Raw genomic sequence first — 72,089 nt, 5'->3', positions numbered from 1 at the left:
AAAGTCTTGAAATAAGACTAAAGACTAAAAAGGTATTGACAAGAATGAAAAAGGCTTTACTTTTGCCTCTTTATAAACTATCTAATTAAGACCTATATAGCAATGTTCTATAAGACCTCTAATATGTGTTGACTTTGCTAGATACATGTCTTAACTTGCAAGATAAGTTTTCTATATGTGCACTAGATAATTGACTTATTCCACAAGCTACCAATATATGTGGCATGTAGTTAACTTGTTGACCAAGTTTTTAACCTATTAATCAATTACAAACATGTATAAAATCAAACTTACATCTATAAAGCTTCTAAAAAGTTTTTATAGAAGATATTATGAAATTAATCTATATTTATTTATTTCTATCTAATCATATAGGTGATTATTAGAATAAATATATATTTTTATGAAATTTTTAAAAGATAAAAAAAACTAAAGTTCCTTGAAATTAGACTAGAAATAAGAAAAGAATTGATAAGAGTAAGGCCTTCCTTACTCTTGTCTTTATATATACTATCTTGCTAGAAGCTTTATAGAGAAGCTCTATAGAACCTCTAACACATATTCAACTTATAAGAAAAGTTTTTCATATGGATGCCACATGTTTAACTTGTATCACAAGTCACTAATATCTAAAACATGTGACTAACTTGTTTGCCAAGTTTTCAACCTATTAATCACATGTAGATACATATAAAGGCAAAGTCATATTTATAAAGCTTTTCTATAATATATTATTAAATTTATCTATTTTAATTTATTTCTAAGTACTTATATTATTTAGATAATTATTAGATTAAATATGTATGTTTATGATATGTATGTCTCTTTTTTAAGAATGAGTTTCACAAGGAGCAATAATCACATGTTGAGGAAGTCTATGATGTATCAAAATATATATAATATATACTTTGATCTTTATTTCTTTTGAAGGTAATTGATAAGTTTTTTAACCATTGATAATATTCTATTCTAGGATAAAAAGTCTAACATGGTATTTGATCATTGTTGATGCCTTTAACTTCTTTCAAACAAAAAATTTATAATATTATAAAGAGTTGCTCTACTTCCAATATAATTACCAAACATTAAGAGTCTTTTTTAAGGTCATGATATCAAATATATTGTATCTCACCATCTATTAAAAAAAAACATATTATTCTTGAAGATATTTATTTCTATTATATTATCTTAAAGGTTGTGACAATTGTAATGTCTTGTTTATTAATTCAATGGACAACTCTTGAGTTGCATTTGATGATTGTTAATTATTCATTTTATTGGTGCCTCAAATACAAAGAAATCACAATAAAGGATAGATGATAGAATTTAATCTTTATTGAACATATTTCTTTTTATAGTAAAAATTATTTGACTCTTCATCTTAATTTTGATAGATGTCAATCATAAAAAGCTTTGATTTTTTTGCTATATTTATAAGATTCTTTGATAGCTCTTATATACATTTATTAATATCATATCCATATCAATAAATAAGATATTTCAACCTAAGTCAATGCCACCTTAATTTTAAGACTTCTTCCACTTCAAGCTCTTGATTATTATCTACTTTTATAAGAGGTGGTGGCATTTGTCTTCTTCTCAAGATATTTACTATCTTATATGGCTTCAAGAGAGATATATAGAATATGGGATGGATCTTCATAGACTTTGGTAGGTATAATTGATATGTGATTGAATTAATTTATTTATAAATAAAAAATGGTCTAAATCTATAATAATTCAATTATTTACAATAGCAAATAGTCTTGATATTATAACAAAGTAATCATATCTTATTGCCAATGTGGAATTGATGTTGTTTCTTACAATATAAATTTATATTAATCTTTTATTATTCTTGAGACTCTTTTAATTGTATCTTTATTGTTGTATATAACTTCAATAAATAATTTGCTAAATCTTTTATTGTACGATTATCAATTTTTTAAAAGTCAAAAGTATTATATTATTATTAATTTTTTTTACTAATAGCAAAAGAATTGTCTAATCATCTTAATAGTAGTTAATGATATACCTTAAATATTTCTATAAAATTTAATTACCTATATCATTTATCTATCAATTTGAAGATAAAAATTTGAAGATAATTTTATATCCATCTTCAATATGTGAAAAAAAAAATTCTAAAATCTAAATACAAATTAGATTGCTCTATTAGATATAATATTTATAAATAATTTATAATAGAAATAGATGTTATTGAAGAAAAATTTAGATGTTTTTTTACTTATAATATATTTTATATATGATATAAAATATATTATTTTAATAAACAATCTATTATTACAAATATAGAATCATATAAATTTGAAGTTGAAAGATCCGTCATCAAATCTATAGAAACAAAAGACTAATATTATATAGATATAAGTAGTGGTTATAGAAGTTTGTAAGATTAATGATAAGGAGTTTTTGATCTTAAAAAATATCACAAAATTAAATAAAATCTTTCATTGCTTTCTACATTTGAGACTACAAAAAATCTCTTGAAATCAATTCTAATATTTTATTATATCCAAAATATCATGCAACTAAAAAGTTGTGATGAGCTTGAGTAATATGTAGTTGTACTTTACTAATTTGAAATATATAAGTGTCTATCAAAATAGAATAGATTGTTCTTTAATTCAAACTTAGAAGTATCATGTAACTTAGAAGAGTTGTTCTTAAAATCACAAACAAGAGGATCAAGAAACATACCTTGCCACTTATCTTACAACTTATAAAATATACTAAAAGAAAAATTAAATCAGTAATTAATCTTAATTTTATTGCTCAAAGATGAAATTATTTTGGCTTCAAGAAAATTATTCTTTGTTAATCAAAAGATACATTTTTTTCTTTTGGAACAAGATAAAAATATCTAAAAAGAGCATCTAAAAAATATTATTATTTTTTTGGTCAATAAGTGAATTTGAATTTGAATCTTAATATTGACAAATTCAAATTGGCTTAGCAAAAAATTTAAAATACATGCTAATATAAAATATTCAAGATTTTCATGATTTCTATAAAAAATCATTGGACTTGAAGTACCTTCTAAATAATGGTGCTATTCTTAAAATAAATCCATAATTACAAGAATTTTTTTATTATAGATCTTATAGCTGATTTCTGTTATTATTTTTTTAAAAAAAAAAAACAACAAGGTGAAGTTTGTCATATGTTCCCATTTATGAAAATACCATACTTAAAGAAAATTCTAATATATATTTTTCTATAAATAATATATTGGTGAAATTAACATGCTACAAAATTGATATAAAAATAAAAATTATCTTCAAAGCTTCAAAAAATACTTTTGCTTCTGTGCTCTACTCAAATTTGTCTTTACATGTCAAATGTGTAAGTACAATAATAACTTGAAAAAATTTCTCAAGAAAGATTTAATAGTAATTTGCAAATTTAAAAAAAAACATTGAATATTTCTTATTGTTCATAAAACCTTGGAATCTATGATAGTCTTGATTTTCTTAAGATCTATCATAAAGCCATCATTTAAAATTATATATCCAAAGAAGTCAACTTGAATAATGTGAAATATATTATTCCATCTTAGCATATAGTCTTATATCTCTAAATTTTTATAATATACAAAAGATATAAAATTTATTATTTTTTATATTCTTAGAGCATATTAAAATATCTTCTTGATAACAAACAACAAAATCATCTAAAAACTCTCAAAAGACATTATTCATTACATGTTGAAAAATAATTGGTGCATTAGTGAGTCTAAAAGGCATGATATTATATTCAAAATATCTATCTTTGGTTTCAAATGCAATCTTCTATTCATCTTTTTCTTTGATATGTACTAGATTGCATGTTCTTCATAGATCTATTTTAGTATAGATCTTTGCTTGATTTAATTGATTAAAAAGTTTAGATATTTGAAATATAGGATATCAATTTTTAATAGTAATATTGTTAAAATTTTGATAATCCATAGACATTTGTAATAATCCATCTTTGTTCTTTACAAATAATATAAGAATTACTTTTAGAGGTTTTGAATAGCATATAAAACTCTTACTCAAGTTTTTATTAATATATTCTTTGAATTCAACTAATTCATTTTATGATAAATTATAGATTGCTCCAAGTGGCGGTTGAGCTCATTTTTAAGGTCAATCGAATAATTATAGAGCCAATGCTGTAAAAAATTATCTATATTCTTCTTTTCAAAAATATCATGATAATCTTGATATTAGCTTCAATTACCACTTGAAGTCTTTCCACCATTAGATATAAGTGTGACTTAAATAACATAAGATGATTCTTCTTTTATAGCATACATAAAAGTTCTTATATCTACAAATATAAGTTTGGTTGCAATAGACTTATGACTTTCTATTTTGTTAATGAAACTCTTAGTTATATTTTAGAAAAATTCAAATTTATAAGAAATTAAATTTTTTCAAGGATTATATTTTTTAGTCATAATAAATCTAAAATAATTAAATTAAAAGGAGATTTAATAATATTAAATATTACAAATTTATAATGACTACTAATTATTATTTTTATAGATTTATTTTTATAGATAGCATCTTTAAAAGATAATGGACAACTATCTAAAACTTCTATATCTATTGATTTAGTTTTTTTTAATAAAGTTATGTTATATCTTTTAATAAATTCTTCATCTAAAAAATAAATTAAAGCTCTTAAATCTAATAAAATATAAGCTTTCTAATACTTAGATTCTAATCTAACATCTATTGTAAAACAAGGAGGAGTTTTTGAGGAGAAAATATGACCTTTATAAGATATTATTTAATATTTTAATTACATGGATCCTACTGTAGATGAATAAATTTATTTTCCAAAATATTGTCTTCTTCGTTACATATATTCTTTATTTTGTGGTTGCATTGCTTCATTAGATATTACGCAATAGTGGACTTAGATTTTTCATAATATAAATATAATCCTTTTTAAAAACAATAAGTCTTTTCTTGTTGAATAATATGATTCAAATGTATTGTATCAATTTACATATCTTCTATTTATGAATGTATGTATTGAAAAAATATTTGTATTTCTATTGAATTATAAAAATATTGTAGCTCATTTGTACAACTTTCATAATTAAATTTTAAAAACCAATTGTCACATATTACAACAAAGTTAATTGCTTGACTCAATGCTTGAAGATCAAGTAAGATGAACATCATTCTATTACTTTATATTATATTTTATAGAAAAATTGGCTAATGAATGCAACCTTATTCTACTTAATATCAATTACAAGTTATAAAAATTGTAAAGCATACAATCTTATTGATCAATTGTCTTATGGCAAAATATAGATTTTATTCATTATAATACAAATTGTATCATATATTTTATACATGGATTAAAATTTTACCAAGAAAGCCTTTAAATTATCCAATATAAGTTCATATTATTCAAAAAAAGATAAAAATTATGATAATGTAAAATCTAAAAGTAATTTATCAATGAATCTAATTTTTTTATTGTGGAATTTGATAACTTTAGAGTTGAAGTTTAATCACCATTTGAACTTGATTGATAAATCCTCAAAACTTTGATCTTGTACCATAAAACTTCTCAAATTAGGTAATTCTTGATTTTTTAATGCTTGAATAATATTCCACCATATGAAAAATAACATGATTTGGTATAAATATTGAAGCAACTTTAATCATAATTATATCTTCACTTTTTATTAATCTTACTATTTCTTGTAGTAATAAATTGAGTTAATGTATTGAAAGTATTAAGTCTTTCAATTGCTCTTACATTTATACCATTGCATTCTTTATTTTTACAACATCTATTATGATAACACAATAGAAAAAAAATGTCTAATATTCCTTAAGATGAGTAGAAGAGAGAGCTTGAGAACAAAAGAAATGCTAAGAACAATATCAATTTAGAAGTGGATAATTTGTAACTTCTAATATGCTTATGTCTTATCAAGAAAAAATGGTAATCTATTCTTAATCAAGTTAAATAATATATATGGAAGTAAGAATGAAGCAAAATTTTATAAGATTTCAAATTTGTATCCAACTCCCATGATACATATTTAACTTACAAAAAAAGTTTCTTACATGTATGCCACATGTTTAATTTGTACCACAAATCACCAATATATGCAACATATAGCCAAAATTTTAACCTATCAATCACATACAAATATATATAAAGGTAAACTTATAATTATGAAGCTTCTAAAAAACTTTTTTATAAGATATTATTAAATTTATTTATTTTAATATATTTCTTTATACTCATTTATATAGATAATTATTAGAATAAATATATATATTTGTGATACTTATTGAATTATTAATTGGTAGGAGAAATTATAAGGATTTAGGCAACAAGTTGAGAATTATAAGATTTTTATAGCATGTTTCTAAATCATAGTGGTTCATTAAAGTTACCTCAACAACTTTAATAAGACAATTATGTAGTGATTTTATATAAATTTTAAGCTAGAACTACCTTGAGATATGACTAGAAGTAGCAGGGCTTATTTAATTTTTAGTTTTCTAAAGATTTAAGAATTAAAGCAAAAGATAGAACAATAGGTGATTGGAGATCAATTTGTAGTAGTAAAAGAACATGAATGACTACTAAAAGAAGTGAAATCATCTATATTATAAAAAATTAACCTTTTATTAAAAAAATAAATTATAATTGTACATTATGCTTTAATAGTAAAAAAAAAATGTCACAAGTTTATAGAACTACATAAGGAATATAAATTTTTTTGATATTATAGGCACCATTAAACTTAATGATTTTTATCATTGAGTTTGGAGTTTAATATAATGGATAAGCTAAGAAGAGACCATGATTTAATTCTTATTTCATATGGCATTCATTGTTCTAACTTTTAGAAGATGCTTCAATGAATAATTACCTAGAATTTGTAGTCGAATATAAAATAAGTATTGTAGTATTTAGAGATTATTTGGCACTAAATTTTAAGAATCTAATTGTAAAAAAAATAAAAATTAGAGACTAAAGAATTGATGGTGGTACTTTATTAATTGAAAAAAAAAAAAATTAAAATGATAGTTGAAGATAGAAAGAACTCAAAGAAAATTAAAGATAAAGTCAAAATAGATGAAAAATAGAGACCTTCATTTAATCTTATTTTGATTTTCTTTGAGGTACTTTAGTTGAATTATTAAGATTAAAGGTTGTCAGGGAGAAGAATTTGATGAAAGTAAATAAACAAGTACAATAAATTAATAATAAAGAAATATGTATATTAAAAAAAATTAGAATTGCTATTGCCAAAAGACAAAAAAACTAGAGACTCTTGAATCTAGACTAAAAGTAAGAAAAGAGTTAATAAGAGTGAAGAGGGCTTCACTCTTGCCTCTATATAAACTATCTAGTTAGGAGCTACATGGCAATATTCTATAGCACTTGTAATATGTGTTGACTTTGCAGGACACATGTTTTTGCTTACAAGGCAAGTTTTCTATATGTATGCCACATAGTTAACTTGTTGACTACATTTCTAACCTAGAAAGTCAATTGTAGACACCTATAAAGTTAAAGTATCATCTATGAAGCTTCTATAGAAGATATTATAGAATTAATTTACTTTTACCTACTTTTATTTAATCATATAGGTAATTATAGGTTTATGTGCATATGTTCATGACATTACCCTCTTTTCTAGAGACAAGTTCTATGAAGAGCGGTCATCATATGTTGAAAAAATCCAAGGTGCGGAAAATTATATTTGCTACATACTTTGATCTTTGTTCTCTTCGAAGATGGTTGATAGGGCTTTTTAATCATCAATATTGCCTTATAAAAAGGTGGAAAGACCACCTAGTTATTACTTTGTTATTGAAGCTTTTATAACTTCCTTCAAATAAAACATTTGAAATAATGTCAAGAGTTGTTCCTATCTCTAATAAAATCACCAAACATCGGGAGTTCCTTCCAAGGTTGTGATACCAAATGCATTGTATCTTGCCATCTATTCAAAGAAGAACATGTTATTCTTGAGAATCTTTATTTTGATTTTGTCAACTTGAAGGTTGTGACAATTGCAATGTTCCATTTAACAAGTCAACAAATAAAGGCTCTTGACTTGAATGTGCTAGTTATTGATTCTCCATCTTTTAGTGTCACAAATACAAAACAACTACAACAAAGATAGAAAGTAGAATGTTATCTTATCTAGATCTTGTCTCTTTTATAAGAAAGGACTTCATCTTAATTTTGAGGGATGTCATTGATGAAAAGCCTCTACTTTCTTTATTGCATTTACAAGATTCTTTATTGGCTCCCATGTACATTCACTAATATCATATCTATGCCAATGAAAAAAATATTCTAACTTATTTTGATATCACCTTGAATCTAAAACTTCTTTCACTTCAAATTTTTTATTATTTTTTATTTCTATAGGAAGAAATGACACTTGTCTTCTTTTTAGTAAGTTCACTATCTTGTATAATTTAAAAAGAGATACATGGAATATAGGATGGATCTTCATTGATTTCAATAGGTGTAAATGATATACAATTAGATTGATTTATTCAAAAATAAAAAAAGATCCAATTCTACGATAGTCCAATTTGTTACAAAGATAAATAGTCTTGATATTGCAATGAAATAACTACACCTTATCATCAACATTAAATTGAGGTTGTTCTTTTTCATAGACATCTGCATTGATCTTTTGTTGTTCTTGAGCTTCTTTTAATTGCGCCTTTATTATTGCATATAGCTTTGATAAATGATTTGCCAAATCTTCTACTGTAAGATTATCAACTATTAAAAAGTCAAAAGTATGAAGTTGTAGATGATAACCATAATTGGCAAAGAAAGGTGTTTGCTGCATAGAAAAATGCACAATATTATTATAAGCAAACTTTGCCAATAGCAAAAGAATTTCTAAATTTTCTTCTTGGTAATTAATTGTATATCTTAAATACTGCTCCAAAACTTGATTTACATGCTCCATTTGTCCATCAATTTGAGGATAAAAATTAAAAGATAATTTTATATTTATCTTTAAAATCTTAAAAAAGATTCTTCAAAATCTTGATACAAATTGAATCTCCCTATCCAATATAATATCCTAAGAAAATCTATAATATCAATGGATATTGTTAAAAAAAAACTTGGCTATTTTTTCACTCGTGATAGATTTTGTACATGGTACAAAATATGCCATCTTTGTAAAATGATCTACTATCACAAATATAGAATCATACAAACTAGATAGAGGCTAAAAGATCCATGATAAAATCCATAGAAACAAAAGACCATGATTGTTCTAGAATAGGTAATAGCTGAAGAAGTTCATAAGGTTGATGACAAAGAGTTTTTGATCTTCAGCAAACATGATATGATTGAACAAAACCTTTGATTGCCTTCCACATTTGCAGCTACCAAAAATTTATAGATATCAGTTCTAAAGTCTTATTCTATTTAAAATATTCAACTGCAAGAAAATTGAGGCATTCTTGAAGAATACATAAATGCGCTTTTTCTTTTGGAACATATAGGTGACTTTTGAAATAGAATACGTTGTTTTTGAATTTGAATTTAGAAGCATCATAAGACTTGAAAGAAGAATTCTTAATATCATAAATAAGAGGATCAAAAGACATATTTAATTGAATTTGTTTGACAAAGGTTGAATTAATAGTCAATATTGATTTTATTACTTGAAGATAAAAATGCTCAAGCTTCAAGAAAATTATTCTTTGTTGATCAAAAGATGCATCTCTTTCTTTTGGTATAAGATAAAATATCTAGAAAGGGTGTCTAATAAAATCTTATTATTTTTTAGGTCAATATATAATCTGAAATCAAATCTTCATAAAGACATACTCCAACAAGCTTAGCAACAATTCAAAATATGTACTGATATGAAATATTTGAGATTCTTAAGATTTTTATACACGATATCTTGATATTAAATGACTAATAGGTGAAAAGATAAAAAAAATATCATATTTTTGAAGATCTTATTTCAAATATATTGTAACAAATTATCTTAGAAAAATAGATAATAATCAAGGGATAGAAAAATTAAAGGTGCTAATATTACCTTTTTGTAAAATAGGCTTCTATTCACTATGTAGGACTACAAATAGAGTAAAATAAGATAGATTAGAAAAATAAATAATATAAGCACCTTTAGAAAGAAGTTAAAAGTAGTTTGTGGCAAAAATTACCTTAGAAATCCAAGAGTTGATACCTAGAGAGGACTGATTATCAACCAAGGTCGAAATCAGACCCAGAGACACAAAACTAAGTCTTAACAACAATTCTCGGGTTTTTTCTGAGATCAAAGACAAGAATCTAAGACTTGACTTGATGAAGTTTCTTTGAGCATTAATTTGGAGTGATTTGAATTTGTATTGACTTTATAAGAGCTTTGCAAAGTTGAGGTTTGTTTTGGGTGACTCTGGATTTGTAAAATAAAAGTGATGATATGTTTTGGAGAATTTAATAAATTTGGCAATAGATCTATAAGTAAAATTTTTGGATTTGTGGAGGTAATTGTGCTTGATATATGCTATGAATTTGAACTTGATTGAATAGTTAGATTGAAAGGCATGAAGGTTTTTATGGGTTATGGTCCCAGAATTTAGGATTTTGAAGACTAATGAGGTTTTCTTAGATATTTGTCAATCCGCCAATTAAATTGAAGCAATTTTTTTTCACAGAAGTAATTAGCTTGATTTCTAATAAGTGTGTAAGGTTTGGAAGCAAAGTAACAATTCAATCAAGAGAAATTGGCTTTAGAAGATTAGCATCAAGGTCGAAGAAGGAAGGCGGCTGACATCCAAGCACATTTTTGAGGTTATTGTCTATTTGGTAATTCCGATTCTTTTCAATTTTTTTTGTACTTATTTTAAAATTAATTATTAAGAGATGTAAAAATTTTGAATTAAAATCAATAATTCATTTATTAATTATTGAGGTCTAAATTTATTCTATGAATTATTTAGAATTGATGAGAATTTGATTGTGGTTTGGTTAGGATTTAGGATTTGGTTTAGGATTTGAGTTAATTAGGATTTTGATTAGGATTTATTTAGAATTTGATTAGGATTTGGTTAGAATTTATTTAGAATTTAATTAAGATTTTATAAGGATTTGTCCAGGATTTGACTAGGATTTGTTTAGAATTTGGTTAGAAATTATTTAGCATTTGATTAGAGTTTGATTAAGGTTTGATTAAGATTTGTTTGGGATTTTTTTAGGATTCGATTAGAACTTATTTAGAATTTGTCTAGGATTTAACTAGGATTTGTCTAGAATATGATTATGGCTTATTTAAGGTTTGAATAAGATTTATTTAAAATTTGATTAGGATTTGTTTGGAATTTGATTAGGATTTTTCTAAAATTTAGTTAAGGCCATTTATGATTTGACTAAGATTTGACTAAGATTTGACTAGAATTTGACCAAGGTTTGACTAGATTTTGACTAGGATTTAATTAAGATTTTTATTTTAATATTTTATTAAGACTTCTATTTTAGTATATTATTTTTAATTTTCTAAATTATTTCTTTATGATTTCTTAAAAGGATCTCAAAGAATTCTTTATATTTCTTTGAAAATTTAATTGAATTTGATTGATGTTTGATTGTATTTGTTAATCTTTAATTATAATTTAATTAAGAATCTATTAGAATTGTTAGGATTTGTTGTTGCAATTTTTCTTTTATCTTCCACAACCAAGTACGTGGTACATTTTCAAGCCAAATGCCACATAATATGATAATGGTGATTGGATTGGAAGTGCCTTCTAAATAATTATGCCATTCTTCAAAAGAATTAATAATTGTAAGAAGTTCTTTATTATAGATCTCATAGTTAATCTTGGTTGCTAAAAATTTTTTAGAATAAAAAGCTTTACAAGTCAAATGTATAAATGGAGCTGAAACTTGAAAGAAGTCTCTCACAAAGATCCAATAGTAGTTGGCAAATTCCAAAAAATATTGGACATCTTGTACTATTTTTGAGATCTTTCAATCTATATTAGTTTGAATTTTCTTAGGATGCATCATAAGTCTATTATTTGAAATGATATAATCTAAAAAGTCAACTTGAGTAGTGTGGAATATACACTTTTCTATCTTGGCATAAAATCCCGCATCTCTTAATTTTTGTAACTCATAAAAAACATAAAATTCATATTTGTTTTTGTTCTTAGAATAGATCAAGATGTTATTTAGTTAATAGAAAATGAATCATCCAAAAACTCTTGAAAAACATCATTCATAAGATTTTGAAAAGCTACTGGTGCATTTGTAAATCTAAAAGGCATGACATTATATTTGAAATATCCATATCTAGTTTAAAATGTAGTCTTTCATTCATCTCCTTCTTTGATGCATACTAGATTGTATGCTCCTTGTAGATCTATTTTTGTATAGATCTTAGCTTCATTGAATTTATCAAGAAGTCTACATATTAAAGATAATAGATACCTATTCTTGATGGTGATCTTATTGAGTCTTCAATAAACAATACATATCCGTAATGATCTATCTTTTTTCTTTACAAATAGAATTGAGGCTCCTACTAGAAATTTGGAATGGTGTATGAAGTTTTTGGCTAGATTTTCTTTAATATACTCCTTGAATTTAGCTAAGTCATTTTGTGATAAATTGTAGATTGGTCCAAATGGCAATTGTATTCTTTCTTGAAGGTTAATTGAGCAGTCATAGGAATAATGTTCTAAAAGAATATCCACATTCTTTTTCTCAAATATAGCTTAAAATTCTTAATATTGGCTTGGAATACCACTTGAAGTCTTTGCACCATTAAAAATAGGTGTAATATAAATGACACAAGGTGATCCTTCTTTTGCAGCATACAAGAAAGCTCTTAGTCCTATAAACATAGGTTTAATCATACTAGACTTGTGATTTTTTATTTGATTAACTACACTCTTAGTTATATTTTAAAAAAAAATTAGAGTACAAGAAATCCAATCTACTTAAGAATTGGATTTTTTTAATAATAATAAGCCTTAAATGATTGGATTAGAAGGAGATTTAATGATATTAAATAAAAAGCTATTTATGACCATTGGTTATTACTTCTATAAGAAGAATTTTATGAGTAACATCTCCAGAAGATAACAAACAACTATCTATGACTTCAACATGAAGAAGTTTAGTTTTTCTCACTAAAAATATGCTAAGTCATTTAGTAAATTCTTCATCTAAGAAACATGCTCAAGCTCTTGAATCTAACAAGATAGATGCTTTGTAATGTTTAGGTCCTAAAATAATATTTATATAAAATAAGAAGAGGATCTGAAGAGAAAATAGGACCTTCATTAGGTATTGTACAAGGTTCTAGCTACACAATCCCTATTATAGCTAGATAAACTTATTTTCTAATATATTCTTTTCTTTGACATTCATACTCTTCATTTTATAATTGTATTGCTTCTTTAAACAATGTTGAGCAATGTACTTACATTCTCTATAATATAAGCACATTTTTTTTTTTTATAGTAACAAGTCTTTTTTTTTCTCAATAAGAACTTTGAAACATATTGTATCAATTTACATATCTTCTACTTCTGAATGTATGTGTTGAGGAGGCATTGATATTGCCATTAAATTATAGTAATGTTTAGGCCTACTTATTCAATTTTCAAATCAAAATTTGAAAAGTCATTTGTCACACTTTACAGCAATGTCAATCACTTGACTCAATGTTTAATAATCAGATAAGTTGAGCATCAATTTCTTTACCTCATATTATAATCTATAGAAAAATTGGCTAATAAGTGCAACATCATTCTACTTGATATTAATTACAAGTTGTCCAAATTATGAAGCATATAATATTATGGATCAATTTTTTTGTCACAAAATACCAATCTTGATTGTTGCAACATAAGTTGCATCATGTTTATCATGCATGGACCAAAATTCTATCAAAAAAGCCTCTAAATTATCTAATATTAGATCTTGTCATTCAAAAAAAGATAAAAATCATAATAATACTGAATTTGAAAGAGATGTACTAATGAATCTAATTTGTGATCTTGGAATTGGATAGCTTTGGAATTGAAGTTCAATCACAAGTTGTACTTGATTGTTAAATCCTTGAAACTTAAAACTTGTACCATTAAAATTCTTAGGTAGGGCAACTCTTGGTTTTCTAGTATCGAAAGGATTTTCCACCATAAGAGAAGGGATATAATTTGGTGCAGATATTGAAGCAGCTCCAATCATATCTATATCTTTACTTCCTGCCATTCTTGTTGCTCTTTGTAGTAGTAAATTGAGTTGATGAATCGCAAGTATTAACTCCCTCAATTGTTCTTACATTTGTGCCATTGCACTCTTCACTTCAACAAGCTTTGTCATGATAATATTTAAAAAATATATATATCTAATTTTTCTCAAATCTTATAGAAGAGAAGACTAAATATTAAAGAAGATACTAAAAACAATATCAATTTAAAAGAGGGTAATCCACAACTTCTATTATGCTTATATCTTATCAAGAGATAGGAATAATTTACTCTTATTTAAGAAAAGACAAGGCTTTGATATTGTAAGGATACACTTGTCAATCTGTAAAAGACAAGAATTTGTTGAAAACAAATAAAGAAGTATGTATATTAAAAAGAAACTGAAATGACTACTGCCAAAAGACAAGAATTTATTGAAAACAAATAAAGAAGTATGTATATTAAAAAGAAATTGAAATGACTATTGCCAAAAGACAAGAAAACTAAACACTCTTGAATCTAGACTAGAAGCAAGATAGAAGTTGATAAGAGTGAAGATGGCTTCACTCTTGTTTCTATATATATTATCTAGCTAAGAGCTATATGGCAATGTTTTATGGGACCTATAATATGTATTGACTTTGCAAGACAGATGCTTTAGTTTACAAGGCAAGTTTTCTATAAGTAAGCTACATAGTTAGTTTATTCTTCAAGCTACCAACATGTGTAGCACATGGCTAACTTGTTGACTATGTTTCTAACCTAAAAAATCATTTATAGACACCTATAAAGTCAAAGCAGCATCTATGAAGCTTCTAAAAAGCTTTTATAGAAGATATTATAGAATTAACCTAATTTTATCTATTTTTATCTAATCATATAGGTAATTATTGATTTACATGTGTATGTATATGACAAAGGTTGGACAAGATATTAAAGCTTCAAAAATTTCAATTAAAGTAGAAATACACCTATTTTATTGATTTTTTTTGCCAAAGAAGTTAGTGAAGAGCACTAAAAGAGTTACATTTGTACATGCCATTAACTATGAATATAATATCCTAAACTCTAACCTCAAGAATTTATTTAGAATAAGATTATCAAATTTGTATTTTGACAATCTACCTACCTTAAAATATATATACATAGTTACAAATTCTATTATTATTAATTTAATAAGAAAAGAAGTATCTATGTCCATGATGGTCAAGGTTTATAAGACTGTAGAAAATATTGAGGTTGTTCATGCTTAAATTGGTATGATTACATGCTTTGATTAAAAACATGCATGTGATACAAACCTAAGCCACTTAGGAAGAAGTTTTGCTCAGGAAGTGGATCTTCAACTTACATTGCAGCCAAGTATTTGAAACTTTATTTAAAAGTGATGCTAGCTAATATAAAGAAATTTAAAGAAGAAGCTAAATTTAATTAGAGATGGAAGGATAAGGCTACAAAATATAAGGACAAACCTTTTGGTAAGAAGATGGAGAGTCAAAAGAATGAAACTAGAGATAAGTTTCATGCTCTAAAAAATAATAGAGTTTTTTTTTTTTAGAATATGAAATAAATTTTTTTTGTTGTATAAATGAGCCATGCTATATAATAATTACTAAGGCACATATACAACAAGAAGTACGAAGAGGTGCTACTAATACACATGATCTACAAATTAAAAAGATATGATAGTAAGTTAGGTTGTCAAAATCATTTGTTTTAGAAGATTTGAATTCTAAGGGACAACAAGTTGTATAAAAAGATACAAAGACAAAAATTCCTTATTCTTTATAAGAATTATATTAAGTTGTCAAGTAGAAATGAAGCTTCATATATAACAACTATGATTTATGAAATACTTATATTTTCTATTCAAATAGTTGAAACACTTAAAATTGTTATAATTAAACTATTGGAGACAGCTAAAGCTCTATATAAGGCTAATAGATGCCAATCCATTATAGTAATGGAGACATGACCACTTAGAATAGATAAATCAAGAAATGAATCATTAGAAGAAATCAAATTTTATATAGTAGTAGGACAAGTTTAAACCATGCTATAAAGACTAGCTATTGAAAGATCTTTGTCATACTAGGAGTTATAGTAGGAGACAACATAGATGATTTGTTGTATAATATAGGACCTAATAGAAGGGTTTTTATACTTCAAAGAATTTTATTGGACTCTAAAGTCCAACTATTGATATTAGACAAGGCTACCATTAAAACTTTGCTTTATAAAAGGATATATTAAAGATATGTATTTTTATTGTTAATACATCTATGAAAGGGTCAAAGAAGACTATTAGAATTATAACTCAACTACTATTGATTAAACTATAACTTAATAATGTTATAAATGCACTAACCATTAAAACTAAGGTTATTATTACTTGAGTTGAGTTATATGATGTATTGGTGGGTATTATAGATTTTACTTTGGATTATTGAAATAATGCAACCTTAAAGCAACATCAATATAGAAGTCTAAGAAAGTGCTTTTGAAACAAGATACATTGATTAAGGTATAGAGTGATGTATGAACTAAAATAAACTCTACTAGTTGAGAGTCTATTCTAATCCACAACAATTTTTTTATCTTATAATTTAATTATATAGAATTTCTACTTTAAATTTTGAATTAAGATCCTTTTAAATCTTTAACTAATTCCAATAATCACTAAAAACAATTCACAATTAATCAAGCATGCAAGAAATTAAATCCTAGGTTCTCAATCCTTCACAAAAGAAATTATGTTTTTTTTTTTAATTTAATTTTTCATCCATTAATCAATTGTCGTTCAATTACAATTTTCCATCCATGAATGAGTTTTCATCCTTGAATAAGAATTCATCCACTCAATTTCCATCTAAGTCTCATTTTCATCCATCACTAATCTAGCTTCATCCATTAGGTCAAAATCTTAAATCAGGATAATTCTTGCCACAAATCCATCCTAGCAAAATGGTTGTCTAACACTTAATCTCAACCCTGACTAAGTCTATGTATGTTGGAATTTCACAGGTGGAAGGGTGCACAGTAAGCTGAATGCTAAGATAGCCAGTGTAGAACTGTAACAACACCTATTCACCAATGTGGATTCATGGGATGCAAAGTTGATAGTTAGTTTGTGATCACTTGTGATTCTCCACATTAAGCCACTACTACTTCAAATCCTTGCACGACGCCAGAAGAAGGAAGAGGATCCAGGTCCAAGCACACCTCGCACCGATCCAGCAGCTTGGTAGAACGTCAAAGATGGCAACAGAAACCGTAACCAGAGCTTGTGAGTTGAGGTTTTTGAACAACACAAGAACCACCAACGTCGATGTTGGTGCTGCTAGATCACCACGCGCCACCCAGCAGCACAATAAAACAACAACAACCGCAACAAATGGAACCGCAAATAAAATAAATAAAAAAGCCAAGTCGAGCTCGGCCGCCTCACCTCATCTACTGGCAACCGCAAGAGATCACGGAACTTCAAAGAATTGCCAACTAGAAATCACTGTGAGCACTGAATTGCAGTAAGGTGTTGACAACACCGTGGACCACAATGAAATCAAGGTTGAAGATGACCAACAGATCTAGCCGCGACTAGGGAATTGCGCCGCAGTGCAGCACTGTCTCTTCAATCACAGTGCCTCGATGAACAAGAAAAAATCCCAGGACTGTCAACTTTACCGCACACCAACCGTCGACAGGAGCACGACACGATAAGAACCAAGGAAAAACAAGTGGAGCTGGTGCGTCACCGAATGCGACTCCAGCACAACACCAATCTAGCTGAGTGCCGCACACCAAACTCGGCCGCCAGCGAATGAGTCCGCACCCATCACCGTCGGATCCCGCTGCCACGAGATTCACAGGAGAACTCCGAGCTGAACAAGAGGACCCACTCCACCGTCTAGCAACTCCAAACAACAACTAGTAGCAAGGGGAGAGGGCAGCCGGCCGCCAAGAGAAGTGGAATCCGCCGAATAAAAAACAGCACCATCGCAGAAGTACTCATCGCAAGGTCACCCACTCCAGCTACATGCCGCTAATACAGCACTAACCACGCTACTGCTCTACGGATCAGAGACGGAAAGAGAAGAAATAGAGATCCGCACATGAACAATCCTACTGATTGTAAAAACCAGAACCTTCAACTATAATAACAAAAAATAATCAAGTTAATAAAAGCTTAAACTAAGAAGTTTTGAATGCCAAATTAGTAGAATTTCCTAATATGAAATATATATATCAGCTATTGTAATATCTTTTAAGAAAGATATCTTTGGCAATTGAATAAAGAAGTAGATGTGTAATAACTATAAGACTATCAAGAAAAGAAACAAAGTCAGATAGATATGTCATGTTTACTTTTGAAAAAATATTAGATATGATTGTATATAAAAACATTTTTAATACATTAGATTTGATATTTGGATATTATCAACGACCAATGAAAATAAGAAATAGACATAAGAAAATATATTGAGAGATTATATTGAATTTTGAAAAAATAAATTATATGAAAAGAAGTTTCTATCATTTGGATTGAAGAATGCATTTGTTAAATTCCAAAAGATGATAGATAGAGTGCTTGCAAGATTGACTTTTGTGAAATATTATATGGATGATATCCTTATTTTTAGTAAGAATTAAAAAAATATTAAAAATGTCTTAAAATGACATTAGAGTGCTTAATAGAGCATGGGCTAAAATTACATTTGAATAAATATATATTTATTTATTTATAGATGGAATACTTAAGGCATATAATTTATCTAAGGGACCTTGGTGTTGTGAAGAGCAATATAGAAGCATTGGAAAGTATTTCTAGACCCAAAGATGTGAGTTGATTAAGAACTTTTTTCAATTATTAAACTATTATTAAAAGTTTGTTGCAAATTTTAGTTGCATAGCAAAACCTTTAACTATAATAACAAAAAATAATCAAGAGTAGATATATAGTGATGAATAAAAAGCGAATTTCATAGAACTTAAGACTAGATTGGTTAGTGTATCAATCTTACAAAGGCTTATTCTAAGGATGTCATATTAGCTGTATACAGACTTGAGTATTTTAGACATTAGAGTTATTTTTATTCAAACAAATGATGAAGGCAAGGAATTTGTAGTAGCTTATGCAAGCAGATCAATCAACATTGTCAAAGTTCTATATAGTTTATATGAATATGATTTAAATGTAATTACATTTGAATATAATCCAATTTAGACAACTTCACACTTTTGATGTTATTTGTATGGCATTGAATTTCTTTTAGTAATGGACCATCAATTTCTTAAATGACTTATAGAATGTGACAAATTAATTAAAAAACTTAGAAGATGGTGCCTTGATACTAGAAGAGAATGACATGAAGATGGTGAATGGAACAAATTTGATTAATATGGATGCTAATGGATTAAGTAAGAATTCATATCCAAGACAGAAGGATTCTACAGGATCTAGATGGCATATAAGAGAGAATAAGGAAGATGTGTTTGGATGTCATGCATCATTGTGCCTTGGTTTATTAACAACAAGTGGAGACTCATCAGAAGATATTAACCATAATAATCCCCTACTAATTGATAAGCTATGCTAGTTCATAACAATTAAATTATCTATTAATTCTATTATTTTATGATTATTTTCTAATTAGTGTTCAACAAGTTCTAATATCTTAATTGTGAACTAAGTAAACACTTCTAATTGGTGATTTATTCTAGTCCACAACAATTAATTATCTTGTATTTTCTTGTATGAAATACCAATCTAGTTTTTACTAAAAGACCTTAAGCTCTCTAATTAGTTCAATTAACCACTTGTACATTAATTAACAACCATACATCCATCAAAATATCAGATATAACACTTCCAATACGCCGATAACTTCTGGCTCTTAGCAGCACGGATAAGATGAATGTTTGCTTGAACAGTTGATGACGCTGAACTCTCAATGTTAGCTTCGATGTCGTCAATATTGTATCCCTGGTTTGAAATAATCTACGCCACGTGCTTAAAAATCTTGCTCACTTCCCCTATTTGATGCTAGATTTCTTAGATACTTGATACTTAGAAGATGGTGCCTTGATAGAATGGCGACCACGTTGTCCAGTGAGAATCGACGCACGCAAAAACTAGAGCCCCCACCGAGATTCCAGTCGATGGAGCGGTCGACACCACCAAACCACTTTGATGCACCGCAGCAAGGAAAAAACGTAGACAGACACATGCCACAGTAACCGCAGCTCCAACGCAACACAAGAGGTGATGTTTAGTCGTCTCTTGAGCTCCACGTCGTTGGAATCACAATCGCAATAACCAGCGCCACACCTTCGAGTTCCATCTTCGATATGCAACACAAAAAGAAGAGAGCAATGCCGCACTGCAGCAATCCAACGAAATAAAGAAATAAAGAAATAAAGAAATAAATCCAAACCAAGTAGAGCGACTAGCACTACTGGGCCACAGTCATCGGGGAGGGAGGATTCTTCAGCCAAAAAGTAGCAAAACCATGGAAAAACACAGCCGCAAGCCTCCCAAATTTTGGAGCTCCAACCCATACACAAAAAAATAAATAAAATAAAAAATAAATGAAATTGGGTCCAAGCCAGACCTCTATCGGCCTCCGCTTCGCCTTAAGGCTGAGATCACAGATACCTTCCCGTGATATCTGGTTCAGATACCCGGTCTGGATACTCGATCTGGGTACCTACTGGCACTATCTGCCATATCCAGACCATATTGGTACCGATCTCATATTGTATTAATATTCCATATGACATTTTGTATGCAATATACTATGTACTATATGTTCTATGGTATTTGGATCCACACCATACAATAATTTTGACTTTTCTAGATTTCTCCAAGATGCTCAAAAGATACTAAAAGGATGCTAAATTGATGCCTCCAATATGCCTTCTTAAAGTTAGAATTTTTTATTAGATTTCCTAGACTAAATTGTATTATATCTACTAATACTATTTTGTCTTTATCTAGAATCATCTAAACTAATTTTCATTGAAAAATTGTCATTTTGACACTCTAATTGCATTTTTTTGTTCTAAAACAACCAGTGAGTCAATTTGATGACTTATAAAAAGCTTTTCTAATTAAATAGGAAGAGAAGAGTCTAGAGGTGCCAATGATGTTTTTGAGGATAGACAAATTTTGGATTATCTAAGGAATAAGAAATTACCACTTGATTTAATTTCTAAAGAGAAAGATAAGATCTTATAATGAATCAAATAATTTATATCGGAGAAAGGCTTTTTTATTTAGGAAGATGTCAAATGGGAGGAAATGTATGGTATTAAATATTTTTTTAAATAGATAGAATTGGAGGCATTACTTGATAAGTTTAGTCAAAGAGTAACTTATGCTTTTCATAATTGGATTCTAAGTCACTTTAGGATACCAACTAAGGTGTGAATTAACTAAGATAAAGAATTCTTAAGTGAATTTTAGGCTTTAATAAAAGAAGCATACATTGATCACAAGATTATAATATAAGATCATTCTAAGGCCAATAGTTTAGCAGAATGTATAGTATAGACTATTAAGATGGCTTTTAGAAAATATAGTCTACGGAATAGACATCATAGGAATTGAAACTTGTAATTACCTTGGTTGGCTATAGAATACAAGTTTAGTAAGCAAGCTTTGTTAATTACATTTATTTATTTTTTTTTTTTTGTATAGATGAGAATTAGTCTTGTTAGCTTGTATGAAATATAATTTACATGTGCTAGATGAAATGAATGATCTCAATAAGTGGATAAAGGTATATAATATGCTGACAAAATTGTTCCAATGTATTATGCCAATAGCATTTGATAATCTTGCAATTACTTAATATTGTGATACCTTGAGATATACTACTATGAAAAGAACAGGCTATAGATTATAGCTATGATAGTTTGCAGAAGGTGATAATGTTTGCTTGGAGCAAATTGCACCTACCACATTAAATGTAACAACATGTCAAGTTATTCTAAGAATTAAAAAAGTAATTTTAAATGGTGTGTTGGAATTGGAAAGTTTTGATAGATAAATTTAGATAGATTACTTTAGGAACTATATACTATATCATTTGTCAAATATAGATGGTATATTAGACTCGAATTTTAGTATGATTTTATCCAACTTAAAGTGCATGTTATGATAGAAGGCTCAAGGAGGTGCTACAATGATCATGTGTGATGTTTGTTTACTAGATTGGCATATAAGGTGTTTGACATTATCTTTGGATGAAGTTTCTATTGGTAGATAGGTTTGTCTACAACACAAAAGAAGATCTAGAAGAAGTTAATGTAGATCCCAAACCACACAATGTGATATACTCACGATGTATTGATGTACAAGAAGTTATATATATATAGAATTATTCTATAATCTTATGATAGAAGTTTGAAATATATATAAGTTGTAAAGGTTAGTTAATTCAATGTAATTCTTATATAGTTTGCTAAATATATATATATATATATATATATATATATATATATATATATATATATATATTTAATATTAATTTTTAAAATCTACATATCAAATTAAAAAAATATTTGTAAATAAGATACAATTATATATTATATTTGAAACTAACATCAATATTAAGAAATTAAATTTATTTAAATGTCTACTATAGAAATGTGATTAAAAATATTTATAATTAAATAATATTTTCTATACAAAAGTTAATCCATTTTAAACTACTAATATAAAAGTCATTACTTCAAAAAAAATATTTTAACCATTATATTAATATACTTATTAAAAGTTTTAAAGTAGGATATTATATATATTATTTATTTATTTATATTTCTTTAAAAATATGAGTCTTAATAATATATATATATATATATATATAATACTTAATTAAAACTTATAAATATAAAAATAAAGCAAAAAATAATCTTAGATTTTAGAATAGATATTAATAAGATTAATTGCCTATTAGTTTGCTTCTTGTTTGTTTTTCAACTAAATCTTGTGTAAAGATTTTTAAAGCTTCACCAAGTTTTAAAAGTACAAAGAATCTTCTTAAGAGATTCTACTCAGTTGAAACCCTTTTTAGAATTAATAGAAAACTATCATGTACTTTTACTATATTATAGAAAATTATAAAATATTTGAAAATATTTTACAAGTGTTTAATAAATAAAAAACATTGTCTATAATGTTTTAAAACAATCTAAATACTGTAAATCTTTTTTAAAAAAATTTCCGTTTTTAAAAATTTATAAAAATTTTGCATAAACATTAAGGTTATTGGCATAACTTTCATAATTACTTTAAATATAATTTTTTAAATAATTTTTTTAAATAAATTATATCTTAGTTTTAAATATTAAAATTATTTTATATATATATATATATATATATATATATATTGTAATTTTTTGATTTTATATAAGTAAAAATAATCCATAAATTAAAAAAAATAATTATAAAAATATCATTTTAAAACAAATAAATAAATAAATGTATAAACTTAAACATATATAGAATTTGGTTGTACTTTCTACAAGAATATCATAGAATTTTTTTTGTATTTTTTATCTCTAAGAACAAATTAAATACGAGCTGAGATAAAAGTTGCTTTTGAGCCTTAGAATGTTACTTGAATATGTTTATTTCGTTCTGATTTCTCTTTAGAAGTTAATCAAATAAGCAAAGTAGCAACTTAAAAAAAAAATTAATTGATATCTAATAGTTGTTTTCAAATGCTAAAAAATATTAAATATCATATAAATATTTTGGATTTTTTTTTATCTATAATAACTTGTACCTTCTTAGAATCTATTTACAAACTATTATTTGAAATAATGTATTCTAAAAGTTTTTAGTTAAGTTGTGTAAAAGATACATTTTCTATCATGGTGTTTAATCCTACATCTTTAGATTTTTGTAATATAAGTCAAAGATATTATTCATATTCTTCCATATTTTTAGAATATATAAGAATGTTGTCTAAATAACTCACAAAAAAATTATCTAGATATTTACAAAGTACATCATTTATCAAATGTTACAAAGCAACCAAGTTATTTATAAGTCCGAAAAGCACGAAATTATATTCAAAATGGCCATACATAATCCAAAATATAGACTTTTCTTGATCTTCTTTTTAAAATATTCCAAATTATGAGCTCCTTACAGATCTATTTTATTATAGATCTTAACTTCACTTTGTTAATTGAGAAGTGTTAATATTAATGTCTAAGAATAATAATACTTGATGATTAATTTGTAAAGTTTAGAATAATCTATATATAATTTACAAGAAATTATTTTTTTTCTTCAGAAAAAATTTTGGATAATTTACAAAAGATTTTGGATGTCTAATAAATATTTTAATAAGTTTTTTATTGATATATTCTTTTAAAGTAATAATTTAATTTTGAAATAAGTTATAAATTAGTCAAAATATGGTTGAACTCTCTCTTAAAGATCAATTGCACAATCATAAGATCAATATTTTTGCAAAAAACCAATTTATAGATATATATATATATATATTAAATATATATTAGTAATTTTTGCATTGCTCTGAGATTCTATTGTGATCCTTATTTGAATAAAGTCCTAGTCTTGAAAAAATAGCAAATATATTTCTATCTTCTACAACTTGCATAAATTCCTTGGCTTCTACAAATAAATGTTAAGATTTTTTCTATTATTAAAATTGGATCTTAAAGTGATATTTATTATTTCTAATAAATATCAAGATTATATAATTCAAACTAGATACCATTGAATTTTAGACATTAAATAATATTAAATATAATTTTAGATACTTGATTTTCTAATGCTATTTTTAATAATTTGATTTCTTCCACTACATTTCTATATGCAAATGGTTGTCTATTAAGAACTTCTATTAGAGCTGGTTGAATTGTTTTTTGAAATTATCAATTCTTTTTTAATTCAAAGTCTTTATTAATAAAACATTCTAAGATTTTAGTATTTAAAAGTGATTTAATTATAAATTTATAATTTGAAGTTGTAATAAGTATAGGGAGTTTAAAACAAGGTATAGGATTTAGTTGTATGAGGCATGTATTTGATTCTTTAGAACTATTTAACTATAAGGTCCATACTACAATTGGATGTCTTCGTTTTTTGACTTTTCTATGTTTGAATTTACATTCCTTGCCTTGAATCTTATTAATTTGATGTGACGATCTTGTACCTTATGATCTGATTTTTTGTAATATAAATATAATTTTTATAATAATATTTTTTTCTTTTATTATCAATTATTTGAATTGAGTTGAATTAATTTGTATAAATTCTAGCTTTAATGAATAAATTTTTGGAAACTTGGGAGTTATTGTTATGATTTGTTTCTCTACAAAAAAATCTTTGTTCTTAGTACCTTTCAAAGAATCAATTGTATCATACACTATAAGTGATATAAGTGATAAATTGTTCTAATAAGTGTACTTTTTGTATTGTTAATAATTAATGCATTATTTTTTAATTTATATTAATTTTTTTGATAAGAACTTTATTACTCAAATCCACGTCACAAGCATGGTTTTGGAATTAGACAACATAAATAGTAGCAAAGTGTAATCCTTGTTGTGAAGATTGATTTTTTTTTTTATGTTAATTACATTTTGTTGATTTTTTTCTCCAAATTTGACTTTAAAAACTTTTAAGAATGAATTTACATCAGATAGGAATTATAATTATTTTTTAATGAAGGATACAAACTAAGAAAAAGCACTTTTAGTTAATTATGTGCTTATAAATCCAACTTGAGTAAATTTATCAAAATACTAAGAAAGATGTAATATTTAAATAGAGTTTGATTAATTATAAAAATACTTGAAATTTCGATCTTATTTCATCAAACTTTTGTTTTATACTAATTTTTTCCTCCTTTATATTTATAGTAGTAATATTTTTTGGATTCACTTAAGAGGTTGATTTACTTGCTTCTCTAGACTACACAACATCTTAGTATAAATATTGAACTTTATTATTGACTGCTTCCATATATGTAGAAATAAAATCCTTATGGTTTACATTACTTATATGTAAAATTTCTTCTCTAATAATATTGATAAGCTTGTAAAGATTTGTAATAGTTGCAAATCTATTTTCACTTCTAAAAAGTATAGCATCTAGAATTTATTTTTCTTCCATATCTATAATAAACAAATTTATCAAATCCACAAGTCAAATTAAAAGAGAATAATTAATAAACTCTAGTATTAAATGAAAATTTCTACGAAGAAGAATAATCTACTCTCTTTAAAGAAACAATCAATGTTGAAAAACAAAAAATACTAATTTAAAAATAGGTAGTTTGAAACTTCTAAAATATAACAATAAAAAGTAAGATAATCCACTCACTTTTAAAACAAAACATGTATAAAAAATTGAGACACTTATTAAATTGTTAATAATATGAACTTTAACAAAAATTTATGTTATTTGTTTATTTAGATAAATAGAATTAGATATACACTCTTATATCACTAAAAGAGAAAATAAATAACTAAAAGATACATACAAAATTGAAGCTAAAATGACTATTTCCAAATGCAAAATGCTCAAGAAGTCTTTAACTAAGATAAAATAGAATAAAGCATTGATAATAGTGAAGAAGTCTTCTCTCTTACCTCCATATATATTTTATATTAAAGAACTATGTGGCAATATGCTACATGCCATATGCCATGTGTCAAACTTAGGGAATACATATCTAATTTGTTGGACAAATTTAAGGCATGTGCACCAATTCACTAACTTGTACTACAAATGGCTAAATGTGCAACATATAGCCAAATTATTAACAAAGTTGTCAACCTTGTAATCACTTATAAGTACTTAAAAATCCTTCAAAATTTCTAGAAAGCTTTCTATCAAGATATCAACTATTCCACTCACTTCTATTTATTTCTACTTAATTCTACTTATCTAAGTAAATGTACTAGTGAATATAGGTATTAGTTATACATAATAGATACATGGTTGCCAAATATTCTTTACTTAAATTATAAAATTTTACCAATTTATTTTTATTAATTATGCAAAAAATTAGATTTTAAGTTCATAACCTAAAAACAGCCTCTACTATGACAAATACTATTATGTAAATAAAAAATATTATCTAATGGATATTAATTATTTCCATATATTTATATAGAAGAATTAAATATAATAATTGATATAGTTTTTTAAATATAGTAATTGATTATAAATAGACACAAAAATATAAAAATAATTTTAAAAAAAACTAAAAAATTAAATTACAGAGCTAAATTGGTGGCAAAAATATGTAATAAGAGAATATAAATTTTATTTTATTTTTAATTTTTTATAATTAAGACTAATTATATCCATATATTATTAGTAATAGTTACAAAAGTGGATTTAGAATTAAAGAAATTAGATATTACTGTTAGTTTTTTATATAAAAATTTTAAAAAGAAATTATTTGTATGTTAGATTGAAGATTTTTAAGACTTAGAAAAGAAAACCTTATATGGATGCGGAAAAAATCATTATCTAAATTTAAAAATATATATATATCTTGTATTAGTAATTTGATGCCTTTATAATGAAACAAAGATATTCTTGTAGTAATTCCAAATATTGTTTATATTTTAAAAAATATAAAAATCTAAATCTTATGACTATGTTATAATTTTATTTTATGTTTATCTCATGTTGGTTGTATAAGAGAAAAAATAAATATGGATAAAATAAAGATACACCAAAGTGAAGTTTTTGATGTAAAATGTATAAAATTTGCTTATAAAAGATTGGATATTGATATCTATAAAGATTGAAAGGAATATAGATTTTGAATATCATAAAAGAAATATATTAAAAAAAATATTGATATATTTTGGTATGAAAAAAATAACCAATAAATGTTTGCCAAATATCTATTTTTGAATTATCTTCAATAAAATATCTAAGTATTGAGGGGAAAAAATGACAAATATCTAATATTCTATATGTATGTACAACAAGAAATCTCATGCAAACAATGGTGTATATTAGACTATATATCTTATAAGTTATATGTATATGCATCAAATATGTTGCATATCCAACAAAAAAAAAAAAAATTAGAAATCCTTAAGGCAGATATTTTACTATTTAAAAGGTTCTATAAATCTTTGCATTATATCTGATAAATACAATAACGACGAAAAAAATCTCAAGTTATGTTTGAGTTTTTGAGGGTAAAATGTGCTTGATTAAGGGCATCTATTAACATGTGATATATAATAAATTTATTCTTATTTAGACAGATTTTTAATCCAAGTCGAGGTTATTATAGAAATTCCTTGTATTTTTGTCTACTCAATGTGTATGGGTGTTGTGTGGTGGGCTTGCCTACCATCTAATCAAATTTCTTTGTAAGAATTCCAAATAGGATATTAAGTAGCACCTTTATATCATTATATTTGACTTATTTGGTGAAAAAAAAATAAGATATTTTTTGAACAAATTTTTAGAGTCCTAGCAGCTCTAGTGCTTAATTTGGCAAGATTTCCATAATTGTAAATGTTGGTATAGATCTTTATAAAACCATTGTGTTTATTTATTTATTTATTTGTGTTTATTTTTATGATCTTGTATCAACATAGATCTAACAAAATAAATGATGTCTATAATATTGTATCAACATCATTGTATTAGTATACTATTTTATTGAATTAATAATTTTTTTAAACAAATATTTCTATTTTTAATTCATTGTTGGTAATTATAATAATTTTTAATTTGACCATAGTATTTTATGTCCATAAAAACATATCTAATATTACAATTAATATTTTGTAGATCCAAAATCCTATCTAAAAGATATATCAATCAGTTTTATATGCATTTGAACTACTATTCCAATTTGAATAGAATTATACAACCGTAAATTAAAATTAAAATTAAAAATAATATAAAATAGATAATTTATAAGTATTAATAATATTTATTCAAAAACAAAGACTATTTTTTCTTCTATATGAATTTAATGGTGCTTGTATATTTCATCAAAAAGTTTAACTTTATATCAATTACATAGAAATTTTTATTTATTTAGAGTTTGACTTTTGATATTGCTATAACTAAATAGAAATTCTGAATTATGGATGTCATATTTAAAAATACAACTTACAAACTAATTATTAAAACTTGCAATTATTTTAAGATAAAAATTAATCAAAACTCAAGCTTAACTACAACTAACTAATTACATCATATATATGAATATTTAAGTTGGATATATGATTCTTAAAAAATATTATTCATATACATAAATATTACTTTGCACTTTAAAAATAATTATTACCTAAGTAAAAATTATTTACATTAAACAATTAAAGTCATCAACAAACAATAACAAAAGTGAATAAGTACATACAAAGATATTTAGTGTTGTGCAAACAAAGATAGTTACACACAACACATTGAGTGCTACAAACTAATCACAAAGTATGTAACCTAAACCAAAAATAAATGCACAACAAACACACTCTCAAAGAAAGATGATAAATCTATATACAAATAAGTCAAGCTATCTCTTACACCACAAATAGGGAATCCGAGAGTGCAAGTGTGAGTAGAAAAAAACCCTAAAGCTTTACAAAGTGGTTAAATCTCCATAGCCAAGCAAACCCTTACAACACAAGCTTTTTCTCTCAAAATCACTCACAAGATTTGACTTGACAAGAATGTCAAGTAAAGAGGGTTTTTCCACCTAAGTATTCAAATACTAGTTGATAATAACAAAGTCAACTAATAGAAAAAGCTAAATGGATGGAAAAATCACTAAACCCAAACTAAATCACATACATCTGACAAGATTTGGCACCCAATGCCACATCACATGACTAAAACCTTTGATCGAATGATGTCTAATACAAGTTTGTAATCTTTGCCAACACAAAAAGAAAGTTGGTATATAATCACCTCAGTTGTTAATACAAAATAGAATTTTAATAACCAATTATATAGCTATTGATTGTTTATTATATAAATATTTCACAACAATATTTTATATAATGTATAATCAACAATAATTTTACAAACACAATTATTATTAAATATAAACCATAATATGAATAACAACATGAAACTTTGTAACAAAAAAATACTGCAATTTTTAAAAAAGAAAAACTTAGGTACATATATAATTTTGTTAGAGTAAAAACCTATCTACATAAAACTAAAATTTTAAGATGCTTGATTAATTTATTTAGAATAATAAATTTTTCAGTAAATTCTTTTTTTAAGATTTGTATTTTAAATATTGAAACATTTAATATAAATGTAATATATATATATATATATATATATATATATTACATTTAAATAAATACATAAGTAAACATAAAGTTGTTTTTTTTTTTTTAAACATAAAATTTGTAAGCTTTTAAAGTTCATCACATTTCATGACAGATATTGCAATAACATATTTTTATAAAACAACAACCAGAATTAATTTTAGTTCATATCAATTGAAAATTAATTGGGTCTAGACATAATTTTTGAATTAAAATTATTTTGGCTAATACATGAGATTTCTGTATTCACCACAGTAAACATAAATAACACCATTTCATGTTTATTTCATGTTTATTGTTGTGGATGTCTTTCTATAAATAAAATTACAAACCACACAAAAATATCTACAAGTAAGAAAAGAAATAAACTGTAAAAATGAAAACACTCAATCTAATTCAAAACAAACAAAAACTTGGTAATTATAAACTTGATATTATGAACTGCTTCAAAGTATTACCTTTTTTTTTATGAAACATATATGTTTACTATGGCAAAACTTATCATTCCACACCATCTTTAAAAAAAAATCGTCACCTGTACTTTATACAGTGCTATTCATGTCACATGTCCAATTATTTTGGAATTTGCATTAGACTAAAATTCTTAGAACGTCACACATATTCTTCTTCTGTGGGCCTAGTACATAAAAATTATACATCCTGAATAACCATATTTTGTGTCTTCTGGTTTCAGTAAAAGCCTTAAAATCTCATTTCAACCATTTCGTTCACTTGAAATTAAACTGATTTTAAAGGAAAGGACAGTAAATATTGCACAATACAAAATGATTTTAGAGCTTACAAAAAGAACACAGGTACATATGCCACCCCAAGTCATTGTAAAAACTATTCAGAAAGCTATGATAAACTTTCAGGTGATATCAAAAACAGAATATACATCCAAGTTGAAAAAATGGAGCAGAACTTTAAACTCATCTCTTCCAAATCAAAAATTGCCTTTTCTAAACTTGGCACAATGCATTGTTTTAACTCCCTCTTCCCTATTTTAAACTCTCCTATCGACAGGTCTCTTCACAAGCGGTGGAAGACCACAAAATTGAACTAAATGCAATTTGCAAAATTGGACATCACAACAATGCGTAAAAGACAAATCATAACTATGTTGAGAGCTACTGTACAAATTCGAAGTATCAAGTCACTAGGAGCTTCTGGACTAATTCCCCTGTCAATGGGAACATCTGTCAGTTGGAGCTCAAACACGACACTGCATACTCGCAACTGTTGGCATCTCACCATTCAATGGGGCCACACCCGTCTAAGTACCGCAACCCTTGTTGGTCCTTGACTGCTGCCCACTATCACTCAAGGTTTCAAATTGATTTGAATTTAGATTTTAACTCTTCTACAACCAAAGTTGGCAGATAAACCATGAGCACATCAAACTGCACAGCAAATAGTGCTGTTTGATGTGTCTATGTGTTGAGGCTTGAGCACCCTAGAATTCCTTGGCACGCGCTTCGAGGCCGTACACAAGAATGGCCATTCAGAAGGTTATCCTTCCTGCAGGCATAAGGAAATATGCTCCCCAGTTTTCACTCAACGTTTTATCCATCCAAACATGACCCTGGGTGACCAACGCAAACACACCCCTACGACAATCTGGGATGGGTCATGGCGATCTTAGCTGTCCTTGAAGCGAAGAGCAACAGTCCGTTAGAACTTTCGCAAAAATTCAATCTCCTAAAGTATAAACACGAGTTTGATAGTAAGTGCGGGGTTCTAGCTGTTGGTGCCTGCAGCTTCAGCTGCCCTTTGGCGCATCATTTCCATAACCGCAACTCTTCGCCGTGACTCCATCTGTTGCTGTAGACGCCGCAAATGCTCCTTTAAATCCCTGATCAAACCAAGACCCAATAAGTCAACCGCAATACATGAAAAAACACTCAACTGCAGTTCACAGCATAAGGAAAGTCCTCGAGAATTTTAAGTCTTAGCAAACGCTCCTGTCGATATATAGAATACGTGTCACATAATCTGTCCGGCATCGTGCTTGAACAGCACTCCAAGCCTAAGAAATGTTCAAAAGTGAACAGGGGCAGCGTCATACTTGCAACGAGGGACCCTGCACTCGGATTCCTTGCAAGCTCTTGCATGAAGCTGTAGAAGGTACCACATTCTTTTGCACATGTTACAGCCTCCAGAGGCTCTGATCCTGCAGTTCATGCCATGCCGAAAAAGGCCTTTCACACTCCGACATTTGGGGTATTGGCAGGATCCTAATCCGCACTGTGATGCGTGTACGAGTAACTCGAGCATTTTCCGCAACTGGTCCAAGCAGCCAAAACCCACAATGGCGTTATCACAAACACTCGTATGAACAAGAAATTTCATAGTATTTGTGCTGTAAAACGGGACGGCTGCATACTTGCCGCACCGATGATTTTGATAAGATGACATAAAAACAGCAGCGAGCCTTTTAAAATAGTATAGTGGTATTGAAAGGACACCTGAAGAACCCGCTGTTGACGAGCTTCCTTGTTTTGGGCATTTCGATCGTGAAACGGAGTAAGTTTGTGTGGGTGCTTCGCTGAGTCTTTGCACTTATTACAAAGGTCAAAGTCCGCACAAGTTTCACACCGCCAACCATTGCCCGCCTCAATATCTTGATGACATATATTACAGCTTACCACAAATGCAGGAGCTGTTGGGTTGTGCAAATGGTAAAGCACCATCATGGACGAATGTTTTGCACGTCGCAATGTGTCATATTGATAGTGGTTCCCTTGGCACAAACTCAGGAACGCTTGTCGAGTGTCAAAGAACTCGCTTTCCATAAATTCATCTTTATCCTTCGTGTCACTTGGAACGTCGTGTATTTCAACCTGACAGAAAGACCATCCCAGAATGGATTATGATACTCAATGAGCCAATTTGAAGGAAGTGTTACTTGTCTTGAACAGATGAACTGACAGAATCTGCTCACACTCAAAATAATTTCAAAGGGTACCTACAGTTAACCATCCAACCACCACTGAGTCTCTGAAATCATGTTCCGTATGCAAGAACCAAGACATCATCTGATTGGCACATAGAAATAGCTTACCGACTGGAAAGAATGTAATTCTTTCATGTTGATAGGATGTCTGTCCCTCTCATCAAGCTTTTGTTCTGCATCATAGCATCTGGAAGTTGCACACATACCGCAAACGTATAATCAAGGGTTTTACCGAGGAAATTACAAAAACAAGTTTAATTAATCGACACAACAGGAACGATGCATCAACAAATTAGGTGAGCTCAAACAACGTTTCCACATGCGCAATGTAGATAAAGGTACACTGCAAAGAAAATTTTCCATTCAAAGTCATTCACATTGGAGTCAAATGAGCATCATAGAGATGGTAAGAAACATACTTGTCACAAAGCTGAAAGCTTTTACATTGTTTACAAACCCAGCGGCGACCACAAACAATAAAGAGACGGCAGTGGGAGCATGCATGATGCATATGCACCATTATGAAGTCCTCCTTCATCGGAAAGATAGATTCTCCCAACTGTATAGAAACACCAATTGAATGTTTCAGGCTGATTTGAGAACTACAAAAAGCTACAGAAACTCGATGTAGCAAGACCAAAGATGTAAGACATCAAAACATACCTTTTGCATGAGCTGGGTGTCTTTGCTGGCATTGCCAGGCAGCTCAGTTTGGACTATTACTTTAGAAGAACGTTTGGTGGGCTGTTTTTTAGTCTTGCCTTTCTTCAAGACGTTGTTGCGAACATCCTCCTCTTCCTGCTGCAATTGTACTATCATGTCCTCAGCTGCGCCTGGCCAGTAGTCACCATCAAAGTATGGCAAACGAGCTGCTGTCACCTGATAGATCACGCAACCCCATGTTGTGAACAGCCCTCAAGATTATCAAGGAGGCATGAGAAACATTGTACAACCACAAAAGCAACGAATAATTACTATAATACATTGCCGGTAACTGCACATTGTCTACATACATTACATTAGCACATAGAGGTGAAGAGTACCTTCGCTTTGCACTCGCCAGTTGAGGTAAAAAAGTAGTCATATAGATTTGTGATTTCAACAACAATCCCATCGGTGCTTGCTTTCCGCAGCATCGCCAAGTACCAATCTCGAAGCTTGTCAGACTTGGGCGTTTTTTGAATTTCCGGATGACAATATAAAATATAATCCTCTCCCTTTAGAGGTGGGCAAGCCCAAATGTAACAGCTACTAAAACCTCTCCTCCGACAGTAATCTAGATAGCCGATCTGCAACAGATCATACGCCAACAAGTTCAACTGGTCTGCCAGTACAAACAACGTAACAACAGAAACAGCAGCACTACATTTTAAGTAAAGAAAAAAAATTTGAGGTGGGCTTTCAGACACGAAGCTTTACGTCATACATTCAAAATCCTAATCCATTTTAAAACCTCTCAACTATTCATTTAAGATCTTCCATAGTCTTTCAACCTTGTTAGATCTTGAATGCTATACTTTGTGTTCAATTTAAGGAAAAGAACATTTGACGCTTGATACAATGAACTGAATCCCCCCTCGAACAATGTCATGGATGCGTGACATCACACAAGACCTTTGGTATACATGAAGAATACTCACCAAAATTTCATGGTAAACAAAAGTCCGCAAAGCCTCTCCATTAACAGTCCTGACATCTGGGCGAAAATATTTCACAGAGTCCAGATATGACAGGTACACCCTTCGCTGATTTGGAAGAGAGCATTCAACCCCAAACTCTTGAACGTACATGCCGAAGAGACAAACTTCTACCCCCTCTATCTTTTGAAACAGCAAAACAACCTGAATAGCACTAACATCAACCACATCAGCCCGTGGACATTAACATAGATATTTCAAAACCATATCAATTCGCAACTCTACATTTACAAAAAATCAAATAACCACGTAGGCCTTGCTAAACCAGAAACATATCGCACCTTTGACTTATACGGATACTCAGTTGGATAATCTCCTTGAAAAACTTCCAAGAACCGTTGCTTCACTTCCAGCTTCTTGTCCACGGAGGATACAACTCTAACCACCAAAGCCTCTGCACTGGCAACCTACATTCATAGTGTCATATGACTTGTTAGAATTAAAGCATACAAAAGAGCGCTGTCAGAGAGGCAGCATTGTTTTTTTATTTTTTATTTTTTCATAGTCATGAATAAGGTTGAATAAAACTTAAGAATTCGATTACAAAACTTGAAACAAAAAATTATAGAATAACTACAGTAACTGGAAAAGCACATGCAAGTACCTCATCGATATTTTTCCCTTGAGCTTTTGCCCGTTCAGCACGCTCCTGTTTAAGTTTGCGCGCTAAACGTTGCTCCAAATGATCACTTAGGAAGGTTTTGGGCAAATCTTTGGCGCCCAAGACTGCAGAAGGAGGCAGCGGTTTACGTTCACCCCTTTCCATTTCTACGCAGCAACACTCTGGACAAATATATTCACTATCTCCTTCATTTCGGCGACCGTTGAATAGGGCACAAACTTGATGCTGCCACAAGTTGCACTTATCGCATTGTACCCACTGCGACAACCATCAGAAAATCGTTTACCACAAGATGGGGTAATGCATGAACATTCTTGATGAGAAGGACAAAATCAGCAGCCATTCTCAGCTTTTCAGGTTTCCAACTATTACAAAACTGTAACCAAAACATATAATCTAAGATGATGAAAGTCCCAAACTCGTACGAGTTCAAGGAGCATACCGCCTCCTCGGTTTCTTCGTCATTCTTCCGCTTCTCCAATTTTGATTTTGGATAAGTCATGCCTTCCATTTCCACATTTTCAGATCGCACTTCATTGTAGCAGGGCACACAAAAGTAGTGTCTCGCGTCGCCTGAGCCAAAGGTGTAATACAAAGCATTCCTTTTTATACGGACCCCACACGCAGTGCAGTAGATTGGAGGAGGTTCGAATGTTAGCTTCTCCACAGCACATAGTTGGCATGCATTCTCACTTATTTGATTCTCACTGAGGGCCTGATTCTTCTCAGCCTTGGCCTTGCTCTGTTTGTACCCAAATCACAAACTTAGTACTGCTCTGAAAGCACAAGAGAGTCAAAACCTTCAAAACACTGGAAACTTAACGCTCCATTTGAAGTGTGCTAAGAAAAGGAGCTTCAAGAGAGAAGTGGAATTAGAACTAAACCTGGCCAACCCATTGGCGCAAGCCTGTAATGTGCTCACGTATCTGCTCAGGTGTGAAGAGTTCTGTCAGCGATGTCCCCAAATTCTTGGGTTTTCCGGTCTTCGTTGAAATAACTGTTGCATTATTCATTAGCGCGGCACCTACACCAGGTTCACCCTTCGCAGGAGTGGAAGCACTGCCATTGTGAGGCTCAGACTTGACTGCCGCATTCGACACTGGCTGACGAGGTTCTGTCTTTGCCTGAATAGGAGCCTCTAGTTTAGCACTTGTAAGGCCACTAGGCAAGAGTACACCAGTCTGGTGCCCATTTAACTGCTCCTCCGCCTTGGCTGATACAGGTCCCGAGCTGGCCACAATCTCTGTCTTCACCGTAACTTGCTCAGATTTTTCCCCCACAGCTTGGGAGGGTGCTGATAATAGTACAGAACTTGCTTTGGCAGCTGCTGACTTACTGGGTCCAGAGAGCAGAGTAGTAGATACTGGCAGAGGTACATTGTTAACACTGGACGGTTCGGTTTTAGCACGCTTCGGAGGTGGCTGCTGCCCATCTATATCCTCAAAAGTTGGAGCCTCGCTAGTAGGACATGATTCTATCCCACTGGGAGACAAATCAGTTGATGACATGCCTGCAGTGGCAGAGTTGGACACAGGTGCTGCTGCTCCTCCCTGATGTGCAGCTAGAGAACTGGCTTGCACTCGTTGTTGATTCATAACTTGCTGGCGTACAGGTCCACAAACTGGACACCGGGCATCACGACAATGCTGGTGATGGTGAAGCAAGGTGCGAGATGCATTACATCTGCTGAATGTGCATTCACGATCTTGGCATGATGCTATGTGAATCCAGAGCTGCTTTGCCATATGACAGTGAGGTGTGATCTGACACTGCCCTTCCGAAGCTGTACACTTACTAGCATGACGTAAAAACAGCAACCATCTCTGCTGCTTTGAGTATTGTTGCTGCCTCTGAGCATCCACGCTCGGGCCACCTGGTTCAACTGAACCACCTGGCACGGCTCCGTTAGCTGTACCACCAACTTGGCCAGGGGTGGTCATGGAGGAAGTCGAAATACTAGAGCCAACCGTTCCTCCAACCTGGCGAACTTGAGATCCCTGGCTTTGTTGTTGTTGACTAGGAACAAGTGATCGATGATGCGGAGCTCCATCACCAACAATGCTTTGCTGACTTGCTTGATTCAGGTGCCGCTGTTGTGCTTCTTGTTGCTGCACAAATTGAGACTCTGCAGACACTTGAGTAGCACCGGCAACTCGAGGTTGCTGCGGTTGTGGCTGCTGAGATTGCTGCTGAGGATGCTGATGTTGTGGTTTTGCACCCTGTTGGGGTTGCTGTCCATGCCCTTGCTTCTGCTGCTGCACCATTGTGAGAAGCTGTGGACCAGATTTAGGAAGACGATTAAGATGCTGTTGTATTGCCTGTTGCCTCTGTGCTTGTGTACCCTGGTAAACATCAGCCATGACTTAGAAAGCAGTACAGTAACCTCTTAATATGGTCCTGTAGTAAATAATTTTTTCCTCTTAAACGTAATACTTTCGAACCTACCTAAACAATTACACTACTCAAGTATAGTTTATACGTTGTGGAATCAACAACCACTCTTTAAGTTTAACTGCAGCGTTCGAAACCCACAACATATGCAAGTCTCTCCTATCTGCATACACATGATACTACGAATGAAAATATAACATCGTCACTGCCAGATTAAATTATCCAAAGAAAGTGGCTTTAAGAGCATATATGAGTACCCATCGTCATATCTAAGAAAAACTAGTTGAAACTAAAAGTGCATGACATTAAAGAAATTCACAAAGAAATATAGCGATTTTAATATAAATTAAAGAAGACATTATTTTCATTTGGAGTATTATTTTGACACTTCTCACAAAACTTCCTCAACATAATAAAAATAACCTGTCATACAAATAACACTTAATTACTAACAAAACATCACACAAATTTACATATCAAAATTTTGATACACCATTTTAAGAATGAAGGTTTTTACTGTTTGCTTTTGAAGTTAAAATCTTAACATTTGCACCCGAGACGTTGAACTGGCTGGGTCCCAAAATCAATTAGGTGAACTTAAGCAGTACAATCGACATCACCATAATGTTAGCAAGCTAAACATATTGAAATATATATATATGTATGTATGTACTCATACACACACATTATATGTATATATATATATATATATATATATATATATATATATATATATATATATATATATATATATATATATATATATATATATATATATATATATATATATACCAAGAAAACTTTTACTCTCAAACTTCAATAAATTCTGTATGTAAGTATTTATAGCTACTCTTAGTGTGTTATAATATTGTATTCTTGAATGCACCCTGAGCCAAGTTACTCAATGAGTAGACAATAAATTCTACCGTTCACTTGCACACTGTGAGTGGCACCCATCAAAATAACACATTCTTGAATGTATGATGCAACGCTTCGCGTCAGAAAGCCCGCCTCAAAATCGAGAGATCCGATTTAAATCTATTCCGTTCAGACACCCTGAGAAGCCAAAATTTCTTTCTCACTTACCTGTTGTTGCTGATGCTGCTGGGTCTGCTGCTGCGGCAGCTGATGTGGTTGCGGTTGTGGCTGTGACTGCGGCTGCGACTGAATAGTATTCATCTTCTGCAGGAGTGGTCGTATGAATTAAAGAACAGAAAATGTAAAAATATAAAACACATCTCTCTCTCTCTGTGTAGAAATACATTGGACCAAAACGAGGAACAAACGCAGGTCTTCACAACTAAAAAGCCGTAGAAAATATCAGCCGACTGCAGCGACTACAACAACTAGCTGCCAACCTGGGACTGAAGGTTCTGATGCTTGCGTGTGAATTGTTGCGACTCTGATGATGTCTGCTGCATCTGCGATGATAGCGGTTGTTGTGGAGACTGATCGAGCTGTTTATGGCCGCCCAGCGCTGATGTCTGCAGACCCTGGGAATTGTATAAACTCTGATTGTTCGATGGCTGACCAAGCTGCTGCGGCTGATTCCTAGATGCCAAGCCATTGTTTAGCTGCTGCTGCTGCAAATTGTTGCGCTGCTGAATCTGCTGCTGAAGATTGGATTGCTGCTGCTGCTGTTGCTGCTGAGCTTGCTGTGATGGTAAGCCTGGGACGGGTATCATTTTTGGGGCTTGTGAGTTCGCAATTGACGGGATACCCAAGTTGTTGGAAGCAAGATTTCCGGATGGAAAACTGCCGCCAGCTAGGTCAGCTGCGTTCATTGCATAAGAACCATCCCCTGCCATTAGTGCCATTGGATTTGGCAAAGGAGCTGCGTGATATCAAGACAGTTGCGTCAGCATATCAAATGGCGGTCCATGCAAAAGGGAATGCTACACACGACCGTCTTGATAGGTTTAATACATGAGGACATTGGTTTCTTGCAACACCCTTAGACTCGAAGGATGACAACACAAACATCTACTGTCATGCATCAGAAAAGAGGGAGAATGGAATATGTAGAAAATTGACAAAATATTGATGGGCATACATTGAATTAGCATATTTTGAGACCGTTGATGTTGCTGCTGCTGGGACATACGTTGCTGATGCTGCTGGAGTTGCAAGCTAGAGTACTGAGGCGTGCCTAAATAAGCAGACTGCGTGTGCAAGTTAGCAGTTCCACTCATTAAGTGCTGCCCGTTGCCGATAATCATTCCGTCATTTGTACCTCCATTCACCACTCCTACTGAGGAACCAGGTTTCCGCTGCTGCTGTACAACATTTGCCAGACCTCCACTCAGTTGCGTGCCATCATACATGTGGTTATCTGGACCAACCCCAAACTGCTGATGCTGTAGTTGACCTGTCCCAACTCCACTAACATGTGGAAGCCCTAAGCCAGCTGAGGATACAGGAGCCATTCCCAGTCCCTGAGATGTGTTGAGTCCTGGCGTTGGAATCATCTGGCTGCCAACTGCTATACCCAAGCTGGATTGTAAAGGTCCATTTTGAGCCAGGTTTCGTGCGTTACCCATGGCCTGCTGAGAATCCAAAGGATAACTAGCACCAGAAACTCCAGAAGTGGACAATGTGTTGCTGCCAGACATACTGAACATGTTCGAATGTCCAGGGATGGGCATCATGTTGCTCGAGGTCCCCGGCGTGGGCATCATAATTCCGGCACCATGACTCACAATATTCATTACACTGTTGTTACTACCTGAGGTAGACTTCACATTATTTAAGCCTCCTCCAACGCCAGCTCCTGGCTGTATTAAGCTTCCTGTGCTCCCGGGTGTTGGCATCATTGGGCTGACGCCGCCAGAAGTCGGCATCATGTTAGATGCCGTTCCAGGAGTTGGCATCATGACACTCATAGGAGCAGAAGTGACCACCGAATGTGGTTGTTGCTTTGGCACCATGCGCCGTGCAACTGACTGCAGCCGTTGCTCCAATGTTTTAAGATCTGCATATTCCTCCTGCGTGTGACCAGTAGAATTTCAACCATCAAAATACACTTATTTCTACTCCAACAAACCACACACGCACACACACAAACTCTTCCAATATCAGCAAATTCTAAACCTCAACTTCTGAACTTGTTAAACCGGCACCATGGAAATTAAGAACATTTCTTCGATATTACGCGAAATTCAAGCTTCTCGTCAATCAATTGCATTCTGAGACCAATTTTAACTGTTCTAAGTAAACAAACGCCTAGGCAACATCAGCTTGTAGTCAAATTGTCCCACTAAACGCACACACCTTGCTGGGTGCATTCTTGTATAAAGCTTCCTCCAGCCGCTTCACAAAATCAGGAAGCTTTTGTTGCCACTCAGGAGTTACATGTGGCTTCCGACTCTTGAATAACTGCAGTCTGTCGGATGTGCACAAGAAGTACCAGATAAGCGTTTTTCAAAAGTGTGCATAAGAAGATGACTTCAGAGGCTTGACCACGCATTGACTCATGCATGTGACCTTTCAAAGTGCAACCAATCATTTGAAGAAGCAACGAAACAGCCCCTAGCTTGCTCAAACCCATCGCAACCATCCAGATTGCATTAAGCTATTATGCATCTAGACAAAACCACCGAACCTCCAATAAAATCAGATCAACTTCCCACTGTGCAACCCTCAAACTTAGTGTAAATTCTACGTCACATCCCAGGGTATTTAATCTAACATAGAGTGTGTGAGAAACCAAATTTCCGTTTTAAGAATGCTACTACATTCACAGTTTTGTAACAAAATATGAGACACAATTCAACACCCCATTTTCTACTCCGAGATTCTTTCATTGTTTCACAGTGCCATGACTTAGTGACAATTCTGATTATCACGAACTCAAACCCAACACGGAATAGGACTCGAATAAAATCAACGCGAGATTCCTCATTGCCTTGTGAAGATGCCCCAATCTCTGAACAATCAACATCATCAAATTCCAACCACCTGCAGCTCTACAAAACGGTCTGTATTCGGGCCCCTGCTCTGAAACCACAATCGTCTGAGTAAGTAGATATGTTCATCTCCACTTTTCATACCAACAATCATCGTATATCGATTTACAGAAGCTGGAACGAACTCTGCTGGCCTTTCTTATACCACATCAAATCTGGGCCTTGTGAATATCACCCGCACCTTTCGGAAGCTTGTATCTCTACTAAAACGCTATTGAGTGCCAAAATACTAACTCAACTTGTGCAGTATTATATCGCACCGACCTCCAACTGATGCTAACGCTCGAAAAATGCGTACCGTGACATTGTTCCTCGGAAGTGAACACTGTTTACCTCGCTAAAGATCACCCACGGTCATTGTCACACAAGGTCAAACGACTACGTTTGCCTTAACCAACCACTATTGTTTGCGTAGCATAGTCAAGTAACTCCACAGGCTGACGATGAAAAAAATGCTTCGAAAGTAAAGTATGCAAAGCACTCACATGTTCTCAACAATATGGCGGCGGAGACTAGTGTCTTGCTCCGATTGCCACCGCGGCCATGTGCTCGGCAGTCCAATGCTGTTGGGAGCATTTCCATTCTGCTGAGGTCCGAGTGCTACCTGACTTATAACTTGTCCTGGAACCTGCATTTGTGTCTGCATTTCTAACCCCCTTCGTAGTTCCCAAACAGTCCCCTTTGCATCTACTCCCGATTGGATACCCTGGTCATGTACTACGTGGTTCGCCACTCCATCTACCTACGCCGCTTCCTACTCTACCTCTGAACATGATAACTTTTTTTTGTATCCCTGCAAATTCCACTACGGCTGCCAGCATAGCCCGGTGCTTGGTACAACCCTGATCCTGTATTTCCAGTTACTCATGCTGCATCCTGAGCTATTCAAACATCCAGCACCACCTTCCCCGCTCTCCACCAACATACCTAGTGCCAGTCCACACTGCACTCAAATCATCCAGCAGGTAACCCTCGTAAGAAAGATATCAGTAAATAACGCGAATCACGAAATGAAAGACCCTGGATTGCAAGTAACTACGCTCGATTGCCACCCTAAATAAAAAGCCATCAACTCTCAACCATCATTCTCGTGCAAGAGTACATGCGAATTGCAGGTGGGCAGCGAATGCGTGCATTATTGACAGGGTCAACTCTTCGAATTTGGCACCGAAAGCCAGAGAAATGGAGCAACAAACGAGCAATTATTTCACGGCACCAAAGGATTCAACCCCTCGGTGCAAGGAAAAACAAATCTGAGAATTTGCCACTCAAGTAAAAACCGGACACAAGGTGCCCTGAAATGTGAGACGAAAATAAACGGCTTAACAATAATTCAAGAGACTAGACAGCTAGAAAATTGATCGACAAGGAAGCAAAAGAGCAAGTTTCCTTTCGTGAACTTCCTACTGAGGAGGCAGTACAGAAATGGTTGAAAATTACGTCAGAGTCTCTAAACCTTTAAAGTGGGTTCCACGCCAAATTATCAACATTGCGCTGCCAAAAGCAAGGTGAACAGACGTAGTTAAGTAACCGCGAACCTGGGATGAGGATTCAACAAACGCGACAGTTGATTTAGCTTGGACAAATCTGAAACCTAAAACGCTCCTCGCACACGGGATGGGTGGGAAGGGCCCTCTACGGTAAACAGGGGCAAGCAATCCACAAGAGCAGAGCGGGGAGTGCCCAATATCTTTATTTGTTTTATTTGTGTAAAAGAGAGGGTTTGGAAAATCGAGCACACCAGAAAACCATTTCGCGGGCAAAGGGAGCCTAATTCGACAAGGCTGGTGTAGACTGCGGGTACCCAAATCCAGGGTGCAAAGAGGGCACATGAGACCCAGCGCGACGGAGCACGACACAAGGCGCAATATCAAAGACCTAATAAATCCCCTGTTTTCTGGTGACCTGGTCACAGCAGTGCACAGACAGAAGTGACATAATCCGTGCGAGGAACTCACTGATGAAATCATGGAGCATGGACAGCCTTTGGAAGCAGGAGTTGCCAGGAAATAAGACACGGATGGGTATAAGTAGTAGTAGAACAACAACAACAACAAGAGCAAAGGCATGTGGGCATCAAGAGCTAAAAATATGGGAAGAGATAGGGTGGAAGACAGAACAGAGGAATATGGTCCCACAGAGAAGGATGGTGGGGTGTAGGGGTGGAGCCATCAAACATGGTGGTACCCTAGTGTGAGAAATGTTAACCAGATAGTGGAAGTGACCCAGCACTATTGATTGGCTCTGGATGTGCACATTCCATTTAGCTGTAAAAGAGGGGTAGAAAATGCAGGTTGAATGTGTGTTTTGCGGCTCTTTCTACAACAATTTTTGTGTTTGCTTGATGTAGCTGTACTTGTGTTGGACAATGCTGTGCACTTTTCTTGTCTTCAAATGCTCTTTCTTTCATGGTCTTCCCACACCAAGTCCAAAATAGCAGTCATGCAATGTTGCCATCATCACCATCGCACCCTTGTACTTTGGTTATAAATTAATACTAACTTTACTATTTTGAGGTTACATAAAGTTTTGTTTGAGAATACATTGGGTATCTAGCTCTGGAGAGAATATTTTTATATGGCTCTATAAAAATATTATAATTCCAACTATGAAGTGCTTAAAACCACTCTTCTTCAATTATCTCAACTTTCCTAGCAAAGTTTAAATCAATCAATTAATTGTATATAACAAGATATAATTTTTAATTTGATCATTAGATCATTTTTAAAAAAATGTATACTATTGCCATTTGTTTTATTTACTTTGCAGTCATAGAATTTGAGACAAATCCAAACTAAATATTCATGACATTTGCAATAGAATCCTTATTATTAGAGCTTAGCCTTCTACTCTAAGTTTGATGAAGACTTCTAATAAATGTATCTCCTAATTCAATTATAAATATTTGTTTAAACTTTGTATAGAACTTCTTTTAGATGTGTTCTATTTATACTCAATAATATAACTTCATCCAAAATTATATGTCTTTAGATATTATGAAAATCTTAATAAATTTCTAATTTCTAATTTTTGGTAACTCCTTCACAAGGTAAAATATATCTCTATTCTACAATTATAATAAGAAGAATATTAAACCAAACCACCTAAATACATCAATCCACCTTACTTCCATGATTTATGATTCAATCTCAGTCACTACAACAATAGAGATAAACCATAGATCCTTTTTTAAGGGAAAGAGATTTGAGGTCTATTTTCCATGGTTTTGTACTTGCTTTGATTATGAAGCACTCTTGAGTATCCAATTCCAACACACACATTGTGGAGGCACATCCTTATTTAATATCATATATTGCTCCTTCTTTTTTCCCATCCCCTATTAGCCCTTCATTGTGTTGTAATGGAAGTAAGATGGATCAATTTAAGATTTAGGTCGGTTGATTCAATATTCTACTCAAATAATACTAAACTTAATATTATATCTTTATTATCCTCAAATTATTAGTGCAAAAAAAAAAAAAAAAAAAAAAAAAACTTGAATTTTATTGTCCTTTTAAAGATCCTAATTAAGATATAACTCTTCTAAGCCTTACACTTTTAAAATCTTTTTAAAGTCAGCTTCCTAAAAATACTTCACAATTTCCAAAAAGAACTTTTATTTGTCTATAGTTGTTTTTGTGCATGAAGATTAGATTTTAATCTTGTTTTATAGACAATCTTTTCTTAAATACCAACTTTATCATTTTTATGATTAATTTTACTTGAATTTAAATTGAATTTGCACCAAAAATAATCATATTGGGTTTTTACTTATTCCACACCACCTTGTCTAAATTCATGGCCCTACAAATGCAACAAAAGCCTTTTTTATGCAAACTGCACCTTGAAATATAAACATACTAATTAAACTTGATGTGTTAGCTATATATATATATATATATATTCTCTTAGAGATTTATTAGAATATATTAATAAATCTTAGAGATTTATTAATATTTTTACAAAGTACTATGTTACAACACAATATCACACTTCTTATCATGACCTCTTCAAAAAATATATTTATAAAAATCCAAATTTATACAAATAGAGTAAAAGAAATAACCCGCATTGTAAACAAAATCCTCTACTAACTAAATTAAACATAAACACATTCATAAAAATCAAATAAAAAAAAGAAAAGAAATTCAAGGTCCAATTCAAGATCTCAATTCAAGTATGGGCTATTGTTTGCAATGAGACAAGTTGTATATTAATCTAATTCGTTTTAAGTTTACAACATTGCTACAACTTTTCCAATTTCTGCACCATCTAGTTTCTAAGCATTCTTCCATGTGGCATATTTTATTTTAAGTGCTGAGCTTTGAATATTAAATCTAATCACTAAATAAATAAATAAAATGCTTGTTACTTCTACAGAAGCCAATTTATATGATGATAGCCAATTTTTAAATATACTTGAATAAGATAAATGGCATGATTGTCACAACTTACAAATAAATGGATCAATAGTGTACCTAAATTAGCTTTTTAAAGAATATTATATAATATTTATTGCTTTTAGATACATTTGCTTGAAGTTCATATTATAAGTCAATCATACAATGGTATACCATTTAAAGAAGAGTACTAGTTGCAAAACAAATATAATTTCTCCATCTAACATAAAACCTATATTATTAGAACTGTATTTTATAACTTTAGTTTATTATCACATTTATTTTACAAAATTTACTATAGATACACACCGATATATTAGTAAAATAAAATAAAAGAATCATAAATTATAAATATATATAAATTCAGCTTTAAAATTAATGTTGTCATTTTACAACTTCAACATCTTACAGTGACTTATTGAAATAAAAATAAAAAGTAAGAATATATTTCATGATGTATATCTCTATCATTACTTAAGAAAGTACATATGCTTATATAAAATTATAATAAAAATATAACTATTCATATTCAACTTAAATCATCAATTATTACCATTTATAATATGTCTTGGTCTTTATCAATGCTAAAGCCAAATTTTATCAATATTCATGCATTATTAATTTTACATTTTTTATGCATATGTAAAATTAACATTATACCAACTCTGCACTTTTATCTACAAGCTTTAGTTACAAAACAAGACTCTATTCTCTCTAAACCTATTTGTAAGCTTGTTCACAACTATTACAATAATTATATAATTTCTTTCTATCATCAAAGAATTGTTCTTTGTGTAGTATTGTTCACAACTATTACAATAATTATATAATTTCTTTCTATCATCAAACAATTGTTCTTTGTGTAGTATTGCTAGGTCAAAAACTCTTTTGTCATAGTATTACTCATTTATAATTTATTATTTTTATTTATTTATTTATTTTTATTTTTTATGTAATAACATATACTCTACTAATAAAAAGTATGCATATAAAAGATAAAGCATTGATGTTAATGTTATTATCATGCAACTTCTTTGGCACTCCATAGTGACTTTTATAAACAAATAAAAATAGAAACAAGTATCTATTTGTAACATGTAGTTCTAATAAAGATATGATTTTAAATTTTTTGATGGAAAAGCTAAAATAGACAAATTTATTAAATAAATATATATGTCAAGTATATTAGCTTTTTATCCTTTAAATATCTCAGTTGTGATCAAATTCACATTACAATATTTTACATATTCTAAAGAATTGTGTAAGTAAGAATATTGAGTACTCCTTATAGATTTTAAAATTTCAAAGAAGATAATCACTTTACTTTTCTTTTTTCTATTTGATAGGACAATTCTATTGATCCTGCAAATTTTTAATTTAAGAGATTAATAACCAAATGAAACATTTTCTCTAATTTACAAAGACATCTTTAAAAACATTGTAAAAAAATCTAGTGAAGGTAGCGATATTAACAACCATAGCATTACCTTCTCTCTAAGCTGAAGTTAGAGTTGAAACAAACTTTAAATGCAATTAAAATTCGCATGTGGGTTGTGGTTGTATAGCATAGGATACAATAAAAACTTTTTTTATTGTACTTGCGCACAACTAACTAATCACAAATATGTATAACATAGTTGTCAATTTCATTGTTAAGTAATGACAATGTCTGTTCTCGTTCCTTTTCCTGTGCATTTTTCAATGAAATAGTTTTACCATTTAGCAGAAATCAAGAATACGAGTAAAATAGAACAAACAAATTGACATTCGCCTATACACACAATGTGAAAACTTAGATACGCGTAAAATGAAGAAATGTTCAGAATTCACCGCATTCTTTCAACCTGCTCATCGGAGTAATTGTTGGATTAAATGATCAGAGGTTTTTAACATCCATCACACTAATTTGAGTTGTTCAAAACTCCGAAACATAACATTCCCCATTGCTTCCCGGAAAATTTCTTTCCGTTCATGCTATGGTACTATTATCAACACGATTGCAGATATCGTCATCTGGCTCTTTTATAGCATCCATTCCACAACCATTTGCCTTCTCTGGCAAGTAAAGGAACGGGCACCCAGTTCCGCAACTGTAGGAAACCAAATTTCAATGAAATGTATATTACTATATGTAGAATAAAACCATTCTTTTCTGCACTTGAAAGCAAGAATGAAGTTCTCCTAATGTCTTTTCTTCATTTCCTACAATCTCACCATACCTAAGAAACCTGCACAATGACAAGGTCAGTTACCCCGCACAACTCATACGAAGTGTCACTACTTAAACACCCCACGCCAGCTCACCACATTTCTGACAGAAGGTTTCGTGACAATAAAGAGCTGTTAAGTTAGGATGAGCCGACAGGTGACGAAGGTGGCTTGAGATCACGAGTGCCGAGGAATGACCAACGTTACACATACACTTCAAGCTAGAACCCGTATCTCTCGCAGAGCGAACATTATTGAATCAAGCAGCTGCGACTACGACGCCCGCAGCATCGAACACATTTTGTAGCACAATACCTTGATCACCCGAAAAAAATGCATTAGATATGCTCGCACTCTTTCCCCCCGCTTAACACACGCCATTTTTTTTTACTTGCCTGAACACATTGCTATTTCCACTCCTGAATTGCACCAGGAAATGTAATCCCAGAACCTCAAAGCGCCTCGCATCCCCTTCTTCCACCTACTCCAATTGCTTCATACAAGATTCGTACTCAAAGATACTAGGTGCACCAAAGGATTCCATTCCAGCCACCCCTGCATCAACAATTCTACGTCACCCAGCAATAGCAACATGCAGCACATGAAGACCTACTCACAGCGCACGCACATCTCCACGAAAACAGTCCATCAAAGAACACTCGCTTATGAAACTGCTCTCTTCAGCCCATAGAAGCCATGCTTGTCTGTAATCAGTACATGTACACAAACAGTTACACTCGCTTCACCTAGTTACAGGCGAACACCTACGTCTGCAATGGCTTCTATCTTGCAGAATTGACTATCTAACCACACAGAAAAGCCACAGTAGATTCTACATGAACAAGGACACTAATAGTTGCAACCTTAACTACCTCTGCCTCCCACTCAGTAAGGACGAGGCCGATAACCACCACCATCACGTCTGTCAGGGCCACCACCGCCACGGTGCCCGCCGCGATATCCACCCCCGCTCGGGGGAGGCGGCTTCGGGGCTGATTTTGCTGCCATAGCAACTTTTATTTTGTGCCCTCTCATTTCGTAATCATTAAAAAAGCCTCCCGCCGAGTGCGCGGCGTGTGGATCTTCATAGCTCAACACTGCATCTCCCTTATTCTTTCCACTTTCATCTTGATATATCTTGATGTTGTACGGCCACTGATCTTTGTACCCACGCTTTTGTTTAATTCTTGCAACCTGTCCAATACCGCCGAAAAGCTCTCGCAGTTCGTCTTCCTTCACATCTAGAGGCAACCCTGAAATATAAATTCTTGCATTATCGCAACTATCGCCGCAGTTTTCATCACATTGCTTCACTGGAACATCCACTGCATCCTTGCTTTCTTCTCTTGACTGAGCTCCGTATCCTCCTCCTCCTCCTCCTCCCCTGCTTTCGTGTGATCTACCCTGCTCTCGGTCGTAACCTCTCCCGCCGTATCCACCATGACCAGGCTCATCATAACTGTTCCCACCACCCTGTCTTCCACCGTAGCTTCCTCCGCCCTGTTCCCCTCCATATCCACCACCACCACCTCCTCCGCCCCCAGTAGATTGAGGCTTTGGAGCTTGACACTTGTTGCATTCCATCCTTCGCGCAAAATTCACGTTGCCGCAGGTAACGTTGGGGCATGTCCAGTCCCCGCTTCTGTCCCCGCCTCCACCCCCTCGTGGGCCTCCCCGATCGAACCCTCCGCCGCCGCCGCCATAGCCACCATGGACTCCACCTCCACCGTACCCTCCACCACCACCTCCATAACCTCCTCTCCCTCCTGCGCCTCCATCGCGAAAGCCACCACGCTGACCACCTCCACCCCCACCCCGCGGGCCTCCTCGATCACCTATCGCACCCCCTGAACCTCCCCCATCGTGATATCGGCCACCCCCGCCCCCTCCTACGTAACCCGACATTGCGAACAGCTACTGCTGCAGGCACCATTCCATTAATCAACCAACCATGAGAAAATATGAAAATAAACCAACAAGTAAATAAAATACAAATACACATTCAAATACAAAAAGTGACATTAACAGATAGGTCTATATGGCTCTTCACCCACCCATGAAAGAAATAACTGGCACCAACAACTTGCTCAAGCAAATCACTACATAGGCTGCCCTAGGTCGTACTCAACAGACAGCTACATATTATGAAGTATTTACGCACATGTTGAAGATTTGGCTACTAAAAGCTTCAGATTCTTAATTGGATGCACCGCACGTATTCCCAGTCCCCACGCTACTAAATATTCCACCACAGGAACCTTCGATGATCTCCACGCCACGCACTATACAAAGACTACAATCAACAACCTCGAAAATCCAGATAGAGCAACAAGTGCCTACAGTGAAGCGACAAACCACCAAGAACAGCCAAAGCGTCGTAACACACACGTAATCTCCACACCCGTCGACACTCTCACGTCACAAAAAATAAACCTGAAAATATGTCGTATTAAAAATGAAAAACGGGGAGGTCTTCGAACTGAAGCTCGAAACCCTAATGTGGCGAATATTGAAAAGAAACATGTGATAAGACGCGAAATCGAATGGAGATAGGGGGAAGAAAAGACCACATGCCTGGGCACACTAGAGGCGAGAGTCGTGGAGGTGCGGAGAGGAAGCCTGGCCCTCCGTCCCACGATCCCCACCGCAATCCGATAGAGAAGCAATCCTCGGCAAAGCTGCATAAGGGACAATGGCGTTGGCTTTGATGAGGAGAGAATGCCAAGCTCTAAGCCCTAAAATGCTCCACCAATTGTTGATCGTCCCCTGCGAGTTCCCGCGTTCTCCTTGTCCGTTCCCACTCTGATTCTCCTCTCCAGTATCAGTTCATAGCGAGGACATCGCCCAACGTTTTATGTAAAGTACCAGTAAATGAGTTTGCTTACTTATTTCCTGAAGATAATTGAAAGGTATCCTGGAAAATGAAGACATGTATATGATTAAATCAAGAAGATCATGTTTATAATATATCAACATCTTATTGATTTAATGTATATATGATTAAAACAATAAGATGTTGATATATTATAAGATAATTACATTTATTTATATATATTTTTCTACTAATGATAGAATAATCATAAATTATTAAAATTTAGTAAAAAAACTAATAATTGTTTCAATATCACAACTGTTAAAATTAGATAAATGAAGTTTCTTAGTATGATTTAAATTATTTTTCAATTTATTTATTTATTTTTACTTAGGTTTTAGAGATAAATTTATTTCTATCTACAAGTATTAATATAGATTTTGATTAGGATTCAATAAAACAAGAATAACTCACTACCTATGCAAGATGATCATTTATGCATGCAATTTTGGAAATCAAACATATCTAATTGGATTTGGACAAGACATAGTAAATATTACTTGAAGACATTAAAAAATAAAATGAAATAAATAAAATAAAATTAAAAGACTTTATTTTGCAAACAACTTATCATTGGATGTTATTAGAAAAAAAAAAAAAAACCATGATTTTTCAAGAAAAGATTCCTTCTTTTTTTCTTTCATGAATTAAAGTTGTTGCATGTCAATTGTGGCAATAGCTTGTATAGACATATTTTTTGTATACATGTTAAAAATATCTATGGACTTTTGTTTGATTGTGCAAAACTCAATGTTCTTGTCTAAAAATCCGTTTGATTGTATAAAAAGTGGGCAAGGATGTTTCTTATTTATTTAGTGTTATATGTCAAGGATTAAGACAAAGGATATAGTTGCACTCTATCTTTCCTTTTGTTTTTTGATTGTACATAGGGAGATTTTATCTGTTTTGAAATTAGATTTTGAAAAATAAATTTATCAAAGAATAATTGTATTAACCAGATATCTTTAAAATAAAATTGATAATTTATATTAGAATAAAAATATTATTTATTTAAAATATCTTTTTCTTTGATCTTTTATAATTTTATTAAAAGAAGAATATTATGAAATACAAAAAATAGTTTTAATTTTATAATAGTTTTTAATTTTATTTATTATTTTTTAATAATTTAATAATATCATTTTATTTAATTTTTTTTATAATCAGTTAATAAAAAATATAAATTTTAATAAAGATAAAATGTAAATATAATAGAATATTACAAATATTTTTAATTTAAAAATAACTAATCACATATATTTTTTAAGTATACAAAATAATGTCTATATAAAAGTGCGCATATGTATATATATATATATATATATATATATATCCATACACATATAATACTTATATAAATTTATAATTCTAATTATTTTTAAAATAATATTTTTTATCCAAAAATAAAATTTTGACTTTAAACTTTTATAAGCATTCTATTAGGCCTCCAAAATACTAAACTAGATTAATTACTTTTTGTTTAAAAAATTTATAAAAACATAGAAAACTATCATATTTGATATTTAATAGAATTATAGTCAATGCTTAATATTAGACTTGTGTACATAATCAATTAAAATTGAGCAAGTTCTGAAGCCAATATAAACATCTTGCTAGTTTACTTAAATTTCTAATCAATTAGTAATGACTTTAGCTAGTTGCTAAAACCTTGGATTGCTATTTTACAATATGTAAGATTGTTTCTAATTATTCTGAGGCTTATTTCATTGCCCCTCTCTGTGTTTTGTTTTATTGATGTATGTATTTAATTGTACATTTTGTCATTTATTGTAAAGATAACATACAAGATAAGTATATTGCTTTCAATTATGGAATCAAACCATAGATGTATTTAGTACATAGAAGATATATATAATATATATCTATATGCTCAAATTAGCATGTCTCATAGTTTTAGTACCTAATTAATTATTAGCCAAATTGTGCCTAAGTTTATTTAAATTAATACAGTATATCCCTAGATAATAAATGTATGATCTTAGAATGATCTTAAAACAATTTAATTATTTAATAGTCTTTTTAAAGACAAATTATCTTATTTGATACTAAAAATATTATATTTTTTTAAAAGATTGGTGCTATATAAATATATATTTATATATATATTTTTTAGATTTTTAATTTTTAAATTTTTTTAATAGAAAATAAGGCCCAGCTACAATATAATATGTATTTCTTTCATCACTCAAATTTTGTTGTTTTGCAAGCAAAAATATGATTCTATTTTATTTTTCTACTTGATTTTTGTTGTTTATATGAACAATGAATGCAATAGTAATTTATTGGATTGATTTTCAGGCTTGCTTCTTACATTCTCTAATCATTCTTTGATTGCATTTAATCTCCTTAATTTTTGATTATTTTATAATATATATATATATATATATATATATCCATATAATTTCAAGGATATAAATCACAAAGAATAAAAAAAATTAATACATTATTTTATCACTAAAAAAGAGTAGTTAATCATCTAAAGATATATTCCAAAAGTTGTAATTGATGAACTAAAATGGCTATTGTTAAAGACAAGAAAAATTAGAGATTCTTGAAATAAGACTAAAGACTAGAAAGATATTAATAAGAGTGAAGAAGACTTCACTCTTGCCTCCATATATATAATCTTAGTTAAGAGCTACATAGCAGTGTTATATAAGACCTCCAATACATATCTAATTTGCAATACACATGTCTAACTTACAAGACAAGTTTCTTATATGTGCTCCCCATGGCCAACTTGTATTATAATTTGTTAATATGTACGACACATGGCCAACTTGTTGGTTTAGTTTCAAACCTATCAATCAATGATAAACATATATAAAATCAAATACATGTCTATAAAGCTTTTCTACAAGATATTATAAAATCTATAATATTATGATATTATGAAAGAAATATTCAGATTTTACTTTATATATGTTTATACAATTCTTTTTTTGAAATAAAAAGATACACAATAAAATCCATAGAAACAAAAGATTGTTGTTTGGATTTAGATTAAAAGTGTATAAAGAATTTTTAATCTTAAATATATGTAATATGATTATTCAAGGTCTTTAATTGCCTTCCAAATTTGAAACCAATAAAAATCTCAAAATATTAGCTATGAGGTCTTATTGTATCTAAAATATCATGTAATTAGGAAGTTGTGATAAGCTAGAAGAATACATAATTGTGCTTCATTTTTTTGGAACATATAAGTATTATTTGAATTAGAATATATTATTCTTAAATTTGAACTTAGAAGTATATGATTTAGAATAATTATTCTTAATATTATGAATTAGAGTATTTAAAGATATCTTTGATTGAACTTATTCTAAAAAGTTTGAATCAGCAATTAATATTGGTTTCATTGCTCAAAGAAAAAATTACTTTGGCTTTAAAATGATCTTTCTTTATTCATCAAAATCTACATCTTCTTCTTTTGGTACAAGATAAAAAAATTAAAAAAGTTCATTTCATAAATTTTATTATTTTTTTAATCAATAACTAATCTTAAATTTAAATCTTGACAAATACATACTCTAACAAGCCTATTAATAATTTAATATACATATTGGCATAAAATATTTAAGATTTTTTAAATTTGTATACACAATGACTTGATTTGAAGCACCTTCTAGATAATAGTTATAACAGGGTATAGATAAGATAATTATATAGATAATTAAAATCATGGAAGTTTCTAGAATTAGAGTTAGGTTAATGGACCAAGTAGAATCCATTGTAGAATATTATAGAAAGGATTTAGAGTAGTTATTTAAGTGGAACCTACTATAGAATCTTCTAAAAGAAAGTTTAGGATGATTATTTAAGAAGGGCCTATCATAGAATTTTTAAAAAAAGAATTTAAAGTAATTATTTAGATAAAATCCACCATTTAAGAACATTCTAGAAAGTCTATAATAGTAGGATAATGTATAAGTACGACTAGCTAGGGCCTTTTAAGGCATCTGATTAGGTATGGCTTTGGATCTTTTCTCTTAGTAAAATTTGATTTTGTATCTCTGTGTTTAGATCTATTCTGTTTTATTTTTGTTTGCTCAATTTGTCTTTCATGTCTTATTCTATCTAGTTCCATTCAATTTTGTTCTTCCATATTTTGTCTTATTTTGTAAAGAGGTCTTATATTCTTGTAGATTGAAACAATCTTGAGTTTTTGAGATAGTGTAGTCTTCTTTCATTGGTATCAAAGTGAATGTTAAAATGTTTACTTTTGGTAGCATGTCAATAGTCATCATTTAGTTCAAGGTGTCACAGATATACAATTGAAGAAGATTTGAGAAGATTCTAGGAGATTATAGAATATTCTAAGAAACTTCTTATAAATCCTAAAAAATTCTAGTAGGTTCTAACAAGGTTCTAGAAGGTTCCAGTAGATTTTAAGAAAGTTCTAGAAGTCATAGGAGATTTTGGAAGGTTTTGGGAGGCTTTAGATGATTTAAGAAGTTGCCAAAGAAGGATCTTAGGGTTTCTTTGTTCTTAAGCCTCATGAAAACTTCTCAAGAAGCTTTCTAGGACCTAGTATATATAAAAATCAAGGCTAAGAGTATCCTCAGTCGTGACAACTTACTTCTTGTAGTCTAGCTAAGATCTTCTTACCTTGTATCCTGTTATTGTTCTAATGTCAAACTAATTTTATTTCTTGGTCTTGAATCCTTGTCTTATATATGGTCCCTAAGAGTTTGTTGAGACTACTATAAAATAATATTAGAAACTTGGTCTTTCTTGACAAAGAGTAGATTATTCTTCTTTTTAGAAGTATTATTGCATTTTAAAGGTTACAAATTAATTTTTTTTTCTTTTTTAAATATTCTTTTGATTTTGTTTTCATATTCTAAATTAGATTTTTTTTCCTTTGAATGCGTGTGTTTCTCTGATTTTCTATGACAAAAGGTAGAAAAGTCAATATGACAAACTCCAAAGAAATCAAGTTAGATTTTATTATTAATGTTCTTCAAGTATTGAAGATCAAGATAGAGACTTTATCAAAGAAAAATGAAGAATTATATATAATCATACATAATGGTCAAGGAATCAGAGTACCTCAACCACCACATCAAATAGCAATTGAGGTTCCAAATTCTCAAACGACTATACCTAATTCAATAAACATGGGAGGTGCATCCATTCAAGGCAATGATTTGACAACAATAACATGAAAAGAGCCAAGGATCAGCCTTCTAAAAAGATTTGATGGTACCCACTCAAAATTTCATGGCTTTGTAAATCAAGTATGATTAATCACCTTCCTTCAACCTCAACAATATTTCACTGAAGCATCTCATGTTCGTTTGGTTGGAACTTTGTTCTCAGATTAAGCTTCATCTTTGTTTGGTCCATTATATGAAAAGAATTCTTGTACATTGCACAATTTTGAAGCATTTTTGGAAGCATTTGCAAAAGCATTTAGTAAACATGATAAGGTTCATTCTTTAACAACTAAAATTTGAAGCCTTTGATAAGGAACTCGTTTTACATCAACGTATGCCCCAAATTTTTGATAATTAGTATGTGATATAAATTAGAGAGAAGATGTGTTGATAAGCCAATTTCATTGCAAATTAAGAGATAATATCAAGGACTTATTGTTGTCTATCCCAAATCCTCAAACAATCAATGAAACTATTAATCAAGCTATGAAGTGTAATAATTATTTATTTCAATGATAACAAGATAAACATTCTTTAATTATGTCACATGTATACACCAATTATTCTCCAACTTCTTCACTACCAAATTTTAATGAGCATTTGGAAGCAACAAATATGCAAATCGATGTAATTTGCTTCAAACTTCTTTTTGAGCAAGAAAAAAAGCATCAAAGGAAACTTGACCTATACTTATATTGTAAAAAATCTGGCCACAAGATTGATAATTGTTCAGAGAAACACCAACATACAAATCTAATGAGAAGTGCGGCCACATCATCAAAAGCTTTTTAGGAAAACGTGGGTGTCTAGCCACAATAGGGACCATGTAACTGGATTCTTTACTATCACAAACCAAAAAAAGTCATGTACTCTCTGCCAACCCTTCTTGTTGTTTTACTATACTTGTATAGTTAAGTGTTACAAAACTAGATTGCCATGCATTACTTGATTTGGGAGCCTCTGCATGTTTTTATTGACAAAGAATTTTCTAGATTACACAAAATCTATATAGTCAAAAAATCCAAAGTCGTATATGTAGAAGTAATAGATGGTCAACCTTTAACCTCTAAAGACATTACTCATGAGATGATTCTATTAGAAATAGCCTTTGACAACTATAGCATAAAAGTAGTATTCAATGTCATTAGATCACTATCAAATTCAATCATTTTAGGACTCTCATGGCTTAAAAAATACAATCCAAGGATAGATTAGATATTGCAAAAGTTAGAATTTTTTCTCGTAGATCATAGAACCCTCAAATCTATGAAAAAACTTTCAACACTTTACAAGCCAAAACTTAAAGAATATTTATTTATTAGAGCTAGCACATTTGTGAGGGCAAGCAAATAAGGTACTACGTTTGTTGCCTATATAAATCCATAATCGGAACCTATGATTGCTACAACAATAATTTGAAAGGCATATAAAAATTTTGCAGATGTATTTGAAAAGAAAAATACGGACATCTTGTCAAAGCATCACCTTTGTGATTGTACAGTTGACCTTTAAGAAGGTATTTAACCACTATTTGGATCCATCTATAGTTTATCCCAGAATGAGCTTGCGACTTTAAAGGAGTACATTGATAAAAATCTGGCTAAGAATTTTCTTTGACATTTCAAGTCGTTAGTTAGTCCTTTGATATTATTTATAAAGAAGAAAGATGGATCTTTATGAATGTGTATTGATTATTGCAGTCTTAATAAAATCATGGCAAAGAATCGATATCCACTGCTATTAATGTCTTGACGTCTTGATTAATTTAGCTAAGCAAAGATCTTTACGAAGATTGATCTATGAGGCACATATAATTTGGTATGCATTAAAGACGGAGATGAATGGAAGACAACATTTTGCACTAGATATAGATATTTTAATACAATGTCATGTCTTTTGGACTTACCAATGTATCAACTCTATTCCAATACTTAAAAAATGATATATTTTGTGAGTATCTCAATGACTTTGTTGTGATTCATTTGGATGATATTATAATCTTTTCTAAGAATTCGAAAGACTACAAAAAATATATGCCCCTTATATTGAAAAAGCTATGGAGTGCTAGATTATATACAAAAATGGAGAAGTGTGTATTTCATGCACCTCAAGTCAAATTTGTTGGATATATTATTTCCAACAAGGATCTTTTTATGGATCCAAAGAAGATATAAGCAATCATTGATTGGACAAAGCCAAAAATTGTATATGATGTCCAATGTTTTTTTAGATTTATAAAATTCTATAGGATTTTTATTAAAAATTACTCCAAAATTGCTACTCCACTTATACGATTGACATACAATGACAAGCTAAACTAGGGTCTTAAAGTAGAGAAAGCTTTTCAAAGTTTAAAAGATACTTTTTCAACAACTCTAATTTTGATACATCCAAATTTCAACAAGTCCTACTTTATGGAGACCAATGCCTCAAACTTTGCATTAAGAGCAGTCTTATTATAATATAGAGAAGATAGCAAATTTCACCCAATTACATTCCATTCTAAAAAAATTCTCAAAAGCAAAAATCAACTATAAAATCCATGATAAAGAGCTACTTGCCATTGTGGATTCTTTCCAAGAATGGTGCCACTTTCTTGAAGGGGCCTCTCATCAGATGATTATATATACACATTATAAGAATCTTAAATACTTTATATCAGCCCAAGTCTTAAATTCTTGCCAAATATGTTGGAATATATCTTTATCATGATTTGACTTTTGCATTATGTATCCACCCAAGAGCCAACAAGGATTGTCAGATGCATTATCAAGATGTTCTTACCTTGAAGCAAAAAAAGACAAGATAGTATATGATTAATAATAGGTAATTGTCAAGGACAAGAACTCGATGAAAAAGCAATTTAGAAAAGTGCGCCTTCACTCAAAGAAAGGTAACAAAATATAAATAAATAAGTATGTATATTGAAAGAGAAACTAGAATGGCTATTGCCAAAAGACAAGAAAATTAAACCCTTGAAACTAGACTGGAAGCAAGAAAGGAATTGACAAGAGTGAAGAAGGCTTCACTCTTGTCTCTATATATACTATCTAACTAGGGGCTACATGGCGACGTTCTATAGGACCTCCAATATGTGTTGACTTTGTAGGACACATGCCTTGACTTACAAGGCAAGTTTTTTTATGTGTGGATATATAGTTAGTTTGATCTTCAAGCTAACAATATGTTTGGCACATGGCCAACTTGTTGACCATGTTTCTAATCCAAAAAGTCAATTAAAGATACCTATGAAGTCAAAGCAACGTCTATGAAGCTTCTAGGAAGCTTTGATATTAAAAACTATAGAATTAACTTACTTTTACCTACTTTTACTTACTTCCACCTATTTGTATATGTAATTACTAGCTTACAAGACTATGTCCGTGACATTATCCCCCCTTCTAGGCACAAGTTCCACAAGGAGCGGTCATCATATGTTGAAGAAATCTATGATGTGACAAATTGTATTTGCCACATACTTTGATCTTTGTTCTCTTTGAAGATGATTGATAGGGCCTCTCAACCATCGGTAGTGTCCCATACCAGGGCAAGAAGACCACCCAGTTATTTGATTATTGTTAAGGCCTTCATAATTTCCTTCAAATAGAACATTTGGAACACCATGAAGAGTTGTTCCTACCTCTAGTAAAATCACCAAACATCGGGAGTCCCTTTCCAAATTGTGATATCAAATGCATTGTATCTTGCCATCTATTTTAGGAAGAACATGTTGTTCTTGAAATCTTCATCTCGATTGCGTCATCTTGAAGGTTGTGACAATCATAATGTCTTGTCCGGTAGGTGACCAAATGAACGCTCTTGAGTCGAATCCGCTGGTTGTTGGTTTTCTATCTCTTGAACGTCACAACTATAAAGAAGCTACAAACAAAGATTGAAAGTAGAATGTTATCTTGCCTAGATGTTGTTTCTTTTATAAAGAAGGTTTTTATCTTGATTTTGATGGATGTCGTCGATGAAAAGCCTCCACCGCCTTTACTGCATTTGCAAGATTTTTTATTGGATTCCATGTGCGTTCACTAATATCATATCCGCACCAATGGACAAGATATTCCAATTTATTTTAGTGCCGCCTTGAATCTAAGACTTCTTCTACTTCAAACTCTTCATTATTGTCCACTTCTATAGGAGGAGGTGGAACTTGTCATCTTCTTGGTATGTCCACTATCTTGTATGGTTCAAGAAGAGACAAGTGGAATATTAGATGGATTTTCAATAACTCTGGTAGATGTAAACAATATGCAACTGGATTGATTTGTGTAGAAATAAAAAATGGTCCCAGCCTTCGATAGTCCAACTTGTCACAAGGACGAGTGGTCTTGATATTACGATGAAGCAGCCATACCTTATCACCCAAGAGGAATGGTGGTTGTTCCTTTTGATAGACATCCGCATTGATCATTTGTTGTTCTTGAGCTTCTTTTAACTGTGCCTTCATCATTGCATGTAGCTCTGATAAATGAATCGCCAAATCTTTTGTAGCAGAATTATCAACTTTTAAAAAATCAAAAGTATCAAATCATGGATGATAACCATAATTAACAAAGAAAGGTATTTGTTTTGTAGAAGAATATATCGTGTTATTGTAAGCAAACTCTGCCAATGGCAAAAGAGTTGTCCAATCATCTTGTTGGTAATTAATGGTACATCTTAAATATTGCTCCAAAACTTGATTAACACGCTCCGTTTGTCCATCAATTTGAGGATTGAATGCCGAAGATAGTTTTATATCCACTTTTAGAATTTTGAAAAGAGTCCGCCAAAATCTTGATATAAATTGAGTTCCCCTATCTTATATAATATCCTTGGGTAATCCATGATAGCGATAGATATTGTCAAGAAAGAGCTTAGCTGTTTCTTCACCTATGATAGATTTTGTACATGGTACAAAATGTGCCAACTTAGTAAAATGATCTACTATTAGGAATATAGAATCATAAGAACATGAGATTGGAAGATTCGTGATGAAGTCCATAGAAACAGAAGACCATGGTTGTTCTGAAATGAGTAATGGCTAAAGAAGTCCAAAAAGTCGATGACGAGGAGTTTTTGATCTTCAGCAAACATCACATGATTGTACAAAATCTTTAACTGCCTTCCACATTCGAGGCCACCAAAAATCCCTAGATATCAGCTCTAAAGTCTTATTATATTCAAAATGTCCTAGTACTAGAATGTTGTGACAAGCTTGAAGAATATGTAAATGTGCTTCTCCTTCTAGAACATATAGGCGTCCTTCGAAATAAAGTAGGTTGTTCTTGAATTCAAATTCAGAGGGATCATGAGATTTAGAAGAATTATTCTTGATATCATGAACAAGAGGGTCTGAAGACATACTTAATTGGACTTGCTTAAGAAAAGTTGAATCAACAGTCAATGTTGATTTTATTGCTCGAAGATGAAATTGCTCCAACTTCAAGAGAACTGTTCTTTGTTGTTCAAAAGCTACATCTCCTTCTTTTGGTGTAAGATAAGAATATCTAGACAAGGCATCGGACAAACCTTGTTGTTTTCCTGATCGATAAGTAATGATGAACTCGAATCTTGATAAAGACATGCTCCAATGAGCTTCACGATGATTTAATACGTGTGTTGACATAAAATATTTGAGGTTCTTGTGATCTATATATACAGTGATTAGACTAGAAGCGCCTTCTAGATAATGACGCAATTCTTGAAAAGAGTCCTTAATTGCAAGAAGTTCTTTGTCGTGGATTTCATAATTGATTTCTGCTGTTGAGAATTTTCTTGAATGAAAGGCTACTGGATGAAGTTTGTCATTTGTTCCCATTTGTCATAAAACCGCACCCAGAGCAAAGTCTGATGCATCTGTTTCCATAAAGAATGCTTTGGAAAAATCAACACCATACAAGATTGGTGCAGAAATAATCACTGTCTTCAAAGATTCAAAAGCAACTTTCGCTTCTTGATTCCATTAGAGTTTGTCTTTACAAGTCAAATAAATAAGTGGAGCTACAACTCAAGAGAAGTCTTTGATGAAGATCTGATAGTAGTTAGCAAATCCCAAAAATCATTGGACATCTCTTACCATTTTTGGGATCTTCCAATCTATAATAGTTTGAACTTTTTTAGGATCCATCATAAGTCCATCATTTGAAATGATGTAACCTAAGGAATCGACTTGAGTAGTATGGAATATACACTTTTCTATCTTGGCATAGAATCTTGCATCTCTTAATTTTTGTAACACATGACAAACATGAAGTTCATGTTCTTCTAGTTTCTTAGAATAGATCAAGATTTTATTTAGATAACAGACTACAAAATCGTCAAAAAACTCAAGAAATACATCATTCATTAGATGTTAAAAAGCTGCTGGTGCATTTGTAAGTCTAAAAGGCATGACATTGTATTCAAAATGTCCATACCTAGTTCGAAACATTGTCTTCCATTCATCTCCTTCTTTGATGCGTACTAGATTGTATGCTCTCTGAAGATCTATTTTTGTATAGATCTTAACTTGATTCAGCTGATCAAGAAGTCCACATTTTAAAGGTAGTGGATACCTGTTCTTGATGGTAATCTTGTTGAGTCCTCGATAATCAACACACATCCGCAATGATCCATCTTTTTTCTTCACAAATAGAATTGGAGCTCCTGTCGGAGATTTAGAATGGCGTATGAAATTCTTGACTAGATTTTCTTCAATATACTCCTTGAGTTCAGCCAACTCATTTTGTGATAAACTGTAGATTGGTGCGAATGGTGGTTGTGCTCCTTCTTGAAGATCAATTGAACAATCATAGGAATGATGTTTCGAATGTGTATCTGCATTCTTTTTTTTAAATACATCTTAAAATTCTTGATATTAGCTTGAAATACTACTTGAAGTCTTTTCACTAGTAGAAACGGGTGTGGCATAAATAATATATGGTGATTCTTTTATAGCAGCATGCAAGAAAGCTTTTGCACCTATAAATACGGGTTTAATTGAATTAGACTTATGACTCTCTGCTTGATTAACTACACTGTTAGTTTTACTTTTAGACAAAGTAAGAGTTGGGAAAAGTCAATCTATTTGAGGGTTGTATTTTTCTAACCATGATAAATCTAAAATGATTGGATTAGAGGGAGATCTAATGATATTAAAAACTACAAAACTATTATGACCATTGATTATTACTTCTATAGGAAGGGTTTTATGAGTAATATCTCCAGAAGACAATGGACGACTATTTATGACTTCTATATGAATAGGTTTAGTTTTCTTTACTAAATGTGTGCTACGTCTTTTAATAAATTCTTCATCTAAAAAACACGCTGAGGCTCCTGAATCTAACAAGGCATAGACTTTGTAATGTTTAGATCTTAAAATAACATTTAATGTAAAACAAGAAGAGGGCTCTGAGAAGAGAATAGGACCTTTACTAGATGTTGTGCAAGGTTCCAGCCGCACGATCCCTATTGTAGCTGGACAAACTCGTTTTCTGATATATTGTCTTCTTTCATAGCCATACTCCTCATTTTGTAATTGCGTTGTTTCTTTGGACAATGTTGAGCAGTGTTCTTTGGTTCTCCACAATATAAACATAATCCTTCTTGACGATGACAAGTCTTTTTTTGTTCAATAGGAGGTTTGAAATGACTACATCAATTTACATATCCTCTACTTCCGAATGTATGTCTTGAAGAAGTGTTGGTGTTGCTATTGAATTATAATAACGTTGAGGTCAACTTGTATGGTTCTCAGATCAAAATTCAAAAAGGTGATTGTTGCACTTCACAACAAAGTCAATTGCTTGACTCAATGTTTGAGGATCAGGTAAGTTGAGCATTAATTTTTTTACCTCATATTATAATCCGTAGAAAAACTGGCTAATAAGTGCAGCATCATCCCACTTGATATCAGTTATAAGTTGTCAAAATTGTGAAGCGTACAACATTACTAATCGATTACCATGTCATAAAATACGGATCTTATTCGTTGCAATACAAATTGCATCATGTTCTCCATACATAGATCGAAACTCCACTAGAAAAGCCTCTAGATTATCCAATATTAGATCTCGTCTTGTAAAAAAAAGATGAAAACCATGATAGTGCTGAACCTGAAAGAAGCGTACTAATGAATCTAACTTGCGATCCTAGAGTTGGATAGCTTTGGCATTGAAGTTCAATCACAAGTTGCACTTGATTGATAAATCCTCAAAACTTAGATCTGGTGCCATCAAACTTCTCGGATAGGGTAATTCTTGGTTCCCTAATACTTGAAGGGCGTTCTAACATAGGAAAAAGGACATGGTTTGATATAGATGTTGAAGCAACTCCAACCATTTCTATATCTTCACTTCTTGCCAATCTTGTTGCTTCTTGTGGTGGTAAATTAAGTTGATGCATCGCAAGCATTAACTCTCTCAATTGCTCTTGCATTTGTGCCATTGCATTCTTCATTTCAACAAATTTTGCCATGATAACACTTAGAAGAGAGAAGATGTTTAATATCGCTTGAGACAAATAGAAGAGAGGACTTGAGAACAAAGAAAATACTAAGGACAATATCAGTTTAGAAGAGGGTAATCCACAACTTTTAATATGCTTATATCTTATCAAGAAAAAATGAGTAATCCACTCTTAATCAAGATTAGACAAAGCTCTGATATTGTAGGTGTACTCTTGTCAATCTGTCAAAGATAAGAACTCGATGAAAAAATAATTCAGAGAAGTGAGCTTTCACTCAAAGAAAGGTAACAAAATATAAATAAATAAGTATGTATATTGAAAGAAAAACTGGAATGGCTATTGCCAAAAGACAAGAAAACTAGACCCTTGAAACTAGACTGGAAGCAAGAAAGGAGTTGACAAGAGTGAAGAAGGCTTCACTCTTGTCTCAATATATACTATCTAACTAGGGACTACGTGGCGACATTCTATAGGACCTCCAATATGTGTTGACTTTGTAGGACTCATGCCTTGACTTACAAGGCAAGTTTTTTTACGTGTAGGCCACATAATTAGCTTGATCTTCAAGCTAACAACATGTGTGGCACATGGCTAACTTGTTGACCACGTTTTTAATCCAAAAAGTCAATTAAAGACACCTATGAAGTCAAAGCAGCGTTTATAAAGCTTCTAGGAAGCTTCTATATTAAATATTATAGAATTAACTTACTTTTATCTACTTTTACTTACTTCCACCTATTTGTATATGTAATTACTAGCTTACAAGAGTATGTCCATGACAGCAACCTTATTAAAGCTTGAGCAATTTCATCCTCAAGCAACCAATGTATCATTGCTTGTGGATTTATTATTTCTTGATCAAGTTTATAAAGCCTCAATCAAAGACTATCTTGTTCTTAACATCAAGCATCTTGCCAATAACCTTCTTAAAGAGTCTTCTAAATTCAAGATTAAAAATAATCTCTTGTTCTTTGAAGAATGTTTATTCATTCTTGAAGGGCCAACTCACCGACGCATTCTTCAGACATGCCATGACTTCTTTATACCTAGATATTTTAGATTCAACAAGATATTGGAACTTTTGTCTAAAAACTTTTAGTGGCCTAAAATTTGGAAGGATGTTAAGAAATTTGTATTATCATGTGATACTTGTTCAAGGTCATAGAACCCTCGACATCAATCATATAGACTTCTTCAATTTCTTCCTATTTTAAGGCAACTATGGTCATCTATCTCTATAGATTTTATTATATATCTTCCACCATCAAGCTTATTGATACTATCTTTATAGTTATTGATTGATTGACAAAGATGGTATGTTTTATACCTTACAAGAAGTCAATTAGTAGTGAAGAGATGACAAGATGCTTCATTAACAATGTCTATTATTACCTTGGGTTGCTAAACGACATTATGTCGAATCATGGACCACAATTTGTATTAAGGTTTTGGAGAGCATTCTTTAAGATTCTTAAGGTTGACATTTTTTTTTTTTTTTTTTTTTTTTTTTTTTCTCCCTTTCTACCTTCAAATTAATGGCCAAATCGAGCAGATCAACCAAATTCTTGAGTAATATTTGAGGTGCACCATCAATTATCAATAAGATGACTAAACTTTTTATTTAACGTTGATAAAGTTTGCATATAATAAAAATCCATGTATCTATGTAACAAATGCCATTCTACTCAAACTATGGTCATCATCCAAAGTTGGATATGATAGAGCCTTCAAAATTGACAAATCTAGCAACAAAGGAATTTGCTACAAAGTTGGCTGAACTTCAAGAAACCAAGAAGATTTATCTAAAAAAGGCTCAACAATATTATAAACTAAAGGCGGATGAATTGAAGAAGGAACATCCTCCATTCTAAGTAGATGACAAAGTATGGCTTCTTTGGTACAATAAAAAAATCAATAGGTCATGTGATAAGTTAGATTATTGAAAGTTGGAACCATTTGTGATTCAGAAATAAATCAATAATGTAACTTATTAATGGAATTACCTTCATCCATATAAATTCATTCAATCTTTCATATTTTATTTTTGAAAAGGTATAACGAATTGAACATATTAGGTCAAAAACAACTACCATTTCCTATGATTGAAATCAATGATCACATTGTATTTGAAGAAGAAAAGGTATTAGATTCAAAGATATGATATGAAAGGTTTGAATATCTGATCCATTGGCGTAGATATGATATCAATGATCGCAAGTAGGAACCAGTTAGCAACCTTATAAATACACAAATGAAGGTTCAAAAGTTCCATTAATGACATTTATTTAGACTAAAAGCGACAAAATGAGAAACAATAGCTTAGTAAGATGGCTTTACTATGAAGATTCTTAGTTCTTGGCTCTGTAAAGAAGAGGAGGCAGCCTCTGAAGAGGTAATTTTTTCAAATATTTAGAACAATATAAGTGAGTAGTTCGAGTTCACGACCATAGCCTATTTATATTCTTTTGATCTTGTGTACTTTATGTGATATGGATAGTCAAGAGATAGGCACCTTACTGGTCATACCATCTCAACCAAGTAGCTCGTAAAGACGACCTTAAAATGAAGAACTGCCTAAACCATAAAGACCTCTAAGGATATACAGTAATAGGTCATTGGTAATTGTGTTTGAAGTAGAACTTGTCTATGAAGGATGCCCAAAAGGAGTGTTTGTAGGATAATTTCATAATGAAGATACCAAAGTTCATACTTCGTTATAAGTAAAAGGCTTGGGACACTATGAATGGCTATAGGGGCCTATGAATCAATTACCTCGTAAAAAAAAATTAGAATATATAGCAAGTATCATGCAACAAATCTTCAACTTCTTGCCTGTATATTGACTTGTAGCAACATTGCTTCTTGAAGACCTCAAAGATAGAGGAAAAAGTGATGTCACGAACATACAACTGAAGAAGATTTGAGAAGGTTTTAAGAGATTTTAGAAGGTTCTAAGAAGATTCTTGTAAATCCTAGAAGGTTCGAAAAGTTTCTAGAAGGTTCCAATGAATTTTTAAAAAAAATTCTAGAAGGTCATAGGAGATTTAGGAAAGTTCTAAGAGGATGTAGATGATTTAAGAAGTTGTCAAAGAAGAATCTTAGGATTGCTTTGTTTCCAAGCCTCATAAAAACTTCTCAAGAAGCTTCTTAGGTCCTAGTATATATAAAAGTCGAGGCTGAGGGGATCTTCAAACTTAACAACTCATTTCTTGTGGTCTAGCCATGACCTTTTTGCCTCGTATTCAATTATTGTTCTAATGTTGAGCTAACTCTATTTCTTGGTCTTGAATCCTTGTCTTGTATACAATGCCTAATACAAGGTCAATTGTTGTAGTCACATTGGGTATTGTATTGAGGCTATCACAAGTTGCTCTTAAAATATCAATTAGGAGATGAAAAGGCATTACAATAGTGGAGTCTAGTGGAGAAATTACAATATGAGAGATATGGCAAAGCAATCCTAGATAGAAGCTCAAATATAACATCTCTTAGGCCAAATAGCTACTTTGCAAAGACAAATAGAAGCCTCAAAGATAAGAGAATTGATATCTCTTAGGTTGAAATTGAATAAGCTTAATACATACTTTGGAACTTCAAGACAAGAAGATATATGTTAATGGCTCTTCAATATGCAACAATACCTACAACTATAAAGAGCAAATACCACTGAAAGAATTATATATGTAGCCAATTATTTAAGAGATGTGACACCCATTTTGTCGCAACATCAAGTTCAAAGTTGTAGAATTTGAGGTGGATTTTGTGACTGGGAGGAGTTTTAGACCAAGTTTAAGAATCAGTTTTGATCCATCAATGCAGAGAAGATATCATGCCATCACTTAACAAATCTTACATAAGCTAGGTTGGTGTAAGATTATGTATCTCGATTTAAGTCCTTATGTCTCTAAATTGACAATGTTTTGGAGGTAGAGATGATGGATTGATTCCTATAAGGTATTAGGGACATAGTCCTTAGACCTTTCTAAAGACAAGTTTCTAGAATCTTCTAGAAAGAAGTTTCTAGAATCTTCTAGAAAGAAGTTTCTAGAATCTTCTAGAAAGAAGTTTCTAAAAACTTCCAAAAGATTCTTTGAATATTCTCTTAGAATATTCTTCAAAGATTCCCTAAAGATTCTCTTAAAAGGCTCTAGAAGATTCTTAGAATATTCTAATAGATTCTAGGAAGTTACTTGAGAAGCTTCCTAGCTCTTGGGTAGTTGCTCGAGAAGCTTCATAATTCTTGGGAAGCTTCTTGATGCGCTTCCTTAGAACCATAGGCCAATAGTATATATAGGAGTCGAGGCTGAAGAGTTCTTCAGTCTCGACAATACATCTCTTGGAGTTCTAGCTCACCTTTCTAGTGTTGTTCTTGTACTCATCTGTTTAATCTAGTTCTGCCACTTCTTCTTGAACTTCTTGTTAGATTTCAAGTCTGTATTTTGTGTCCGTGACAGTTTGTCGAGACTACCTTTATCTTAATATCAGAGCTGAATCCTTCTTGTTTGAGAGCGGATTACCCCTCTTCTTGAAGGTATTCTAGCGCTTTAGGGGTTGCGGATTACCTTCCTCTAAACTGATATTTTTTCAATCACAATATCAGAGTTTAGTTCTTTGAGGCAGAGAGTGGACTACCCCTTTCCTTGGAGATACTTGAGCGTTCTAAGGGTTGCGGATTACCCTCTCTTGGACTGATATTAATTCCTTTTTTTTTGTTTAGCATAGCTAGTAGAAAAGACTGTTAACATCGATTTCAGAGCTTTGCCTTCTTGATAGAGTGCGGATTACCCCTCTTCTCGAAAGCATTGAGGCATTTTTAGAGGTTGCGGATTACCCTCCTCTAAAACTGAAATCATTTAGTGTTTTTTTTTTTCTTTTCTCCGAGTAGGTTTTAGTGACAGGTAGTGCTACAATTTTCTCCAAGAGACTTAGCAATTTCTTCTTCTCTCAAAATTTTAATCCATCTATTCTCTAAATATGGAAGTAGACCAGGTCATAGACAGTGCATCTCCACAAGTAGACAATAGAGTGGCAACTCTTGCAGATCTTTAAGCTCTTATGAATAGTGTACGAAAGGAGATTGCATTTCTTCGTAATCCAAGTAAAGAACCTCAAATTGATCTAGTGACCGAAGAAGCTAGACGCGAAATTCATAGCCTACAACAAGAGATTATTCGACTGAGAGAAGCAAGACATGTGTCACATACGACCCCTATAGATACTTCAAGGATTAGTACGAAAGAACCAAAAGCGAGTATGCCAAACAAGTTTGACGGAACAAGAGCCAACTTCCGAGGTTTTGTGCAACAAGTACGGCTTTACCTACGCCTATACCCTTCTCGTTATCCAAATGGATTTACCCAGGTTGCTTTCATAGGTACTCTTCTATCAGGAAATGCTCGCTCTTGGTTTGCTCCACTATTAGAGAAGGATTCTCCAATATTGTACGACCTAGAGGCCTTCATAGAGAGACTTACTGCTACGTTTGGAGATAGCGATCGAGAAAGAGTGGCTGAAAGAAAGATACAAAATCTGCGACAAGGATCACGTTCTGCTGCAATCTATGCTGCAGAATTTCAACAGCTTACATGTGATCTTGATTGGAATGATAAGACGTTCATGACACGATTTTGATATGGACTGAGAGATGATGTCAAGAACTTATTGATCACCATGCCTAAGGCGGATACTTTAGAAGAACTTATATCTCAGGCAATTATTTGTGACAACCGCCTCTTTGAATTACGACAAGAAAGACGATCAGGCTGGAGAAATGATGGAGCATTTGCTATATTTTCAAAAGGTCCAGAGAATCACTCCACAGATCCTGAACCCATGCAAATTGATGCAGTACGTTTCAAATCCCTCATAGTTGAGGAAAGGAAGCGACGGTTTGAACAAAATTTGTGTTTATATTGCGGAGAAGCGGGCCATAAAGTTGTAGATTGTCGGAAGAAACAGAAGCCTCAAACAACAAGACTCAGGAGTACAAGCATGCAGGAAAACAAGGACGCCCAGCCACAATAGGGACCGTGCGACTGGACATCTCAACATCCAAAATTAATTAAGGTCCCTTTCTCTCAGCTCAACCTTCAGATTGTTTTATGGTACCTTTACATCTGGGCATTCAAGAACTACAAGTCGATGCTTTATTAGACTCGGGTGCATCCGCTTGCTTCATAGATGAAGAGTTTGCCAAGCTTCACAATATTTCTCTTGTAAAGAAACTTAAGCCTGTCCATGTAGAAGTCATAGACGGACGACCATTGTCTTCGGGCAATGTTATCCATGAAACTAAACCATTGAAGGTACGTCTTGAAAACCATGAGAGCAATATTGTGTTTAATGTTATCAAAACCCCTTCATGTCCTATCATTTTGGGACTATCTTGGCTTGATAGATATAATCCATTGATAGATTGGAAGTTGCAAAAAGTGACATTTCCAACAAACTCCTTGAAGGTGGAATCTGCCAAGACAATGTCTAGAAACAAATCCTTGTTTATAGGTGCAAGGGCTTTCATGAAGGAAGCCAAGTAAAATACACCTCTTGTCATCTTCGCAACTCCGACTCGAGAAGATGCAACTCCGACTTTGGTTATTCCAAAGCAGTACGAAGAATTCAAATATGTCTTTGAAAAGAAGAATGCTGATATGCTGCCAGAGCATCGACCCTATGACTGTGCCATTGAATTGCAAGAAGGAGCACAACCACCTTTTGGACCAATCTACAATTTGTCGCAGACGGAGTTGATTGAGTTGCGGAAGTACATTGACGAGAATCTAGCCAA

At 31.6% G+C, this 72,089-nt stretch overlaps 2 protein-coding genes across 11 annotated transcripts; both read right to left on the bottom strand.

Moving 5' to 3' along the window:
• Nucleotides 1-31,485: 31,485 nt before the first annotated feature.
• Nucleotides 31,486-44,294, bottom strand: LOC112289617 (histone acetyltransferase HAC1). Of its 3 annotated transcripts, none has more exons than XM_090254592.1 (18): nt 44,159-44,294; nt 42,686-43,143; nt 41,506-41,617; nt 40,289-41,219; nt 39,594-40,069; nt 39,322-39,417; nt 36,729-38,186; nt 36,287-36,586; nt 35,827-36,102; nt 35,504-35,629; nt 35,166-35,366; nt 34,569-34,814; nt 34,189-34,404; nt 33,945-34,084; nt 33,634-33,712; nt 33,038-33,412; nt 32,638-32,855; nt 31,486-32,424 (listed from the first exon to the last, which is right to left on the bottom strand). In XM_090254592.1, the coding sequence occupies exons 2-18, from the start codon at nt 42,844-42,846 to the stop codon at nt 32,310-32,312; spliced, it is 5,526 nt and encodes a 1,841-aa protein (XP_090110718.1). In that variant the 5' UTR covers nt 42,847-43,143; nt 44,159-44,294; the 3' UTR covers nt 31,486-32,309. The 3 variants fall into 3 exon arrangements, with proteins under 3 accessions (XP_090110718.1, XP_024390734.1, XP_024390735.1); XM_024534966.3 differs by having other exon boundaries at nt 43,739-44,191; XM_024534967.3 differs by having other exon boundaries at nt 39,594-40,009; nt 43,739-44,191.
• Nucleotides 44,295-48,705: 4,411 nt separating this feature from the next.
• Nucleotides 48,706-51,537, bottom strand: LOC112289997 (transcription initiation factor TFIID subunit 15b). 8 transcript variants are annotated; one of them, XR_012218748.2, is made up of 5 exons: nt 51,383-51,537; nt 50,970-51,090; nt 49,681-50,728; nt 49,204-49,363; nt 48,706-48,828 (listed from the first exon to the last, which is right to left on the bottom strand). XR_012218748.2 is itself a non-coding variant. In XM_024535829.3 (4 exons), exon 3 carries the CDS (start codon nt 50,711-50,713, stop codon nt 49,694-49,696), a length of 1,020 nt encoding a protein of 339 aa, XP_024391597.1. In that variant the 5' UTR covers nt 50,714-50,728; nt 50,970-51,090; nt 51,383-51,537; the 3' UTR covers nt 48,706-49,363; nt 49,681-49,693. The 8 variants fall into 8 exon arrangements, 7 of the variants coding, with proteins under 7 accessions (XP_024391597.1, XP_073394056.1, XP_073394057.1 ...); XM_024535829.3 differs by having other exon boundaries at nt 48,706-49,363; XM_073537955.2 differs by lacking the exons at nt 48,706-48,828; nt 49,204-49,363 and having other exon boundaries at nt 49,472-50,728.
• Nucleotides 51,538-72,089: the final 20,552 nt, after the last annotated feature.

Source organism: Physcomitrium patens, chromosome 12, assembly GCF_059467195.1.
Source record: "Physcomitrium patens ecotype Gransden chromosome 12, ASM5946719v1, whole genome shotgun sequence".
In the NCBI taxonomy this organism is placed as follows: Eukaryota; Viridiplantae; Streptophyta; class Bryopsida; order Funariales; family Funariaceae; genus Physcomitrium; species Physcomitrium patens.
The sequence above is the reverse complement of the archived record's forward strand: the minus strand, read 5'-3'. Positions and strand labels throughout refer to the sequence as shown.

Excerpts from the sequence above, each read along its gene's own strand:
- LOC112289997 (XM_024535829.3), bottom strand. The coding sequence starts at position 50,713 with ATGTCGGGTTACGTAGGAGGGGGCGGGGGTGGCCGATATCACGATGGG.
- LOC112289617 (XM_090254592.1), bottom strand. The coding sequence starts at position 42,846 with ATGCAGACACAAATGCAGGTTCCAGGACAAGTTATAAGTCAGGTAGCA. Across the intron at positions 41,618-42,685 it reads CGCCATATTGTTGAGAACAT|ACTGCAGTTATTCAAGAGTC; the intron begins GTGAGTGCTTTG and ends CACATCCGACAG. Across the intron at positions 33,413-33,633 it reads AATTACATTCTTTCCAGTCG|GTTGAAATACACGACGTTCC; the intron begins GTAAGCTATTTC and ends TCTTTCTGTCAG.